At 42.6% G+C, this 72089-nt stretch overlaps 2 protein-coding genes across 2 annotated transcripts; both read left to right on the top strand.

Annotated features, from left to right (window-relative positions):
* The first annotated feature begins 23791 nt into the window (after positions 1–23791).
* On the top strand, positions 23792–28919 carry LOC311127905 (wee1-like protein kinase 1-A). The gene is made up of 10 exons (XM_084159804.1): positions 23792–24581; positions 24907–25124; positions 25641–25707; positions 25798–25970; positions 26085–26353; positions 26446–26535; positions 26638–26723; positions 26824–26994; positions 27161–27306; positions 27538–28919. Exons 1-10 carry the CDS (start codon positions 24105–24107, stop codon positions 27689–27691), a joined length of 1851 nt encoding a protein of 616 aa, XP_084015930.1. The 5' UTR covers positions 23792–24104; the 3' UTR covers positions 27692–28919.
* A 448-nt stretch (positions 28920–29367) lies between these two features.
* LOC311128611 (switch-associated protein 70-like) lies at positions 29368–58782 on the top strand. The gene is made up of 12 exons (XM_084160787.1): positions 29368–29506; positions 30915–31055; positions 32710–32883; positions 33032–33259; positions 33520–33666; positions 38247–38355; positions 38560–38741; positions 55932–56039; positions 56384–56550; positions 57352–57550; positions 58046–58142; positions 58340–58782. The coding sequence occupies exons 1-12, from the start codon at positions 29378–29380 to the stop codon at positions 58456–58458; spliced, it is 1800 nt and encodes a 599-aa protein (XP_084016913.1). The 5' UTR covers positions 29368–29377; the 3' UTR covers positions 58459–58782.
* The last annotated feature ends 13307 nt before the right edge of the window (positions 58783–72089 follow it).

Here is a 72089-nt window from a genome sequence, read left to right as displayed (position 1 = left end):
ATGACACAAGAGCACGCTCTACTGGGACAAAAAGCTTACAGCACCTGGTATTCCCAGGCGGTCTCCCATCCAAGGACTAACCAGGCCCAAGCCTGCTTAGCTTCCGAGATCGGACGAGATCGGGCGTATTCAGGCTGGTATGGCCGTAAGCGAGGAAAAAGCTCTTGGTACACTATATAAAGTCAATGTGTCACTCACTCTGAAAGGGACACAGAAACGTATCCACTTTGTGACACAAACTGAAGAAGCTCAACCCTTGCTTACATTTCCAATATATATATATATATATATATATATATATATATTTGAGTCTTGTTGGGGGGGGGGGGGGGGGAGGGCATATCCTATGTTGATTTATGACAAGTTCATTGACTAGGGCCCTATAAAATAGGCGTTGCGGACCGAATCACGGAATCCAGACATTAAACCGAAATTCAACGATATTCAAACATTTATTGAACTTAGTAAGAAATCAACTAAATCTGTTCAACTTGTTAGAAAACGCATTCATTTGCCCAAGTCAATCATAAGACATGAACAAAATGCATCAGTGATTCGTATTCCCATGAACTTTCTGAAATGGCACAGGAATGCCCCTGTCTGTGTGCATGTGTGCGGTGCGCGCGTATGTCTACACTTTGTGTAGCCGTTAGCGATGATGCTAATGATAACCTTCTTCTGGTAGGGAAGGAATGGCTTTCCCCAAAACCTTCGCAAGTAAATGTTAACTACAAAGTAGCCTATGCCTGCCTGGCAGAATTATACCGTGATCATTTGCATCACTCCAGTGGCCATTTGTTCTACAGCAACACCGCTTAACCAGACAAAGGTCTCTTCCTGGTGCACGCTTGCATTTAAGGGTAACTACACCCCAAAATCTAAATGTCTTACATTTTTCCCAGACCTCACAAATGGTCACCTGATAGGGTTTAAACATTGTTGTGGACATAGAACATCCAATTGTGCTGTTTTGCTATTAAAAATGTGTACTTTTGAGAGCGAAAACCTGCCAAAACAGGGACAAACGGTCAACGGGGAAATCTAACGGAGAAAAGGGAACTTGGGAATTAACGGAATCAGGCAAAACATTGAAGGGATTTTATAGTGCCCTAATGGACTACAGACATTGACTGTCTCCTAGACTAAAAACAAAAAAGGCTGCATGTACTGCCTATATTTTGAGTGAAACGCACTGTCCATTATTTGATTTGATCAGGGCAGGGCAGGGCAGCACACAAACTGCATTTAGTCCAATAACAATCCATGATATTATTAGGGTGATAAATAAAAGGCAGTTGCTCCATGACACAAGAGCACGCTCTACTGGGACAAAAAGCTTACAGCACCTGGTTTTCCCAGGCGGTCTCCCATCCAAGGACTAACCAGGCCCAAGCCTGCTTAGCTTCCGAGATCGGACGAGATCGGGCGTATTCAGGCTGGTATGGCCGTAAGCAAGGAAAAAGCTCTTGGTACACTATATAAAGTCAATGTGTCACTCACTCTTAAAGGGACACAGAAACGTATCCACTTTGTGACACAAACTGAAGAAGCTCAACCCTTGCTTACATTTCCAATATATATATATATATATATATATATATATATATATATATATTTGAGTCTTGTTGGGGGGGGGGGGAGGGCATATCCTATGTTGATTTATGACAAGTTCATTGACTAGGGCCCTATAAAATAGGCGTTGCGGACCGAATCACGGAATCCAGACATTAATCCGAAATTCAACAATATTCAAACATTTATTGAACTTAGTAAGAAATCAACTAAATCTATTCAACTTGTTAGAAAAAGCATTCATTTGCCCAAGTCAATCATAAGACATGAACAAAATGCATCAGTGATTCGTATTTCCATGAACTTTCTGAAACGGCACAGGAATGCCCCTGTCTGTGTGCATGTGTGCGGTGCGCGCGTATGTCTACACTTTGTGTAGCCGTTAGCGATGATGCTAATGATAACCTTCTTCTGGTAGGGAAGGAATGGCTTTCCCCAAAACCTTTGCAAGTAAATGTTAACTACAAAGTAGCCTATGCCTGCCTGGCAGAATTATACCGTGATCATTTGCATCACTCCAGTGGCCATTTGTTCTACAGCAACACCGCTTAACCAAACAAAGGTCTCTTCCTGGTGAACGCTTGCATTTAAGGGTAACTACACCCCAAAATCTAAATGTCTTACATTTTTCCCAGACCTCACAAATGGTCACCTGATAGGGTTTAAACATTGTTGTGGACATAGAACATCCAATTGTGCTGTTTTGCTATTAAAAAGGTGTACTTTTGAGAGCGAAAACCTGCCAAAACAGGGACAAACAGTCAACGGGGGAATCTAAACGGAGAAAAGGGAACTTGGGAATTAACGGAATCAGGCAAAACATTGAAGGGATTTTATAGTGCCCTAATGGACTACAGACATTGACTGTCTCCTAGACTAAAAACAAAAAAGGCTGCATGTACTGCCTATATTTTGAGTGAAACGCACTGTCCATTATTTGATTTGATCAGGGCAGGTCAGGGCAGCACACAAACTGCATTTAGTCCAATAACAATCCATGATATTATTAGGGTGATAAATAAAAGGCAGTTGCTCCATGACACAAGAGCACGCTCTACTGGGACAAAAAGCTTACAGCACCTTGTATTCCCAGGCGGTCTCCCATCCAAGTACTAACCAGGCCCAAGCCTGCTTAGCTTCCGAGATCGGATGAGATCGGGCGTATTCAGGCTGGTATGGCCGTAAGCGAGGAAAAAGCTCTTGGTACACTATATAAAGTCAATGTGTCACTCACTCTGAAAGGGACACAGAAACGTATCCACTTTGTGACACAAACTGAAGAAGCTCAACCCTTGCTTACATTTCCAATATATATATATATATATATATATATATATATATATATATATATATATATATATATATATATATATATATATATATATATATATATTGAGTCTTGTTGGGGGGGGGGGGGGGGAGGGCATATCCTATGTTGATTTATGACAAGTTCATTGACTAGGGCCCTATAAAATAGGCGTTGCGGACCGAATCACGGAATCCAGACATTAATCCGAAATTCAACAATATTCAAACATTTATTGAACTTAGTAAGAAATCAACTAAATCTATTCAACTTGTTAGAAAAAGCATTCATTTGCCCAAGTCAATCATAAGACATGAACAAAATGCATCAGTGATTCGTATTTCCATGAACTTTCTGAAACGGCACAGGAATGCCCCTGTCTGTGTGCATGTGTGCGGTGCGCGCGTATGTCTACACTTTGTGTAGCCGTTAGCGATGATGCTAATGATAACCTTCTTCTGGTAGGGAAGGAATGGCTTTCCCCAAAACCTTTGCAAGTAAATGTTAACTACAAAGTAGCCTATGCCTGCCTGGCAGAATTATACCGTGATCATTTGCATCACTCCAGTGGCCATTTGTTCTACAGCAACACCGCTTAACCAAACAAAGGTCTCTTCCTGGTGCACGCTTGCATTTAAGGGTAACTACACCCCAAAATCTAAATGTCTTACATTTTTCCCAGACCTCACAAATGGTCACCTGATAGGGTTTAAACATTGTTGTGGACATAGAACATCCAATTGTGCTGTTTTGCTATTAAAAAGGTGTACTTTTGAGAGCGAAAACCTGCCAAAACAGGGACAAACAGTCAACGGGGGAATCTAAACGGAGAAAAGGGAACTTGGGAATTAACGGAATCAGGCAAAACATTGAAGGGATTTTATAGTGCCCTAATGGACTACAGACATTGACTGTCTCCTAGACTAAAAACAAAAAAGGCTGCATGTACTGCCTATATTTTGAGTGAAACGCACTGTCCATTATTTGATTTGATCAGGGCAGGTCAGGGCAGCACACAAACTGCATTTAGTCCAATAACAATCCATGATATTATTAGGGTGATAAATAAAAGGCAGTTGCTCCATGACACAAGAGCACGCTCTACTGGGACAAAAAGCTTACAGCACCTGGTAATCCCAGGCAGTCTCCCATCCAAGTACTAACCAGGCCGGACCCTGCTTAGCTTCCGAGATCGGACGAGATCGGGCGTATTCAGGCTGGTATGGCCATAAGCGAGGGAACAACTCAAGGTACACTATATAAAGTCAATGTATCACTCACTCTGAAAGGGACACAGAAACGTATCCACTTTGTGACACAAACTGAAGAAGCTCAACCCTTGCTTACATTTCCAATATATATATATATTCCCAGGTGGTCTCCCATCCAAGTACTAACCAGGCCCGACCCTGCTTAGCTTCTGAGATCGGACAAGATCGTACACTCAAGGTACACTATATAAAGTCAATGTGTCACTCACTCTGAAAGGGACACAGAAACGTATCCACTTTGTGACACAAACTGAAGAAGCTCAACCCTTGCTTACATTTCCAATATATATATATTCCCAGGTGGTCTCCCATCCAAGTACTAACCAGGGCCAACCCTGCTTAGCTTCTGAGATCGGGCGTATTCAGGCTGGTATGGCCGTAAGAGAGGGAACAACTCTTGGTACACTATATAAAGTCAATTTTGTCACTCACTCTGAAAGGGACACAGAAACGTATCCACTTTGTGACACAAACTGAAGAAGCTCAACCCTTGCTTACATTTCCAATATATATATATATATATATATATATATATATATATATATATATATATATATATATATATATATTGAGTCTTGTTGGGGGGGGGGGGGAAGGTGGGCATATCCTATGTTGATTTATGACAAGTTCATTGACTAGGGCCCTATAAAATAGTCGTTGCGGACCGAATCACGGAATCCAGACATTAAACCGAAATTCAACAATATTCAAACATTTATTGAACTTAGTAAGAAATCAACTAAATCTATTCAACTTGTTAGAAAACGCATTCATTTGCCCAAGTCAATCATAAGACATGAACAAAATGCATCAGTGATTCGTATTTCCATGAACTTTCTGAAATGGCACAGGAATGCCCCTGTCTGTGTGCATGTGTGCGGTGCGCGCGTATGTCTACACTTTGTGTAGCCGTTAGCGATGATGCTAATGATAACCTTCTTCTGGTAGGGAAGGAATGGCTTTCCCCAAAACCTTCGCAAGTAAATGTTAACTACAAAGTAGCCTATGCCTGCCTGGCAGAATTATACCGTGATCATTTGCATCACTCCAGTGGCCATTTGTTCTACAGCAACACCGCTTAACCAAACAAAGGTCTCTTCCTGGTGCACGCTTGCATTTAAGGGTAACTACACCCCAAAATCTAAATGTCTTACATTTTTCGCAGACCTCACAAATGGTCACCTGATAGGGTTTAAACATTGTTGTGGACATAGAACATCCAATTGTGCTGTTTTGCTATTAAAAAGGTGTACTTTTGAGAGTGAAAACCTGCCAAAACAGGGACAAACGGTCAACGGGGAAATCTAAACGGAGAAAAGGGAACTTGGGAATTAACGGAATCAGGCAAAACATTGAAGGGATTTTATAGTGCCCTAATGGACTACAGACATTGACTGTCTCCTAGACTAAAAACAAAGGCTGCATGTACTGCCTATATTTTGAGGGAAACGCACTGTCCATTATTTGATTTGATCAGGGCAGGGCAGGGCAGCACACAAACTGCATTTAGTCCAATAACAATCCATGATATTATTAGGGTGATAAATAAAAGGCAGTTGCTCCATGACACAAGAGCACGCTCTACTGGGACAAAAAGCTTACAGCACCTGGTATTCCCAGGCGGTCTCCCATCCAAGTACTAACCAGGCCCTACCCTGCTTAGCTTCTGAGATCGGACGAGATCGGGCGTATTCAGGCTGGTATGGCCGTAAGCGAGGAAGCAACTCTTGGTACACTATATAAAGTCAATGTGTCACTCACTCTGAAAGGGACACAGAAACGTATCCACTTTGTGACACAAACTGAAGAAGCTCAACCCTTGCTTACATTTCCAATATATATATACATATATTTGAGTCTTGTGGGGGGGGGGGGGGGAAGAGGGCATATCCTATGTTGATTTATGAAAAGTTCATTGACCAGGGCCCTATAAAATAGGCGTTGCGGACCGAATCACGGAATCCAGACATTAAACCGAAATTCAACAATATTCAAACATTTATTGAACTTAGTAAGAAATCAACTAAATCTATTCAACTTGTTAGAAAACGCATTCATTTGCCCAAGTCAATCATAAGACATGAACAAAATGCATCAGTGATTCGTATTTCCATGAACTTTCTGAAACGGCACAGGAATGCTCCTGTCTGTGTGCATGTGTGCGGTGCGCGTGTATGTCTACACTTTGTGTAGCCGTTAGCAATGATGCTAATGATAACCTTCTTCTGGTAGGGAAGGAATGGCTTTCCCCAAAACCTTCGCAAGTAAATGTTATCTACAAAGTAGCCTATGCCTGCCTGGCAGAATTATACCGTGATCATTTGCATCACTCCAGTGGCCATTTGTTCTACAGCAACACCGCTTAACCAAACAAAGGTCTCTTCCTGGTGCACGCTTGCATTTAAGGGTAACTACACCCCAAAATCTAAATGTCTTACATTTTTCCCAGACCTCACAAATGGTCACCTGATAGGGTTTAAACATTGTTGTGGACATAGAACATCCAATTGTGCTGTTTTGCTATTAAAAAGGTGTACTTTTGAGAGCGAAAACCTGCCAAAACAGGGACAAACGGTCAACGGGGAAATCTAAACGGAGAAAGGGGAACTTGGGAATTAACGGAATCAGGCAAAACATTGAAGGGATTTTATAGTGCCCTAATGGACTACAGACATTGACTGTCTCCTAGACTAAAAACAAAGGCTGCATGTACTGCCTATATTTTGAGGGAAACGCACTGTCCATTATTTGATTTGATCAGGGCAGGGCAGCACACACAAACTGCATTTAGTCCAATAACAATACATGATATTATTAGGGTGATAAATTAAAGGCAGTTGCTCCATGCATTCACTAACTGTAAGTCGCTCTGGATAAGAGCGTCTGCTAAATGACTAAAATGTAAATGATGGCAGCTGGTCCTTTTGTGGCAGGGCTGAAATGCAGTGTAAATGTTTTTTGGGGATTAAGTTCATTTTCATGGCAAAGAGGGACTTTGCAATTAATTGCAATTCATCTGATCGCTCTTCATGACATTCTGGAGTATATTCAAATTGCCATCATCAAAACTGAGGCAGCAGACTTTGTGAAAATTAGTATTTGTGTCATTCTCAAAACTTTTGACCACGACTGTATGTACTGACATGTATGTGTAACTGATAGATGCACACACACGACATGTTCATGTTTCTAAATGTATGTCAGTTGTATTTTGTCTGTAATGTCTTGTTCGTTATGTGTCGGACCCCAGTAAGACTAGCTGTCACCATTGATGTCAGCTAATGGGGATCCATCAAATCAAATCAAGAGAGGATAGGCTGTGCTCAGTAAACTGACTACAGTGTGCAAGCCCACCTTCTGTCCTGACTGAGCAATTGATTTCTCCAGTCTCTGAAAACTGCATTAGCCAAAACACATTGGTCGAGAGAAGGTCAGTGCCATCATGATGATGGAACGACAAGTTCACTAAACCCAGCACTCAATCACACAGGCATATGCATGCACGTACACACACACACACACAAACACAGGCAGATAGGCAGGAATGCATGCACGCACATACACATATATTTGTGTATTGATTCTGATATTACAACACCTTGCACTATTCACTGAGATAACACCACTAGACCAGAGTCCCAAGGTACAGTATATGATTCCCCGTCCTACCTAGTTCTGCTTGGTTTAATGTTTGAAGTTAAAATGTTTATCCTGTAAATGTATAATAGACTTCATGCCGGCTGTGACCACAGTGGTGGAGGTCATAACACAGAGACATGGCTGCCTTTATTTGTTTAGCTACTGGCCCTCACTAAAAGGAATCCAATAAGCCATCAGGATGCACCCTGTGGCCATACAAGTGTCTAGGGGTCTGAAAGGAAGACTAGGTAGAGTGCATAAACACACTGACAGACACACATAGAAGAAAACACACATCGTCCCTCTATAGAACACTTACTACCAACACACCCACATGTACATTAACCCTCTGAAACACATACACACACCCTGCATTTATCTGGCCATTAATGGTCTTGGCTGGAGGATGAAGGCATTTGTTATCGTCCTCAGGAGAGGCCAAGGTTTGTTCATCATCACTACCCAGGAGGCACCACTCTGATCTCTCTGTGCCAGTCTTTGTGTGCGGCTCTCTGTGGATTCACCCAGGCTCACTGGCCTGTAAAGCAATCTAATCTTCACTGGACTGCAAGAGCCTTACTGCCTTTACAGAGAGCTGCAGGGCTAAACTGTAGCCAAACACTGAACTGGCAGTTTTTTATCGTTTTCAAATTAATGGCAACATTAATGATCTTTACTATCATTGGATAAAAAACATATTACACATGTAACAGTCTTGGGAGGATAAAAGAGAGCGAGAGAGAGAGAGAGAGAGAGAGAGAGAGAGAGAGAGAGAGAGAGAGAGAGAGAGAGAGAGAGAGAGAGAGAGAGAGAGAGAGAGAGAGAGAGAGGGAGAAAAAGGAGGATTCATTGGATAAATGGACTGACATTTTTGAAGGGAATCAATTCAGTTACCCCACTGAAACTTGCACTTGTGTGTAGCCTATGTTATGATGTGTAGACTATTTTATGATATGTGTTGTACTAAACAGTATATTAGAAAACCATTCATGATTGCTTTACATACAACATTTGGTCATTGACATACTGTATGTAGTCATTTTATGCTCTCTGGTGGCCTTTTAAGGCATAGCAGCACAGCACTGCCTCCCCATGCTCTCCCATACAGATGACAAAGATGGTGAATAATGAAGGTGTCGCATAAAGGCTGTTTACCTATCTCTTATGCTACATGTGGCGGCGATCTGCTTTTAATAGTGCAGACATAGAGGAGGTGTGAATATAGACTCTTGCCCGCTGGCCTGCATGTATTCACTGAGTAGACTCTTGGACTACAACAAGTATGTATTCTGATTGCCAACAGTAGTAATATGTTGAGTGTGGCACTTGATAATCAACTGTATAATCATTCTCAATGTGGAGTGATTGACCTGTGCTCAGCCACCCTCTCCTTGCAACATGATGCAGGCAGGCAATAGATGAGAAAACAAAGTGCTTCAATAGGGTGAAGGCAGAGGTTGAATATGAGTACAGGCAGAGAGAGAGATGGAGAGAGAAGGAAAGAGAGAGACAGACATACAGATGTAGGATCTTAATTTGAGCCAGTTTGCTACAGCAGGAAAATAATTATGCAGCAACAGGAAATGTGAATTATGATGTGGATTATAATTAATGGACATTTTTTGTAGGGGTTGATACATTTTATGTTTGGGCAAATCAAGTCTGACATTTTAAAATGGAAATGACAAACTTTAGAAGCCTTTTGTAATACAATACAAGTTTGCATTTCTTGCTCTGCAGTACAAATCTCAGCAACAAAAGAGTGATCAAATTAAGATCCTACATCTGTACAGACAGACAGACATACAGACATACAGGCAGACTAGGTCTATAGTAATAGGCTGCTCCAGTGTTCTGGAACTTGATGATGTCACAATGTCACTTTACCAGGGATGGAGCACTAGTTATTATAAGGGAACATTATGAGGTAACGTTGCCACGGAAACACACTTCTAACAGAATCCCAGACCACATTAAAATTGTTAGACAAGCTCAGGAAGAGCGTGTTAGCTACATCTCTCAACCTATAACTGATTTGATTGATTACAACAGTACACTACCCTAGCGTGTTATGGGTCAGACACTTAGTGACCCTGTCCCTCTGGTCTCCCCTAGGGAGCAACCAAAGGAGACCCATAAACATAAAAATAAACCCAAGGAGAAGAGCATCCCTCCAGCCCTGACCTTTCTTCAGCTGTTTACACTGCTGAGCTGCGTCAGGATGAAGAAGACACCATTTGATCCCTCCCAGAATGGTGAGGGGAGAAAGGCAACAACGATACACGATACGAACAACAATAATGACTCTGATACTGGTGACTGTGAGGAGGTGTCTATTGACTAGTGCTGCTACATAGTACAATTATTTAGGCTTCACTTGGAGGAAATGTTTCACTTACAGGCTCTGACTATTCTGCAGGTGATGTGAAAAGGATCAAGGACAAGAGTAAAGGAAAGGTTCGGAAAGAGAAAGTTTGGATTGAAGTTCAGAAATCGCAGGACCACAAACGCAGAACGACACCGGAAACAGAAAAAGACATTAAACAAAGATCTAACTCGGTAAGACATCCAAACCTGCTTATCAATGAGGATTTGCCAATGCATTTGATAATTGATAATGACCACAATAAGGAAAACACAGTATATTGTGTTGAATTTGATACTTTGACACTGCTTGACAAATGTGATAATGTCACAATGCCCCTTCGGATGGGGTAGGCCCTACTAGTTAAAAAGTCTTAACGGAATCCATGGAACGTCCCAGCTCTGACCTTACCCCCATTGAAGTTGAAATTGAAATGGTTAAGGTAAGGGTTAAGGTTAGAGTTAGGGTAAGGGTAGAGGTAAGGTTAGGGTTTAGGGTAGGGATGTCTCAAGGATCTCGGATAGCACTAACCCTAGTTATTATTGGGTAACATTTTGCCATGGAAACACACTAGATCTCATTGGCTATTGATATTGTAGTTTGAAATATCAGTAGATTTCTAACTGATGTACTGATTGTGACCCTGAGGTCTCCCCTGTGGAGAAAGCAAAGGAGACCCAGCAGAAAGAGAAGAAGCAGAGCATCTATCCAGCTGTGGCGGCCCTGAAGCTGTTCACTCTCTTCTGCTGTGGAGGGAAAGTCAAGCTGAAGAAAACTCGTCCCTCTCAGCACAGACAGAGTAAAAAGGACCAGGACGAAGATAATGCATCTGATACTGGTGAGTGTTATGGGTTGTCTGTTGATTAGATATAGAATGATATTGCTCCACTTGGAAAGATGTGTCTTCAAAATCAAAATGTCTAATCTAAACAGGCTCAGACTGGTCTGGAGGAGATGTTACAACCAAAAAGGTCAAGGACAAGAGTAATGGAAAGGTAGGGAGGGAGAAAGACTGGACTGAAGTCCAGCTATTGAAATCATCTCAAGACCACGAACCCAGAAGTACAACACCAGAAACAGACAAGGGAACTAATTTGGGACAAAGACCAAACTCTGTGAGACAAGCAAACATGCTGTATCATATTTTATTGTGAGCAAAAGATCTTTCCCATAATGTTTTATCATTGGGTATTGCAATTGTCTTATGCAGGCAAATCAAAGGACACCCCGGCAAGTGAAGACCCATGTGGAGAATATTTACATAAGTCCTGACTCTCCGACTCTACCATGTGCCCACGTAAGTTACTGAAACCTGACTTACTATACGGACAGACAGAGATTCACACATCCAGGCAGTTTCCCCTCTGACCTCAACCTAACCCCCCTTTTCCTCCGGGTAGAGCTCCCTCTCCCAGTTCTCCCTGGCTAGGAACCTGGCCATCCTCCCGCTGGAGTGGCAGCTACCTGGAGTCCCTCTGACCACCTCGTCTATGGCAACTAGGACAGAGAGAAAGCCATCCACTACCAACACTTCGACACAGGCGCAGACAGAAACACAGACAACAGATATGAACACAGACACACAGACCACTGCCACCTCTCAGAGACAGATCTCCATGGTGACCACCCAGTCATCAGAGACCATGACAGAGGTTCACACATCAGACTCAAGCACCCAGAACTCCACTCCTGACATGGCACTGACCCCTGAGAGCACTAAGGACATGATCGCTACTGATGAGGATGTGAAGGATGACTCTGCTGAAGATTTGATCTCCACCCTAACAGACACCTCTATGGAGAAATCCGTCAGTGAGACCAGCCTGAAAGCCCTCATCGCTGAGGATGAGGAAGATAACAATGAGATGAAGGATATGGCTGCCTCCGCTAGCCCTGCTACTGATAATGCCAATGAGGATGCAAAGCTACTGGAGCTTGCAGCACTTTATGACTACATGTTGACAGTGGAGACCGAGCTGTAGGCCTAATGAACATTTCAATATAGCAAAAGCTATACTATGATCAATTAATAAAAACAGTTAATATTTCTGCAGCAAATGTTCACTACTGTTGATATGTGAAGCAGCATGCTTAGGTTAGGCATATGTGTTTGAATTCACCAAAACTAATACATAAACAAAAAATATATCAAACCACTACAGGTAGGGAAGAGTGAATACATCAGCATTGAGTTAATTTGGTCAATAATGATCCATGGGCATATTACATTCTGTAATATATGAAATAACAATCACCCACAGTGAATACAAAGCAGACATGTTCTATTTTCTCCCTCTGTCCTTCCCTCCCATGTCCTGATGAGGTTTAGATTGTCTTGTTATCCACCCCTTCAACTGTTTAGCATTTTAATAACGCCTCGCAATCTCAGGGCCTAATTATTTTTGATTCACATGCTTAAAATAGAGCCCACATATCACCACATATCTGAGCGGCCTGAAGGTGCTGTGTTACTGGTGGGTTTCCAACAGATTACAGGGAGATTGGTGAAATAAGTCAACCTAAATAGGGACGATAGGAACATTATCATACTACAGCCTCATTCTCTTTGCCTATATTACAGCAGGGAGGATATATTGGTGTCATCAGAGTAATGGAGTACCACACATACTGTATGTACCTCATGTTTTCACACATCATGATGTAGTCCTTGTAAGATAACTCTGGAGCGTGATCTTGTCGTTTTATCATCTTGAAGGGTGACAGAATAGTGAGCTTTATCCATGACTTTGAGAATGTAGTTATTTTATGAATTCTCACAGGTACGATTTCTGTCAAACTGCACTTTTCTGTCTCTGTCATGCCTGCGGTCACCAGATGTACAGCCTCCCCAGAGCTGCATATTCCAGTGGCCTACATGCATGGATAATGAGCTGAGAGAAGTAGTTGCAGCACATCGTTTTAGGCTACAGCCAAGCTCTATCTTTAACCTGAGAAACATCTTAGTCCTACATGAGTGCACTCTCCACAACAAAGACCAGCCTGACATCAACATACTGTTGATAAAGTAGACATTGAATTAAATCAACATAACATAGACACTGTACATGTATTTTTGATGATTGTTAATCTAGAAAAGACGCAGAACATATTAACTCTGAAAGGGGAGAGAGAGAAGAGAGAGGGGGATGAATGGGTGGATAGAGGAGAGACAGTACAAGGGATGGTGAGATGTGTCCATTTATGAATTCAAATATTCAACTCCCCAATAAGAGGATCAAAGGTTCTCTCACCCAGGTGTACAAACAAACAGACATGCATGTACATACAGACATGCACGGACACACACCTACACACACAAAAATACCCACGCACACACCCACTCCTCTATCCACATGAAGTGGTCAGGGCATCACAGTGATCTAGCTACAAGGACATTGAGAGAAGCCATTTCTCTGCTCTAGAGACTGTAACATTGATGAGGTTCACTGGACGCTCAAACACACCTCCAACATGTCCGTGAAATAAAAGATTACATCATCATTTTAATCCAAGTACTTTTCATAAGACTGCACAGTTAGATAAGTATTACTACAGTGAGGACAATTAATAGAGATCCACACTCTTTTCACACTTCGGTAGGCTATCTATGCCAGGGGCTATTCTAGATCCTGAGCTATGAGAATCCCTTGACCTGGCCGAGCTCCCCTCACTGTACTGTAACACCAGGCTAACACCTATCAAGAGTAATCTTGGCTTTAAGTGACCAGTCTATCCTCAGGGGGATACTCCTGACAACACATTGACAGCCAGGCTCTATTACGGTCTGTCAGCTGCTGTTTTTGCTGGCTCTGTCTTTACCCTGCTCATAGGACATGATGGACAGTGTGTGTGTGTGCGTGTGTGTGTGTGTGTGTGTGTGTGTGTGTGTGTGTGTGTGTGTGCGTGCGTGCGTGCGTGCGCTTGCGTACATGCGCTCATGCCTATGCATGCATGCCTATGTTTGTGTGTGTCCGTGTCTGCATTAATGTGTGTGTGCATGCGTTCCTATGCATGCATGCGTGGGTGCACATGCATATCTGTGTGTGTGTGTGTGTATGTGTGTGTGTGTATGTGTGTGTGGGTGTATGACTGAGGGCTGGAATGAACAGTCAACTGTTTCTCATTAGTGTCTAGCTGCAGAGGGAGAGCAATAAGACAGTGATGTATGAATGTCCCCTGAGCAATCAGAGACACTATGAGCCATCATGGGAAGAATATATACAGCTTGGTACGAGACTCTGAAACAATGAATGGGTTTGATAGACAAAACATTTTTATACTCTACTACAGTGTTTCCCAACTCCGGTCCTCGAGTACGCCCAACCAGTGGAGGCTGCTGAGGGGAGGACAGCTCATAATAATGGTTGGAATGGAGTAAATGGAATGGTATCAACAACATGGTTTTCATCTGTTTGATACCATTCCATTCACTCCATTCCAGCCATTCCACTCCAGCCATTATTATGAACCGTCCTCCACTTATGAGCAGCCTCCACTGCCCCCAACAATACATATCTTGTTGTGGCCCCGGACAAGCACACCTGATTGTACTTGTCAACTAATCATCAAGCCCTTGACATCTGAATCAGGTGTTTTTGTCCAGGGCTACAATACAAATGTGTACTGGAGGACTGGAGTTGGGAAAAACTGTGATAATATAATACTATATGATACAGATTCTCTCTCTCTCTCTCTCTCTCTCTCTCTCTCTCTCTCTCTCTCTCTCTCTCTCTCTCTCTCTCTCTCTCTTCCTCTGAACCATAGAGTTGTATTGTTAATTCCACAGACATCGCTCTATCAGTGAGACCCCATGGAACAGACATAGCATCTCTTGTGTCACCCTAATAATAAATGACATGTATTTTGAGAGAACAAAATGTATCAGTGATTCGTATTTCCGTGCAACTTCATGAACCGACTAAAAACAAAGGCTGAATGTACTGCCTATATTTTGAGGGAAACGCACTGTCTATTATTTAATTTGATCAGGTTAGGACAGCACATACAAACTGCATTTAGTCCAATAAAAATACAGGATATTATTAGGGTGATAAATAAAAGGTAGTTGCTCCATGACACATATATTTTGAGGGAAACACACTGACTATTATTTAATTTGATCAGGGCAGGGCAGGGCAGGGCAGCACATACAAACTGCATTTAGTCCAATAAAATACATGATATTATTAGGGTGATAAATAAAAGGCAGTTGCTCCATGACACAAGAGCACTCTCTAGTGGAACAAAAACCTTTCGGCACCTGGTATTCCCAGGCGGTCTCCCATCCAAGTACTAACCAGGCCCGATCCTGCTTACCTTCCAAGATCAGACGAGATCAGGTATATTCAGGCTGGTATGGCCGTAAGCGCAGGAGCAACTCTTGGTACACTATATAAAGACATGAACAAAATGTATCAATGATTCGAATTTCCGTGCAACTTAATGAACTGACTAAAAACAAATGCTGAATGTATTGCCTATATTTTGTGGGAAACGCTTTGTCTATAATTTAATTTGATCAGGTTAGGACAGCACATACAAACTGCATTTAGTCCAATAAAAATACATGATATTATTAGGGTGATAAATAAAAGGCAGTTGCTCCATGACACATATATTTTGAAAGAAACGCACTGTCTATTATTTAATTTGATCAGGGCAGGGCAGGGCAGCACATACAAACTGCATTTAGTCCAATAAAAATACATAATAATATGCCATTTTGCAGACGCTTTTATCCAAAGCGACTTACAGTCATGCGTGCATACATTTTTGTGTATGGGTGGTCCCGGGGATCGAACCCACTACCTTAGCGTTACAAGCGCCGTGCTATACCAGCTGAGCTACAGAGGACCACACGATATTATTAGGGTTATAAATAAAAGGCAGTTGCTCCATGACACAAGAGCACTCTCTAGTGGAACAAAAAGCTTACAGCACCTGGTATTATCAGGCGGTGTCCCATCCTAGTACTAACCAGGCCAGATCCTGCTTAGCTTCCGAGATCGGACGAGATCAGGCATATTCAGGATGGTATGGCCGTAAGCGCAGGAGCAACTCTTGGTACACTATATAAAGTAATGAACAAAATGTATCAGTGATTCGTATTTCCATGCAACTAAATGAACAGACTAAAGAAAAAAGGCTGAATGTACTGCCTATATTTTCAGGGAAACGCACTGTCTATTATTTAATTTGATCAGGTTAGTACAGCACATACAAACTGCATTTAGTCCAATAAAAATACATGATATTATTAGGGTGATAAATAAAAGGCAGTTGCTCCATGACACAAGAGCACTCTCTAGTGGAACAAAAAGCTTACAGCACCTGATATTCCCAGGAGGTCTCCCATCCTAGTACTATCCAGGCCCGATCCTGCTTAGCTTCAGAGATCGGACGAGATCAGGTATATTCAGGCTGGTATGGCCTTAAGCGCAGGAACAACTCTTGGTACACTATCTAAAGACATGAACAAAATGTATCAGTGATTAGTATTTCCGTGCAACTTAATGAACCGACTAAAAACAATGGCTGAATGTACTTTCTATATTTTGAGGGAAACACACTGTCTATTATTTAATTTGATCAGGTTAGGACAGCACATACAAACTGCATTTAGTCCAATAAAAATACAGGATATTATTAGGGTGATAAATAAAAGGCTGTTGCTCCATGACACATATATTTTGAGGGAAACGCACTGTCTATTATTTAATTTGATCAGGGCAGGGCAGGGAAGCACATACAAACTGCATTTAGTCCAATAAAAATACATGATATTATTAGGGTGATAAATAAAAGGCAGTTGCTCCATGACACAAGAGCACGCTCTACTGGGACAAAAAGCTTACAGCACCTGGTATTCCCAGGCGGTCTCCCATCCAAGTACTAACCAGGCCCGACCCTGCTTAGCTTCCGAGATCAGACGTATTCAGGCTGGTATGGCCGTAAGCGAGGGAACAACTCTTGGTACACTATATAAAGTCAATGTGTCACTCACTCTGAAAGGGACACAGAAACGTATCCACTTTGTGCTTTCAATATACTTTGTATCCCTAATTTACTCAAGCGTTTCCTTTATTTTGGCAGTTACCTGTAGATTACCTCTGAAGTCTGACGTATACCTCACGGCACAGTGTTTAAAGGTTGCTCACAGTGAATCATTGACTGCTGTTATGCCCTTATCAGGACTGCAACCAGAATAATGACTGAGTCACGAGACGATTCTTGAGAAATGTCATTGTTGTTATTCCATGTGATTCAGAGGCCATCGATGATCCCTCAGTTAATTTTGCCCCGGTTGAGGAGGAGCAGGAGGAGGAGTCCTGTTTGGAACAGATGACTGAGACTGAGGCCATTGGTCAGCAGCATGTGCAGCTCATAACACACCCCGATGGAACCCAACAGGTTAGTATAAAAGAAATGGAGCCTACACACTAATTTAGTCATTTCACCGGAAGTGTACCACACCCATATTTATAGACATAGGACAAGCATCAATTAGGGTGGTCTATACATATTTAGGTTGAAAGGGGATTCTTATATATGCTGTGTATATGTATTTATTTATTGAATATTATAACTGTATAGACATTTATATCAGGTAGACAAAACGTATGTTAATACCCAAAAGTGGTTGTCATAATAATACATGAATCAGATGGCATTTACAGGAAATGGCTTAAAGGATCAAAAGTTGTTTGTTTGTGAATAAAGGTGTGTGGTGGAGCTTATGAGTGTGCAGGCTGTATTTATTTTATACTTACTTTTTTCAGCACTGCACCCCTCTAAAGGATGTGCGTTTGATCACACTTGACTACCCAACAGGTTAGCAAATACTAAACTAGAATGACCATATTCATTCTATTTCTATGTAAGCAACCTCTCTTAATTCATGTCTCAACAACCCCATTTATCCCTCTACATCTACACACCTCTATACCCATGGCACCATACACTGAGTATGTTTACATGCACACTAATAATTAAATATTAAACTGATTATGGCCGAGGGCCGAGTATGGCATTAGTACATGTAAACAGCTTAATCGGCGTTCCAGCAGTGTGTTTGATCTGTGCATGTACCAGCACCAGTAGCGCAAGCCTTCCTCTTATGCGCGAGTGAAGTGAGTTTGGCAGTGGTGTAAAGTACTTCAGTAAAAATACCTTAAAGTACTACTTAAGTCATTTTTTTTAGGTATCTGTACTTTACTTTACTATTTATGTTGTTGAAAACTTTTACTTTTACTTCACTACATTCCTAAAGAAAATATTGTACTTTTTACTCCATACATTTTCCTTGATAACAAAAACTACTTGTTACATTTTGAATGCTTAGCAGGACAGGAAAATTGTCAAATTCACGCACTTATCAAGAGAACACGTGGTCATTCCTAATGACTCACTAAACAGAAATGCATCTTTTATAAATAATATCTGAGTGTGCCCCTGGCTATCCGTACTTTGCTTAATATAAGGAATTTTAAGTGATTTATACTTTTACTTTTACTTTTGATACTTAAGTATATTTGAGCAATTACGTTTTACTTTTGATACTTAAGTATATTTAAAACCAAATACTTTTAGACTTTTACTCAAATAGTATTTTACTTTCACTTTTACTTAAGTAACTTTCTATTAAGGTATCTATACTTTTACTTAAGTATGACAATTGGGTACTTTTTCCACCACTGGAGTTTGGAAGAACTGAAAGTATGCATTTTAAATAGTTTTCACATACAAACTTTATACATTGAATGTACACAACATTAGGAACACCTTCCTAATATTGAGTTGCACCCCCCCTTTTACCCTCAGAGCAGCCTCAACTCGTCAGGCATGGAGTGTACAAGGTGTCGAAAGTGTTCCACAGGGATGCTGACCCATGTTGACTCCAATGCTTCCCACAGAAGACTGCTTTGTTTAACTGTACAATAATTCATAGAGGGCAAATGGTGAGTTACAGTTAAAGTTACACTTAGGTTGGAGTCATTAAAACTAGGAATAGACTAACTCTTTCCTAGAAACATTGAACCACTGTAGTATACAACAATGATAGTTTCTGAGGTGGAAGTTGGGAGAGTTATATTTGGGTGTTTCAGTGAAACATAAGTGAGGGAGGCCCCGCTCTCTCGCTTTCCCAGATGTTTAGTTAATTTCATTCCGATCTCCTTTGCATTATTGTAGCCTTTCTCTGTAGCCTGTCAACTATGTGTCTGTCTATCCCTGTTCTCTCCTCTCTGCACAGGCCATACAAACGCTTCACACCACGTGGCTGTTGCCACTCTAATCTGGTGGTCCCTGCGCGCACGACCCACGTGGAGTTCCAGGTCTCTGGCAGCCTCTGGAACTGCCATTCTGCGGCCAACAAGGCAGAGTTCATCTCAGCCTATGCTACCCTCCAGTCCCTCGACTTCTTGGCGCTGACGGAAACATGGATTACCACAGAAAACACTGCTACTCCTACTGCTCTTTCCTCGTCTAACCATGTGTTCTCGCATACCCCGAGAGCATCTGGTCAGCGCGGCGGTGGCACAGGAATCCTCATCTCTCCAAAGTGGACATTCTCTCTTTTTCCCCTGACCCATCTGTCTATCTCCTCATTTGAATTCCATGCTGTCACAGTCACTAGCCCATTCAAGCTTAACATCCTTGTCATTTATCGCCCTCCAGGTTCCCTTGGAGAGTTCATCAATGAGCTTGACGCCTTGATAAGTTCCTTTCCTGAGGATGGCTAACCCCTCACAGTTCTGGGTGACTTTAACCTCCCTACGTCTGCCTTTGACTCATTTCTTTCTGCCTCTTTCTTTCCACTCCTTTCCTCTTTTGACCTCACCCTCTCACCGTCCCCCCCTACTCACAAGGCAGGCAATACACTTGACCTCATCTTTACTAGATGCTGTTCTTCTACTAATCTCACTGCAACTCCCCTCCAAGTCTCCGATCACTACTTTGTATCCTTTTCTCTCTCGCTCTCCTCCAACACTACTCACTCTGCCCCTACTCAGATGGTAATGTGCCGTCGCAACCTTCGCGCTCTCTCTCCCGCTACTCTGCTAAATCCTTCTCCCTCCGATCTCCTGATTCTGCCTCCTCAACCCTCCTCTCCTCCCTTTCTGCATCTTATGACTCTCTATGTCCCCTATCCTCCCGGCCGGCTCGGTCCTCCCCTCCTGCTCCGTGGCTTGACGACTCTTTTGCGAGCTCACAGAAGAGGGCTCCGGGCAGCCGAGCGGAAATGGAGGAAAACTAGACTCCCTGCGGACCTGTCATCTTTTCACTCCCTCCTCTCTACATTCTCTTCCTCTGTTTCCGCTGCTAAAGCCACTTTCTACCACTCTAAATGTCAAGCCTCTGCCTCTAACCCTAGGAAGCTCTTTGCCACCTTCTCCTCCCTGCTGAATCCTCCTCCTCCTCCCCCTCCCTCCTTCCTCTCTGTGGATGACTTCGTCAACCATTTTGAAAAGAAGGTTGACGACATCCGATCCTCATTTATTAAGTCAAATGACACCGCTGGTCCTGCTCACACTGCCCTACCCTATGCTTTGACTTCTTTCTCCCCTCTCTCTCCAGATGAAATCTTGAGACTTGTGACGGCCGGCCGCCCAACAACCTGCCCGCTTGACCTATCCCCTCCTCTCTTCTCCAGACCATTTCCGGAGACCTTCTCCCTTACCTCACCTCGCTCATCAACTCATCCTTGACCGCTGGCCATGTCCCTTCCGTCTTCAAGAGAGCGAGAGTTGCACCCCTCCTCAAAAAACCTACACTCGATCCCTCTGATGTCAACAACTACAGACCAGTATCCCTTCTTTATTTTCTCTCCAAAACTCTTGAGCGTGCCGTCTCTAGCCAACTCTCCTGCTATCTCTATCAGAATGACCTTCTTGATCCAAACCAGTCAGGTTTCAAGACTGGTCATTAAACTGAGACTGCTCTTCTCTGTGTCACGGAGGCTCTCCGCACTGCTAAAGCTAACTCTCTCTCCTCTGCTCTTATCCTTCTAGACCTATCCGCTGCCTTTGATACTGTGAACCATCAGATCCTCCTCTCCACCCTCTCCGAGTTGGGCATCTCCGGCGCTGCTCACTCTTGGATTGCGTCCTACCTGACAGGTCGCTCCTACCAGGTGGCGTGGCGAGAATCTGTCTCCGCACCACGTGCTCTCACCACTGGTGTCCCCCAGGGCTCAGTTCTAGGCCCTCTCCTATTCTCTCTATACACCAAGTCACTTGGCTCTGTCATATCCTCACATGGTCTCTCCTATCATTGCTACGTAGACGACACACAATTAATTTTCTCCTTTCCCCCTTCTGATAACCAGGTGGCGAATCGCATCTCTGCATGTCTGGCAGACATATCAGTGTGGATGTCGGATCACCACCTCAAGCTGAACCTCGGCAAGACGGAGCTGCTCTTCCTCCCTGGGAAGGACTGCCCGCTCCATGATCTCGCCATCACGGTTGACAACTCCATTGTGTCCTTCTCCCAGAGTGCAAAGAGCCTTGGCGTGACCCTGGACAACACCCTGTCATTCTCTGCTAACATCAAAGCGGTGACCCGATCCTGCAGGTTCATGATCTACAACATTTGCAAAGTACGACCCTACTTTACACAGAAAGCGGCACAGGTCCTTATCCAGGCACTTGTCATCTCCCGTCTGGATTACTGCAACTCGCTGTTGCCTGGGATCCCTGCCTGTGCCATTAAACCCCTACAACTTATGCAGAACGCCGCAGCGCGTCTGGTGTTCGACCTTCCCAAGTTCTCTCATGTCACCCCGCTCCTCCGCACACTCCACTGACTTCCAGTTGAGGCTCGCATCTACTACAAGACCATGGTGCTTGCCTACGGTGCTTTGAGGGGAACCTCACCTCCTTACCTTCAGGCTCTGATCAGACCCTACACCCAAACGAGGGCACTACGTTCATCCACCTCTGGCCTGCTAGCTCCCCTACCTCTACAGAAGCACAGTTCCCGCTCAGCCCAGTCAAAGCTATTTGCTGCTCTGGCACCCCAATGGTGGAACAAGCTCCCCCACGACGCCAGGACAGTCACCTGACCACCTTCCGGAGACACTTGAAACCCTACCTCTTTAAGGAATACCTGGAATAGTATAAAGCAATCCTTCTACCCCCCCCCCCCCCCTCCCCCACCCCCCCATAAAAAAAGAATAAAAAAAGTGGTTGTCCCACTTGCTATCATAAGTTGAATGCACTAATTTGTAAGTCGCTCTGGATAAGAGCGTCTGCTAAATGATGTAAATGTAATGTAAATGAGAGATGGGATTGGAAGATTAGAGAAGATAAGCCTTTCAGTACTATGACTTCTATTGAAATATTTTATTTGATGAGAACAACTGATCTATTCAAATTCTACAGTTTACTGACTCAAGGGTATTGTTCTTAAATCAAAACATGGAATTCTTTATTAAGATTTGTAAATAGATATTTTGATATGGCTGCACAAAGAGTCTGTAATGCTGAAACATCCATTACTTTGTTGATTAAGATGTGTGTTTCTACATGAATGAAATGTAATGTGTTTTTGGACTTTTGGTACCATTTTTTCCATGTGTGAATATTGTATTCTGTGTATATACAGTAAATAGCCAATGTTTTGAATCCAGCATATATTTTAACTTTGAATATGTACAAATAATGGATACACGTTGGTTGTTAAATAAAGCAGTACAATTCTGTATATTTGCACTAATTGTTTTTGTGATAATGTTGTGGATTTATCATCTGAAATCTACTTAATTACAATTGAAACAGGATATTGATTAGTATTTTATTGAATTTATTTGTATGTGTAAGACTCAGTATGATTTGTTTATGCAAGAGCTTAAAATGTTTCTACCACATATTTACGTCATCAACTCAAACTATTATATGAGCAGTTGACAATTCTTATCAACATAAGATTTTTTATGATTTTTGGGCATATTGGCTTTTTGTGTAAATACTTAATGATATACCAAGCAATATCAGAAATAATCAACTTCTATTATGAATGCTAGACGATCAGCTAATCCGATCAAGGGCAATTAATTACAATAGAGCACAAGGGGGACTAATGTTATATTGTTATTTATTTTGCTCTTTTGCACCCCAGTATCTCTATTTGCACATAATCTCTTGCACATCTAGCATTCCAGTGTTAATACTATTGTAATTATTCTGCACTATAGCCTATTTATTGCCTTACCTCCATAACTTGCTACATTTGCACACACTGTATATATATTTTCTGTTGTATTTCTGACTTCTGAGAACCTGTTCTCAACTGGCTTACCTGGTTAAATAAAGGTGAAATAAAAATAAAAAAAATGTTGCGGACAAATTAATTAAACGCCTCAAAGGATGAAAAAGATCAAAGGATTCAATTCGCGCCAAAGTGACGTTCGTCTTAGAAATTTACTTAGTGACGTAAAACTTTGCTTCAGAGGAAGTAACGCCCACGTTTCAAACTTCAGGAATGTGTTCTCATTGGCTGAAGATCGGAATAATTCTGCCAACGGTCACGGAGCAGTATGGGCAGAAGAAGTTGTGACAACAATATTTCGGGTAAACAAACAGTCGACTGCATTATTTTACCTGTGTTTTAAGTATTTTGACAGCTAGACACAAGTACTAGAGTAATTATTTTGTTTTTTTGTAGTAAATAAGCGCTCAGCATAATTTATCGTGCGTTTGCCAGTACGGCGTGCTGCTCCTTATGGGACGAAGCTAGCTAGCTAACCTCTTTACTTACAAAGCTAGTGAGCGAACGTTAGCTAAATTACTTAGCTAGCTTCTTGCTAGCAACGTCATTTTGGATTACGAATTGACTCAAGATTGTAGCGCCATGGGCACACAGATGTCAAGCTACTCGGGATAATTTGAAAAACGATTAACGCCGCTAGCCACTTTTACGTTACAGCCAACGTTACTGCGCCTGGGAAGTGATGAGTTACAGTTGCCGAATGTTTGTCAGTACGTCCCCGAAGATGGGACCTATTCGACAGAGACTAGACTTCAACCAGAGCGACGGCGAGGACGATGGCAACAACAGCATTGGAGTCGAGTCTCGCCTCGCCGAAATGTACTCTCCAGTGCAATCGCCGAGACAGAACTCCAACTTAAACCAAGACGTCTGTAACAGCACCATGAAGATACCTACGGCGGAGGATCGCGTTGAACTTTGGGATGAGGAGGGGTTTGGATGTCTTTCTCCCCTAAAATCACCAGGGACTTACTTGATGAAGGGGTCCCCTTCTCCTAGAAAAGGGACCCGGCCCTACTATAAGAACTACAACAGCTCGTCCCCGGAGTTTTCCGACAATCAGGAGGATGGGAGCTCTCCCATTCCTGATTGTCCGGACACGCCGCCCCATAAAACCTTCAGAAAACTCCGGCTATTTGATGTCCCCCACACACCGAAGGTGGGTTAACTACAGTAACATGTTATTGTTCTCAAATTATTCTTTCAGATCCATAATATAAGGTCAGATCAAATTATATATTTTAAAGTTTTCAGCCAGAGATAACCAGCCACTGTGCAAGAGTTATATTTCTGTCTTCAACATGTTTGAACATGAGACTGAAGAATAGTCTCTATTACCATTTGTTAAGGGCAATGGGAGAGTTGAGTTTTCCCTGAATCATTGATCTCCTTGTGACTTATTTTTCCTATTATTTGTATTCATATGACCCTCACCAACCATAAAAATGTTATTCTTATCTAATGCAACATCATTTCCCTTTCAGAGTCTGTTGTCCAGAGCCAGGGCAGAGGCCACAGGATCCACAGTCCACCGGGTAGGAGTAGGTGTCTACATGAATGGGGACTCAACAGGAAGAACACACACAGACAGCAGGAGTAGACAGACACCCATGATCAACATCAATCCATTCACCCCTGACTCATTACTGATCCAGACAGCAACGTTACAAAGGAACAACAGAAAGAGATCACACAGGAATGAGTAAGAGAAGAACCTTGTACTGATGTCATTATCTACCAGCTGTTACATTGGGATTTTGTGGGAGTGGGACTCTAATGGGACTGACCTATAATGAACTCCATTTCCTCTTTATGCTCTCCCCTATCCTAAGGTAGTTGTGGAACTCTTGTTTGTCTGAACCATTTTCTAAAACTCAAAAGTAGTTGCGGTTTGCCAAGTGTTGTAAAGTAGATCATATTTTACTACCATGCCACAACTCGAGTTCCTCTGACTGTTAGACAACTCAAAAAAAAGTCTCTTAGAATTGGGAGATACTTATTTCTGTTGGTGTAAATGGAGCATGGCCTATTCTTAGTTGACAATAGATTCAGACATGCTTCTGCAGTGTGCGTTAAATCGGTTGACTATTGCATGCTTGTTGGCAGCAACCTAAAGCCACATGGTCACACTCACAAGGGGCACTTGTAGGGATTGTCTGCCCTCCAGTGGTTGAAATGTGATATAACACATTTTGGTTACTTTCCTTTGTCTCTACAGCTCATGTGGAGAGGACATGGAAGCCAGTGATGCAGAGTGTGAAGAGGACATCATTCCACCGTCAAAGGTACATTTTTGTAATCACTAATATAGCTTTATTACACACACTCATTGTGCTTTAGATAAGTGTCTAAGCAACGCTGTCCTTTTCTTGCAGAGAATGACTCTTCTGGATAGCAACATGATGTCAAGATATGCCACAGAGTTTCATGAGCTGGAGAAGATAGGGTCTGGGGAGTTTGGCTCTGTCTTCAAATGTGTGAAAAGACTTGATGGCTGCATCTACGCCATCAAACGCTCAAAGAAGCCCCTCGCTGGATCTGTAGACGAGTAAGAGAAGCCCATGGATTTTGAAAAGTTGACAATCCACGTATAAATTGAAACGACTAATTCACCTTAATGCTATGTCATTTTTGTGCTAATATTGTGTTCTGTTTTCCTCAGACAGAATGCACTCCGGGAGGTGTACGCCCACGCTGTCTTGGGACAGCACCCCCATGTGGTGAGGTACTACTCTGCCTGGTCAGAGGATGACCATATGCTCATACAGAATGAGTACTGTAACGGCGGCACACTGGCAGACGTGGTCACAGAGAACTACAGAACCATGCGCTTCTTCTCTCAGCTGGACCTCAAGGACCTTCTCCTTCAGGTGGCCCGTGGACTGAAGTACATTCACTCCACCTCACTGGTTCACATGGACATCAAGCCAAGTAAGTAGCTGCAGAGGTTTGGATACAGCTCCGCTATTCAATCAAATTGAATATTTATGATTTAACACTTGCCGTGCTTTACTTTTTCTCAGGCAACATCTTCTTATCCCGGAGGACTGTGGTGTGTGTCGGTGAATTTGACGATGATGAAGGACCAAATACAAATGTTGTTTACAAAATAGGTACTTAAAAAGTATAACGTCATGCAAATGAAACAAGCTAATAATTGAGTGGACTTGTCGACCAGGCAGCCTGATTCTAATGTTTTTGTATTTTTCCCTCAGGTGATCTTGGCCATGTGACCAGGATGGACAATCCTCAAGTTGAAGAAGGGGACAGCAGGTATCTGGCCAATGAAGTCTTACAAGAGGTAATTGGATAACTCCTCCTCCCCCATACCACCTCATTTGTTAAATTATTCAAAATCCATCTTATGTGACGTAACAAAACTGAACCAACATGTTTTTCAGGACTACAGAAACCTCACCAGGGCAGATATTTTTGCCCTATCACTGACTGTGATCAGTGCCTCAGGAGCTGAACCACTCCCAACTAATGGTGACAAGTGGCATGACATCAGACAAGGAAAACTACCTGCGATACCTCAAGTGCTCTCACAGGAATTCCTAAGTTTACTGAAGGTATGACTAGAAACGACAAGGGGTGCGTTCCAAACGGCACACTTTCCCTACATAGTGTGCATATATTGGATGCAGTGCTTCATTCTGCAATGGTGGTTTGTGTGCAGGACAGGCATTAGTAATAATGTTTAATTAGTGGTATTAATGTCTTCTCTGTGTGCTGCAGTTGATGATCCACCCTGACCCTGCCAGGAGGCCGTCTGCATCTTCCCTCACCAAGCACCCCGTCCTCCTCACTGCCTCCCGCATGAGCGCTGACCAGCTCCGTGTGGAACTCAACGCAGAGAAGTTCAAAAATGCGCTTCTGCAGAAGTACGTACACTCTTCATATGTCATGTCTCAAGGCTTTCCTTACTTTTTCATTTGTTATCGTATCGTAAGTATGACTGTTGGGGAGAATACTACGACATAGTGTTAGTTTTGTGAAGAAATTACATGATGCTACCTACTCTTTAAGGATTCAGGAATCCATTTCAGATGTAATTACTATTTTCTTGGTAGTTATCAATGGCTTCTCTAACAATGTGTTTTTCTCTCGTGCAGGGAGCTGAAGAAGGCCCAGCAGGCCAAAGTAGCCGCGGAGGAGAAGGTTCTGACCTCTGATAGGGTCCTGACGCGCTCCACCCTCCAGTCCAGCAGGAGCTCCAGGCTCATCGGCAAGAAGATGAACCGCTCAGTTAGCCTGACCATCTACTGAGAGGGCCAACTGCCAACCCAAATGGGTATCAGACTGGGTCGTATTCACTAGGCACGACATGGAAACAAACAGACCAAAACGGCTAGGGACTACCTGAAATTGTCCAAATAGAAATGCTTGTTTTCTGTTGCAAAACGTTTTGCTACCGTGTGCGCTAATGAATACGACCCTGGTTGCACTCGACAGTGAACTGGGAAGGCCTCCTTATGCAGACATGGACAGATGGGCTTCAAAGCGTACAAACCGACTATGATAGTTCTTACTGTTTGGTACTTGGAAAGGGTTAGTAAGACAATGGACCAAATGTATTTGACTCTAAAGAGTGAAAGGGTTGTGACCTTCCCAAGCACTTGGCATGTTCTGGCAATTGGTATTAAAGAACAAAGCCGGTTTTGTTTTTAATGAAATGTGGGTGCATGCTAGAACTTTCTGTTGCCAGTGTGAGGGTTTGGGATGGTGTGATACAAATGTGCACCTTACTGTCTGTGTTTTACCTGATGTCAGGTAGTGGAACTGGACCATTGACTAAGAATGATACAATGAGCACTTTGAACTTGCCTTATGCATACTGTTTGCATCCTGTTTTGCTCAGTTGGTAGAGCATATCGCTTGCAAAGCCAGGGTTGTGGGTTTGATTCCTACGGGTGACCAGTACGAAAAGTATGAAATTGTATGCACTCACTACTGCATCTGCTAAATGTAAAAATGCATACTGCTGCTATATATGTTGGTTTGTCTTGAACTGTAGTAGAGTTCAGTGAATTTATAAATTCCATTCAAAAGTTTAGAATAGTTTCAGTAATCAATCTCTTCTGTAAAACATGGAATTTCAATGTGTTGCGCCTGTAATACATTTCCTATCTGAAGTTCATTATGTACTGAGTTTTGTACACTGATTGTTTTAAGATGTTTTACTCATGTTCGTTTTTCATGATGAGTCATCCAATCGTGTGTGATGCGGTTGGTCGAAGTGGATCATTGTGTCAAGCCCCGGTGTCATTGTATTTTATATACGATGCACGGAGCCACTGAACAATTGTTTTAGTAAAGTCAGTATTTTAAGCTTGGACTTCTCTCCCTCTGTTCAAAACCTATAACTGTAGCATTATTGACTCATTTACATTGTCTCATGTTTTACAACGATGCATAATATACATGTAGATAATTTTGACAGCTATTGGTTTCATGTTACTTGTTCCAATTTCAATAAATTCATTCCCGATAATAAGGATGCCTTGGAACTGTCAAATGTTTATGGATGAATGTTGCTGTAAAAGAACATACAAAATAGTGACAGTATACAAATAACATGGGACTACACATGGTAGTCTGGGAAAGACGAGATATCTAATGATAATAAATGTGAGGAGATTTTCTTTCAGATTATACAGACTGAAACTTTGTTTCATAATATGGTTTCTTGTAAATTGATCGTCTGTACCAACATTGCAACATCGGCTTGTTCATTGTCGGGACATGTTTTTATTAAGCAATTATTTGTGGCCAACTGACCGTTTACTCATCACGGTTGACTACTGATTAAAATTTGCAACACGTTTGACAACTATGCGCTATGTGGCGCTACCATTCAGTCATTGGGTGATACAAGTTTATTTTCCTGCTGCGACACTCGATCACGTGACTGTTTTATGTATCAGTGTTTGGGAAAAGTTGCAGTTTTACTTTATGACATCGAGCGCACCAGGGGCTACGAAAATGGGATTACTACGAGATGAACTTCTGAAGTCAATATGGCACGCATTCACAGCCTTGGACGTGGAGCAAAGTGGGAAAGTGTCCAAATCACAGCTTAAGGTAGGCTTTAAAGCTTAGCTAGTAGAGCTACAGTATTATTCCATAATGAAGTAAAATTAACGATTGTTTGCTTTTTGATAAAATACCCAAATTAAAATTAATTCTAACCTCGGGATATTTTATCATGTTGCTGATCCGAATATCAGACCCAAACAAAAAGTTATGATCAGCTGGAGAGAAAAAAAGATTTGACCATGTGTCTGAGATATTCAATTGAATTCAGTGTACACAGTCATTTTATGTGCTGCTTCGCTTCCCTCGCATTTGGGAACTTTGTGTCAACTGCCAAGTGATAATTCAGTCGGCAACATCAACAGCAAAGTAAAGACAAACGTCTGCTGTCCCTCAACTCACAGGCTACTCAGACAGTTTCTGCTCACATCAGTAGTATTTTCCCTTACTCATGTCTACGTTTAGCCTTTTCTCACAAAAACAGGAATAACAATGATTCTATGGAGATAACCTTTGTTGATTATGGCATGAAAGATACCAATGAATGTGGGACATGTATGCCTTTTGGATAATCGTGCCTTACACACGATATTCTGTAACTTGGACAGAATCTACAGTAAGAGTGTTGGGCTTGTAAAAGGCAAGGGGCACTGCTTTGGAAGGGTAGGGCTTGTTTTCCTGTCTGGGTCTGGCTGTCTGCCTGCCTGGTGGTCTGTGTGCCAGCCAGGCTCTAATGAAGACACTCCACTAAACATTTTTTGGTGCAGTCCAGACTGGCCTTGATTTCAACGTCCGGATGTTGATTTCTGGTCCGGATATTATTTGGCCAAACATAGACGTCTGGAAAATATGTATTTTCCCCTTTCATTCAGCACCTAAAATGCACCTGACCTATCACAACACTGCATAGTGAACATCATAACTCAGCACTGAGTTTGACTGGCTCGTAAATGTTAATATTGTTTTTCAGACAGTCCAGTCTGTTCCGTTTGTCTAGATTATAGATGTTCATGAGTGGTTTGTTTATACATATCATACGATTTATTTTGATATATTTACTTCACTCTACATCTCAACAGTGACCTTTTCAACACACTTGGGCAGCGATGCTTGAACTGACAGCAACACGTGCTTTTTCATGCATGTCAATGTGATCTTAGACGAAACAGAGGTCCTTTTGAAAAATCACCTTGTAATTGTGTTAATGGGAGTATGATGCCCACTTGTATGAGGAATCTTTTTGATATCCCTTGGACACCCCGATATTACTGTAACATCATCTTTCTACTATGCCCAGTGAATACCAACAGTATGACAGTAACCTTGCCCTCTGACTCATTGTTCATAGCCTGTATAATATGCTTCTGAGCATTGGGAGGAAGTATCTGGTGAATGATATTACTATGACAGCAACAGTTTCCCTGACTGCATAACTGATCTGACTGTGGCTCTATAGGTGCTCTCTCATAACCTGTGCACCGTGATGAAGGTTCCCCATGACCCGGTGGCCCTGGAGGAGCACTTTAAGGATGATGATGAGGGCCCTGTGTCCAACCAGGGATACATGCCCTACCTCAATAGGTTCATACTGGACAAGGTGAGTAGTAACGAGCACCTAGCCTGGTGCCAGATCTGTTTTTGCTCTTTCCAACTCCATTGCTCATTGTCATGCCAATAAGTGACAAGGAGTTGTCAGACTTCAAATCAAAGTTGATTGGTCGGGTACACAGCTTAGCAGATGTTGTAGTGGTAGTGGGTGCAGCGAAATGCTAATGTTACTAGCTCCTAACAATGCAGACATTGCACTCAGGCTGCTGAGCACCTGCGTCATCCTGCCTCCTCTCCTCACCTCACCTCAGTGGGTCTGTTAGTGGAGGTCTCTGTTTGGTGATTTCATCAGGGTGTTGGGTCCACAGAAATAGAATCACTAGAATGGACATAGCCCCTAGGTTGACAGATACTTGAGTATGAGGTGTAACTCTGGAGTGCCTTATCCCCATAGGGGATGATAAGCCTTAATGGGAAGTGTTTTATGGGTGCCTTTAGAAAAATTGTTTAAATCAATGTTTTTCTGTAAATGACTCTCCTTGCTCATAATATGATGAGCATTATTGCTATTTTCAGTATTTATCTTAGTTTATGCATGTCACCCATATTAAAATGTATTGCTTTTGAGAAATAAATGGAGTACGCAGGATCTGTTTGACCTTGAACAAGGCTGCCATTGTTATGGTAGGTCTACTGTGGGAGTGGGAGAATTGTTCTGTTTCACAGCCATCAAGGAGGTGTGAGACATTGTGAGTTATCGGAAGAAAAAAACATGTGTGCTGAAAATTACTTCAATGAGTGCAAGAAAATATAGCCTTAGTTTCAAAACAAATGTTCATTCAGCTTACATCAGCTACTCCCATTTCCTCCTGTGTCATAGATTGCATTTAGAAGTGAAGGGTTAACACACACACTACTATAGATAGATTCCATGACATGATGATTGCATGACACAGAGTCTTTGGTTTTCTCTGAGTCTGTTTTCTAGAAAAGCTTCACAATCTGATTGGTAAACACCTTGTTGTTACACGTATTGCAGGGGTTCTCAAACTTTATGGGGCCGGGGACCCTTTTTGTGATGGCAAATGTATAGAGACCCACTCATAATCAGAACACAACTCGAGTGAGATAAAAATAGCATACAAGGAGTTTTATTATGATTTCGGCACTGCATGGTAGGGAAGATTTTAAAGGCCCATCTATTGGCACCGGAGAGATAATAATTACTTGTGTCCTTTTTAATATTCAATCTGTCAGCCATTGGTAATGAATGCACTGACTTGGTAAACACCAGTGATAAAGCAATAAGTGATCTTCAAAGTTTTTGTCCTGAGTTCTCTAGTTGGCAGACCTTCAGATGTAGCCCACATCTGTAGACTTGCAAGGCTTGCCAACTGTTTCCATAGCAATAACACTAACACTGATGTCAATTAGTAAACTGCTTTAGTCCTAGCACTAGTTGTACTTGGGGCTATTTCCTTGCCTTTCTCCTCCGGAATCTGACTTGAATTGAAATGAAGAGACGAAGAACATTATGTTTGTACTTCACATCCCGTGGGCTGATACGTAGGGCAGAGAAATATTAGGCTACTACTGACCCTTTCTAATCGTATTGCCCTTACTTACAGTATGTTGAAGAAAAATAGGGGAAGTTGTTTTGTTCTGTTTTGTGTAAATGTTGGCTTTGTTTATGTTAATTACAGGTTAGGGATAACTTTGACATACTGGAGTTCAACAATGTGTGCTGGACACTGTGTTTCAAGAAAAACATCAACATGAGCCATCTTCTCATCTCCAACGATGACGCCTTCAAGGTCTGGTGCATCTTCAACTTTCTGTCTGAAGACAGGTACCCACTGGTCATCATCATAGAGGAAGTGAGAGACAAGACAACACCTCTAATACACATACATAACTTATTTGTTTAGCAGTAATTATGCTCTTCCAGTTAAAATAATTCCCATTCATACCACAGGACTGACTCGCTGTGTCCTCTCCTCCTCTCCTCCTCTCCTCCCCCTCCAGATTGAGTACTTCCTGTGGAAGCTGATGGAGGCCATGGGAGGCATTTGGAATCAGGAGAGGTTTGAGGATTACAAGCTCACGTTGAACAGGAAGCAGCAATGCCTGAGTGTCTGGGAGCTGATAGAGCTGGTTGGCTTGGGCCACTTCAGTAAGGGCATGAACCGCCAGACCCTGTCCATGGGCATCTCTGAGGTCTTCCAGGAGCTCATACTGGATGTGCTCAGACAGGTTCGCCTGCGGTACCCTCTCTCACTGCTCTTTCTGCATTCCAAATGGGACCATATTCCCTATGTAGTGCAATACTTTTAACCAGGACCCATAGGGCTCTGGTCAAAAGTACTGCACTACATAGGGAATAGGGTGCCATTTGGGACACAGTGACTGTCTACTCTATACTGACCTCTGTTAGACCTCTGCCGGTGGTAACAATCAAATAGATATAGATACGATATCTTGAGTGTGACAGATTCATGTATTTTTTCCTGAAGGGCTACATGATGAAAAAAGGCCACAAAAGGAAAAATTGGACGGAGCGCTGGTTTGTGCTTGGACCAAACTCTATGTCATACTATGTGAGTGAGGACCTCACTGACAAGAAGGGGGAAATTTTGCTGGACCGCAACTGTTGTGTGGAGGTAATAACACTGTATTATTCCTTTGGTCATTCTTAATGCGATCATTTATCTCCTAAATCAACTGTGAGGAGCATTGGAATGCTTGCTAGCCCACCTTTGTTAACCAGCTTCCTTTGACATTGTTCACCCATAGCCTACAATTTCCGCGGCCCCGCGGAAATGTAATTAACATAATAAAACAATCTCTATCAAAATCCGTCTGTTTATGCTAGAGATATCTGTTTATTTGCATGGGCTGCATCTCAATCCACCGCATCCGCCGATATTTGCGGTGAAAGGTGGCAGAGCTAGAGTGGTGTTTGTCAGACCATGAGACATCCCGAAAGTCTGTCTGTTCACGAAAACGTCTGTAGCGTCCGAACGGTTTGGCCGACAAACTATTATGTAGTGAATCTGTACAATGTAGTGAATCTGTTATTCAATGCCTTTCTATTGGCTAATAGCAGTAATGCCAAATGTGACCGAACGCGCTCGATTCGGTCTTATGTAGCAACATTTGAAATTATGTTTTTTACATTGGATAAAAGTAGAGACTCAAAGCTAGAAAATGGTATATCATGCACTACAGTTGAGGAACAATGGGAAAGTAATTCTGCTTTGAAAGATGATAAACTTGTAACCTCACTTTTGAGAAAATGGCTCTTGAATGTTTTGGTACACCTACTGGAGAGCTCTTCTTTGTCTACACCCATTCAGCATTGTTCACACCCTCTTAAGCTTTAGCCACACCCACCTCTTTAAGGATTCACAATGTGAGGCCATGTACTAAACAACCAAAGATTTCAAGACTAAAGGCTGGTTTATTCTACAGGTGTGTTTGTAAATTCAATCTGGAGTGCCAGAGTGTGCTCAGGGTGCGCTCTGGATGTTCGTAAACTCAGAGCGTTGTCAGATTGTCCGTTCGTAAATTCAGAGCGCTTCTATCTCGGAGAGTTCAGAGCACACACTTGACGCTCTGGCCGAGGAGTAGGGTTGATCCGAGCGTTCTGACCTAACAACAGCAGTCAAGCATGCTTGCTAGCTACTTCCAGACACAAATGAGGGAACAGCTCACTCTGACCATTTTACTCGCCGTAGCAGAGCTGGTTAGGCTGTTTTTATGTTATCCAGAGCTTTGGTGACTGCAACTGTGCTGCTGGCAACAATTTATTTACACTTTTTTGCCAACGTTTATTGACACCGGCCATATTCAACAGGTGTTGAGCGTTCGTAAATTCGTCAGTTATTCTGCGCTCTGGCACACTCAGTCAAGTGCTCTGAAATCGGAGTAGATAGCCAAAGCGAATTTACCAGCTACGTCTATCGACAGTTGTCGCAGTGACATCATGAACATTCTATTGAAATGGTTACTCGCATAGTAGAGTATTTTGTTTAGATTTTTAGCTAGCTCGCTAGCTAGCTAAACAATGAACCATAACCCCAACTCATAACGTTACTACCCTGCATGAATCTGCAGGTAGCTAACCAACAAGGTTCAATGTTAGCTAGCTAGCTAAAATTAGACTATAACTAGCAATGCAAATGGCTCTGCAATACAAATAATATTACTACACAGATCATACACGTAACGTTAGCTAGCGAGCCAGCCAGCTAACGGTACGCTTTAACTTTAAATGAAAACGACTTTCTGACAAAATTAGAAACGTGTCCCGAGTGGCGCAGTGGTCTAAGGCACTGCATCGCAGTGCTAGCTGTGCCACTAGAGATCCTGGTTCGAATCCAGGCTCTGTCGTAGCCAGCCGCGACCGGGAGACCCATGGGGCGGCGCACAATTGGCCCAGGGTAGGGGAGGGAATGGCCAGCAGGGATGTAGCTCAGTTGGTAGAGCATGGCGTTTGCAATGCCAGGGTTGTGGGTTTGACTCCCACGGGGGGCCAGTATAAAAAAATACAAAAAATGTATGCACTCACTAACTGTAAGTCGCTCTGGATAAGAGCATCTGCTAAATATGTAAAATGTCAAAAATTTGTAATTTCTGAAAATGTAGCTATCTAGACTATCTTACCTGTATACATGGATGGATGCTTCTCCCGCTGTCCCGGTTGCCTTAGTTTGAAGATGTAATCTGGAGACAGGTGTTTTATACAACAGCCTTCTGTGTGTTCTCTTTTCTCCATCTCATTTTACATTTGAGTCATTTAGCAGACGCTCTTATCCAGAGCGACGTACAGTTAGTGAGTGCATACATTTTCATATTGCCCCCCCCCCATGGGAAACGAACCCACAACCCTGGCGTTGCAAGCGCCATGCTCTACCAACTGAGCTACAGGGTATCTCCTTAGCTATCATACTCTAATACCACCGTGCATTCCACGGATTTCGAAACTCGGTCCTCCAGAAAGTGGAGAGCAAGACCTTTGCAGTTCTACTACGTGATATCTTTCAAAACATCTGCGAAAGGATTACCTACAGTACCAGTCAAAAGTTTGGACACACCTACTACTTCAAGGGTTTCTCTTTATTTTTACTATTTTCTACATTGTAGAATAATAGTGAAGACATCAATACTATGAAATAACACATATGTAATCATGTAGTAACCCCAAAACAGTGTTAAACAAATCAAAATATATTTTATATTTGAGATTCTTCAAAGTAGCCACCCTTTGCCTTGATGACAGCTTTGCACACTCTTGGCATTCTCTCAACCAGCTTCATGAGGTAGTCACCTGGAATGCATTTCAATTAACAGGTGTGCCTTGTTAAAAGTGAATTTGTGGAATGTATTTTCTTCTTAATGCGTTTGAGCCAATCAGTTGTGTTTTGACAAGGTAGGGGGGTATACAGAATATAGCCCTATTTGGTAAAAGACCAAGTTCATATTATGGCAAGAACAGCTCAAATAAGCAAAGAGAAACGACAGTCCATAATTACTTGAAGACATGAAGGTCAGTCAATCCAGAAAGTTTCAGTCGCAAAAACCATCAAGCACTATGAGGAAACTGGTTCTCCTGAGGACCGCCACAGGAAAGGAAGACCCAGAGTTCCCTCTGCTACAGAGGATAAGTTCATTAGAGTTACCAGCCTCAGATTGCAGCCCAAATAAATGCTTCACAGAGTTCAAGTAACAGACACATCTCAACATCAACTGTTCAGAGGAGACTGCATGAATCAGGCCTTCATGGTCGAATTGCTGCAAAGAATCCACTACTAAAGGACACCAATAAGAAGAAGAAACTTGCTTGGGCCAAGAAACACGAGCAATGGACATTAGACTGGTGGAAATCTGTCCTTTGGTCTGATGAGTCCAAATTTGAGATTTTTGGTTCCAACTGCCGTGTCTTTGTGAGACGCAGAGTATGTGAATGGATGATCGCCGCATGTGTGGTTCCCACCGTGAAGCATGGAGGAGGAGGTGTGATGGTGTGGAGGTGCTTTGCTGGTGACACAGTCAGTGATTTATTTAGAATTCAAGGCACACTTAACCAGCATGGCATCACAGCATTCTGTAGCGATACGCCATCCCATCTGGTTTGCGCTTAGTGGGACTATCATTTATTTTTCAACAGGACAATGACCCAACACACCTCCAGGCTGTGTAAGGGCTATTTGACCAAGAAGGAGAGTGATGGGAATGCTGCATCAGGTGACCTGGCCTCCACAATCACCCAACCTCAACCCAATTGAGATGGTTTGGGATGAGTAGGACGGCAGAGTGAAGGAAAAGCAGCCAACAAGTGCTCAGCATATGTGGGAACTCCTTCAAGACTATTGGAAAAGCATTCCAGGTGAAGCTGGTTGAGAGAATGCCAAGAGTGTGCAAAGCTGTCATCAAGGCAAAGGGTGGCTACTTTGAATAATCTAAAATCTAAAATATATTTTGATTAGTTTAACACTTTTTGGGTTACTACATGTTTCCATATGTGTTATTTCATAGTTTTGATGTCTTCACTATTATTCTAAAATGTTTAAAATAGTAAAAATGAAGATAAACCCTTGAATGAGTAGGTGTGTCCAAACTTTTTTGACTGGTACTGTACACATACTGACCAGCTCATGTTATAGACAGAAGCGTGCTACATGGCAAACCAATCCGAACTCATCTCTCGGCATGTCCAGCCCATCCATTATCTCAGCCAATCATGGCTAGCGGGAAGGTTCCTATCTGTGGCTAAACCAACTAGGCTCGTAATTTAACAATTTTATTCATATTTACAGATGGCATACAAGTTTGTTATTAAGGCACATGAAAGTTCACATGTTCCAGAAGGCATTTCTGCCAAAAAACGCATTTTGCCAAAAAACGCATTTTGATTAAAAAAAAAAAGTTGAAGTTCAAATGGCTCTCCTGTGAAGTAGTGACGTGTGACATATGCCTAGTTTCCTGAAATGAGTCACAAATTAAATGTTTCATCAAACAATATATGTATTTAAAAACAAGTATTATACCTTAAGGGGTCTTAAAATTCTAAATCAAATAGCTAAATGATCCTTGGTATGACCATCTTAAAACAATTCCATATGTTAGCTTAGAACCCCCCCCCTCCCCCAGCTTAGACCGGGCTTAGACTCTAGAGGGTTAATGGTCAAACACAAGGAAGTGTGCGGTTAGTGTGTGTGAAGTCTTGTTCTCTCTGCAGTCTCTACCAGACAAGGAGGGGAAGAAATGCCTCTTTATAGTCAAGTGCAGCGACAAAAGCTTTGAGATCAGCGCATCGGATAAGAAGAGGAAACAAGAATGGATCCAAGGTAAAGCGTCCAATCCCTCACCACCATCCTAACAGATTCTGTAAACAGCACAGCTTTTATCTCACCACATTAGGGTTTATTTTTAAATATCAGAGGAACTTGCTCTCACATCGCTCTGTCCCAGCTGTGTGTTTATCAGGGTGTGGGTCGCTGCAGTAGATAAAGCAGCCAGCCGGACTCCCCTCTCCTCTCCTCCCCTCCTAGCCATCCAAACATGCATCCAGCAGCTGAGGTTGGGCCTGCCCTCTCCGCACCGTGAGGCCAGGCTGCGGCGCAGGGAGCTCAGGCAGAAACAGCAGGCTGAGCAGGGGGAGCTGGAGGAGAGGATGAGGCTGCTGCAGACAGCCAATGAAAACAAGCATAGACAGCTGGAGTCTATGAGGAAGGTACTGTCTATTTCTCTGTCCCTCTCTCTCTCTCTCGCTCTCTGTGTTTTGCTCCCTCTGTCCCTCTCCTCTCTGTCAATAAAATTCAGAGGGCTTTATTGGCATGGGAAACATGTTTACATTGCCAAAGCAAGTGAAATAGATAATAAACAAAAGTGAAATAAACAATCAGAAATTAACAGTAAAATAATAGAGACATTTCAAATGATATATTATGGCTATGTACAGTGTTGTAATAATGTGCAAATAGTTGAAGTACAAAAGAGAAAATAAATAAATATGGGTTGTATTTACAATGGTTTTTGTGCTTCACTGGTTGCCCTTTTTTTGTGGCAACAGGTCACAAATATTGCTGCTGTGATGGCACACAGTGGTATTTCATCTGATAGATATGGGAGTTTATCAAAATTTGATTTGTTTTCAACTTCTTTGTGGGTCTGTGTAATCTGAGGGAAATAATTGTCTCTAATATGGTGCAGCTCACTTTCCACCTCATTTTGTGGGTAGTGTGCACATAGCCCGTCTTCTCTCGAGAGCCAGGTCTGCCTACGGCGGCCTCTCAATAGCAAGGCTATGCTCACTGAGTCGGTAGTCAAAGCTTTTCTTAATTTGGGGTCAGTCACATTGGTCAGGTATTCTGTGACTGTGTACTGTCTGTTTAGGGCCAAATATCATTCTAGTTTGCTTTGTTTTTTGGTTAGTTATTTTCAATGTGTCAAGTAATAATATTTTTGTTGTCTCATGATTTCATTGGGTCTAATTGTGTTGCTGTCATGTGGCTCTGTGGGGTCTGTTTGTGTTTGTGAACAGAGCCCCAGGACCAGCTTGCTGAGGGGACTAGGGATGGGCATTTGACTCTCATGTTTTTTTAGAGTACACAAAAAAAATATGTGCATATTTATCTACAGAATATGCCAACAATGAGCAACAATGCCTAATTTATCAGAATGTTACAGATAACGAATCCTAATTGCCAAATTGCCTCATATATATTCAGTCAATAAAAAACACAAGTGCCATTTAAGATTAATTTATTGAAACTGTAACTGGCTATATTATGTCGTGGAACACAATCTTCAAAAAGGTAGTAGCCTCAACAGTGTGGCGCTGGCTTGTAGAAGTCTATGGCTGTGCAATGGCATATCCTTGTTTTGTTAATTTAGCAGACAAGATGCTCTTATTTCCTGAGCCCTTGCCCTTATCACATTCGACACCTATTTTATAGTAAACAAAACATGATGTAATATAACAGAATAAAATATAACACAATAGTGCAAAGAGTGATCATTTGAAACAGAGCTCAATTTGAAGACACATTTTTCAGGGTTACAAACCAAACTCTGTCTTCTTTTCAATATACAGACGTTCGATTTAATTTATTATACCTGTTCCTTGTAATTTTCCAAATGGATTAACAATTCTACATAGGGATGAATTATGGCCAGGACATCTGTTTGGTGAGTAGGCCTAGGCTTAATGATTCTGATGAAAATGTGCTCTTTGTCTTTATCAAACAAAAGTTTTAGCATATTTTCAGTGTGGAACTTGTCTATGCCTAGGCTGACCAATTCTAAACGCCACTACTAGTGGCACTAGCAGTTTGCAAAGTAGAGTCGTCACTAACGTTAGTTACCACAGCCACAAAGTCATAAACCCTGCCTGTTTCTACAATTTTGTTTCTTAAAATCTGATTTTAAACCTAATCCTTAACCCTAACCACACTGTTAATCTTATGCCTAGCCCAACCTTAAATTAACACCAAAAAGCTAATAATGGGTTTCATTAATTTTTACGATATAGCATAGTAATTAGTGACAACCGCAAAGTAGCCTAAACGGAAAATGACGCAATTATTCCAAAACTGCAGCTCATTGTTGGAACACATATTTCCCTACTTCAGTCAACCAGTCCATTAAGAATTTGTGATAAAACTGTCGTCATTTGGCAAGGAATGTAACCTGTGTATCCCATCAGTTAGATACGTTTTTATAGGCATTTATTTATGTTGGCACACACAGCACGCGTGTGTAGAGGGAGCAGTCGGAACGCAATTGAATGAGTGAGACAAGGAGGGGAAAGGGAATTTAGGGTGCAGAACTGTGCGATGTTTGTCTTGGTTTATTTTTGGTTTCGTTTTGCAAATGCACATGTACAAATGGAACACTAGAGTCAAAGCAAATTAACGTTGTCTTTTTTGACCAAATAGTTTTACAGTATTGGAAAAAATGAGATCTCTGGTTAAAGATAAAGTTTTGACGTCAGTTCAAGTCCTCAAGTACTTTATTTATCTTGCCCATCCCTAGAGGGGACCCTTCTCTTCTCATCTCTCTGTAGGTGATGGCTTTGTTATGAAACGGTTTGGGAATCGCATCCTTTTAGGTGGTCCTAGAATTGAACAGCTCTTTTCTGGATCTTGATAATTAGCGGGTATTGTCCTAATTCTGCTCTGCATATATTATTTGGTGTTTTAAGTTGTACATTTGGTGTTTGTCCCATTTTGTGAATTATTGGTTGGTGAGCGGACCCCAGACCTCACAACCATAAAGGGAAATGGGTTCTATAACTGATTCAAGTATTTTTCGACAGATCCAAATTGGGATATTTAATTCTATGTTCCTTTTGATGGCGTAAAGGCCCTTCTTGCCTTGCCTCTCAGATCGGTCACAGCTTTGTGGACGTTACCTGTGGTGCTGATGTTTAGCCCGAGGTAGGTATAGTTTTTTGTGTGCTCTAGGGTGTCTAAATGGAATTTGTATTTGTGATCCGCGCAGCTGGACCATTTTTGGAACACCATTATTTTTGTCTTAATGAGATTCACTGTTGGGGCTCAGGTCTGACAGAATCTGTGCAGAAGATCTAGGTACTGCTGTAGGTCCTCTTTGGTTGGGGACAGAAGAACCAGATCATCAGCAAACAGTAGACATTTGACTCAAATTCTAGTAGGTGAGGCCGGGTGTTGCAGAATGTTCTAGTGCCCTCAACAATTCGTTGATATACAGTACAGTCGTGGTCAAACGTTTTGAGAATGACACAAATATAAATTTTCACAAAGTCTGCTGCCTCAGTTTTTATGATGGCAATTTGCATATACTCCAGAATGTTACGAAGCGTGATCAGATGAATTGCAATTAATTGCAAAGTCCCTCTGCCATGAAAATGAACTTAATCCCCAAAAAAAACATTTCCACTGCATTTCAGCCCTGCCACAAAAGGACCAGCTGACATCATGTCAGTGATTCTCTCGTTAAGAGTGTTGACGAGGACAAGGCTGGAGATCACTCTGTCATGCTGATTGAGTTAGAATAACAGGCTGGAAGCTTTAAAAGGAGGGTGGTGCTTGAAATCATTGTTCTTCCTCTGTTAACCATGGTTACCTGAAAGGAAACACGTGCCGTCATCATTGCTTTGCACAAAATGGGCTTCACAGGCAAGGATATTGCTGCTAGTAAGATTGCACCTAAATCAACCATTTATCGGATCATCAAGAACTTCAAGGAGAGAGGTTCAATTGTTGTGAAGAAGGCTTCAGGACGCCCAAGAAAGTCCAGCAAGCGCCAGGACTGTCTCCTAAAGTTGATTCAGCTGCGGGACGGGGCACCACCAGTGCAGAGCTTGCTCAGGAATAGCAGCAGGCAGGTGTGAGTGCATCTGCACGCACAGTGAGGCAAATACTTTTGGAGGATGGCCTGGTGTCAAGAAGGGCAGCGAGGAAGCCACTTCTCTCCAGGAAAAACATCAGGGACAGACTGATATTCTGCAAAAGGTACAGGGATTGGACTGCTGAGGACTGGGGTAAAGTAATTTTCTCTGATGAATCCCCTTTCTGATTGTTTGGGGCATCCGGAAAAAAGCTTGTCCGGAGAAGACAAGGTGAGCGCTACCATCAGTCCTGTGTCATGCCAACAGTAAAGCATCCTGAGACCATTCATGTGTGGGGTTGCTTCTCAGCCAAGGGAGTGGGCTCACTCACAATTTAGCCTAAGAACACAGCCATGAATAAAGAATGGTACCAACACATCCTCCGAGAGCAACTTCTCCTAACCATCCAAGAACAGTTTGGTGACGAACAATGCCTTTTCCAGCATGATGGAGCACCTTGCCATAAGGCAAAAGTGATAACTAAGTGGCTCGGGGAACAAAACATCGACATTTTGGGTCCATGGCCAGGAAACTCCCCAGACCTTAATCCCATTGAGAACTTGTGGTCAATCCTCAAGAGGCGGGTGGACAAACAAAAACCCACAAATTCTGACAAACTCCAAGCATGCAAGAATGGGCTGCCATCAGTCAGGATGTGGCCCAGAAGTTAATTGACAGCATGCCAGGGCAGATTGCAGAGGTCTTGAAAAAGAAGGGTCAACACTGCAAATATTGACTCTTTGCCTAAACTTAATGTAATTGTCAGTAAAAGCCTTTGACACTTATGGAATGCTTGTAATTATACTTCAGTAAACTGTAGTAACATCTGACAAAAATATCTAAAAACACTGAAGCAGCAAACTTTGTGAAGACCAATACTTGTGTCATTCTCAAAACTTTTGACCACGACTGTATATGTTGAAGAGGGTGAGGCTCAAGCTGCATCCCTGTCTCATCCCACGGCCCATTGGAAAGAAGTATGTTTGTTTTTTGCCCATTTTAACCACACACTTGTTGTTTGTGTACATGGATTTTATAATGTCGTATGTTTTTCCCCCAACACCGCTTTCCATCAATTTATATAGTAGACCCTCTGTCTCCCTCTCTCGCTTTCTGTCTCTCTCTTTCTCTCTCTCTCCTGCTCTCACTCTCACATAAGTGCTATGTAGCTTTACACTACTTGTCATAAAAATGTTATTCAGAGTGTTAAATCCCCTTTCATTCAGAACTATAAACCCCACCAGAAAATGACCTGTCCTCTCAGGACAGGGAATCCTCACACCTCTCCCTGTTACTAATCACATTTTTATTGTCCTCTGTTTGTCTGCTGTAAATGACAGTTAACTTTTCTGCCTTAGGGCAGTGGCCCCTTAAGAATGAACACTAAGAATGTTGATTGTATTCTGTTGTCAAAGCTACAGGTCCTGTCCTCATCCAGGCCTGTTCCCAAGCATTTTACACAGACCTGTCATACATTCTTCCCCTCTCTTAGCTGAGACAACCCAGACAAATCGGACATATTCATGGTCCATCAGGGGTGATTGTAGTAGTGATATAGTAGGGTTATTATAGCAGTTTAGGATTTATACTACCAGTTGTCGACTGACCTCAGTTAACATGATCCATGATGTCATTTTACAGGTAGCCTACTCCTGGAGGTACAACATATATTATAATGAGCCTGTTACAGTATTTTTTAAAAATGCTTCACTACTTCTCAAGTCTGTGGTGAAAGCACTTGATGGAAAAGTCCAGTGGGTGTGTGAAGGAGGTGTGACAGTTAAAGACAATAGGCTGATTATATGGTGGAGTTTTCTCTCTACTCTTTACTGCATTCAATTATAATGGAATGAAAGATCAGCACTTACCCACTCTCCCTTTCCTGAGTCAAGGAAAGCCTCTCTCTCTCTATCTCTACCTACTTGCTTTCTCCCATACCCTATATATATATATTTTTTTACATGTAAATAAATATTACGTTTACAGTTAAGTATTGCTGTTTTGATTAACAATTTATTTAGTGAAGGTTTATTTGTTGTTTGTCACACGGCTCAGGTGCTCTCATAGTATTGCTTGTGGGGGCGGGGGTTATGGGGGCTGTCACGTTCGTTCAAGGACGGGTCAGACCAAGGCGCAGCGTGAAATGCGTACATGTTTATTCAAATGATAAACACACGACAAAACAACAAACCAAACGACACGTGAAGTCCAAAGGCTACACACAAACAAGCCTACACACGGAACAAGATCCCACAACTACCTAGTGCCAATAGGCTGCCTAAGTATGATCCCCAATCAGAGACAACGAGTGACAGCTGCCTCTGATTGGGAACCACACCGGCCAACATAGATATACACACCCTGACTCAACATATAAGAGTCCCCTGAGTCAGGGCGTGACAGGGGCTGTTGTTTCTGTTACTCCCAGAGGAGTTTCAGTTCCTCATTAATGAACACCATTCCGTGAAGTCTCATGCTTAACCTTGACCCATGTTTAACTTGTGTAAAACTTGTAGAGAACTTACCGGAATTCCCAACTGCAGTGAATGAAGCATATTATGTTAGAAATGTTTATGAATATCAGAAACAGATCATTGTTCCCCCACTATGAAATCAGGAAGGGGACTGTGGATCTGTCTCCGTCCGTTAGTACATTCGTACGTTCATACGTTAGTCAGATGTGATATCTCAGACAGCATTGGCCCGATTTTGACAACTTGGGTGAATGATGCGTCTTGCTATAGAGATCCGGCATTTACAAAAGTACACTGATTGGCCAGATAGTGGCTCTATAACAACAGAATGAAAATGCAAATTTAGGAAGGTCACACCCCTCACCCTGTTTGACCTAAAGTCATACAATTCGGTACATAGGTCCCTTTCCTCAAAAGGAACAATTTTGCTTCAAGGACACATAAGGTCCACCATGATGGATTTTCCGCCATTTTGAATTTTGTGAAAAAGACTTAAAACACTACTCTTCTGGTACCAAATTACCGATCTGCACGAAACTTGATATGTGGCATCTATGGACAAAGGTCTCTCAATACACATTTTCAGACTAGTACCTAAAACAACATGGCCTCTATTGACCAATAAACATTCACGTGGGCATGGTTTGGCACATAAATGCATAGACACTGAGACTACAAAACATTAGGAACACCTTCCTAATATTGAGTTGCACCCCTTTTGCCCACAGAACAGCTTCAATTTGTCAGGGCATGTACTCTACAAGGTGTCGAAAGCGTTCCACAGGGATGCTGGCCCATTTTGACGCCAATGCTTCCCACAGTGTCAAGTTGGCCGGATGTCCTTTCTTGATACACATGGGAAACTGTTGAACGTGAAAAACCCAGCAGCGTTCTACTAAGCTAAATGGAATTGTTTTAAGAAGGTCATACCAAGGATCATTTTCCTATTTGATTTTGAATTTTAAGACCCCTTGAATAGGGTTTAAGTTTTTCCTGGTATTTTACAATTGTTCCATCCTGAGAATAAATCACTTTTCTCCCGGGTAACCCGGTATTTCCTGCCAAGTGTCATACAAAAGCATTATAAAGCATATAAATAGGCCTGTCTGAATTTGATTAGAGCTTTGATTGAAAATTCAACCCTGATGCTACCTGAGTGTGATAGGTGATTTGAAGGAGTCTGGCGCAGGAGGGTAAATCACAGAATGCAGAGTTTATTCCGTTGCACAGAGTTATGCTGGATAGCGTCAAACAGTCCAGTGCGCAAAACAGGCGCACTGGAACAAAACAGGCACACGGGGAAAATATACCCCGGCAATACAAAATAAACGTAGCTCAACCGAGCTACTCTCTCCTCACAATAAACAATCACCCACAGGGACAAGGGGGGCAGAGGGAATACTTATACATGTACTAATGAGGGGATATGAACCAGGTGTGTGTGTAATAGACAAGACAAAACAAATTAAATGATGAGATATGGACCGGCAGTGGCTAGAAGGCCGGTGACGACGAACGCCGAAGCCTGCCCGAACAAGGAAAGGAGGCAGCTTCGGAGGAAGTCGTGACACTGAGCCTGATGAGCCATACATTAAATACATTTTATGAGCCTTACATTAAAGACATTTAATGAGCCCAAGCCCAAATGATTGTGTCGTTATCCAATATACATATGATATAGGCTACTGCACATTACACATGACAGAAAAACATAGCCCATAGATGTAGCTAGCTATATGCTCTCTTGGGTAAATAAATGAAACTAGCTCATGTAGGCTAATCTTTTTGAGTGTGAACTGTATTACTGTACTGTATTATATGGGCTGGACATGCGCACATTGTTCAAACCATGATAAAGCAGGGAGAGAACATGCAATTCTGGTGCAGCACATGCGGCCTACAAAGTTACAAGTATAGGCTAGCGAATTAGATTTTAATTTTGAATTATAATAGGGCCTATTTGTATAATTAGTAGGCTGACGCATATATAGGCCTACCTTTCATAATATTTATCCTATTGTTATTAGCCTACCTCCTCTTTCTCTCTCTATTGTTGCTTTATTCCATCCTCGCTTTCAACAGTTCAAAATTTAATAAGTTTCATTGTCCTTATCGTCATCATTCTAATGTCACCCTTGAATAATATAGGACTATAATTAGATGCAGACGGCTTTCACTTCTCTTCACGAAAATTGAATGGTTATGGGTCTGAATAAATAACTGCTATAGCCTACCGCAATCGTGCGTTCGCTCTTCTTTCAAACAACCCGTGAGTTCTTTTGGCTGCTGTATTTAACGTTCAACAAACAAGAGCTTGCGTTCCTCTTCGAATAGTCTATTGGTATAACAAATGAAAAGAAAAAAAAACGATGTCCAGCAAGCTATTCAGTCTATTGTTTCCTGCATAGAACTCCAAGAGCTCAGGAGCGTTATTTAAGGAGAGAGGCCAGCGGAGTACAGGGTGTGCGAATTGTGCAAGAGACAGAGGCTATAAGTTAGAAGCTTATTATGCATAACCATCGATAATTAGCTAAATATAAGGCTAATACTGCATTGAATTTATTACCTGAAAGAGGTAGGCTACGACATCTATACAGTGGCTTGTGAAAGTATTCACCCCCCTTGGCATTTTTCCTATTTTGTTGCCTTACAACCTGGTATTAAAATGGATTTGTGGGGGGTTTGTATCATTTGATTTACACAACATGCCTACCACTTGAAGATGCTAAATATTTTTTTTTGTGAAACGAACAAGAAATAAGACAAATTACAGCTGCAAGTCTCTTGGGGTATGTCTCTATAAGCTTGGCACATCTAGCCACTGGGATTTTTGCCCATTCTACAAGGCAAAACTGCTTTACCAGTATGCTTAGGGTCATTGTTCTGCTGGAAGGTGAACCTCCGTCCCAGTCTCAAATCTCTGGAAGAGTGAAACAGGTTTCCCTCAAGAATTTCCCTGTATTTAGCGCCATCCATCATTCCTTCAATTCTGACCAGTTTCCCAGTCCCTGCCAATGAAAAACATCCCCACAGCATGATGCTGCCACCACCACGCTTCACTGTGGGGATGGTGTTCTCGGGGTGATGAGAGGTGTTGGGTTTGCGCCAGACATAGCGTTTTCCTTGATGGCCAAAAAGCTCAATTTTAGTATCATCTGACCGGAGTACCTTCTTCCATATGTTTGGGGAGTCTCCCACATGCCTTTTGGCGAACACCAAACGTGTTTGCTTTTTTTTTCTTTAAGCAATGGCTTATTTCTGGCCACTCTTCCGTAAATCCCAGCTCTGTGGAGTGTACGGCTTAACGTGGTCCTATGGACAGATACTCCAATCTCCGCTGTGGAGCTTTGCAGCTCCTTTAGGGTTATCTTTGGTCTCTTTGTTGCCTCTCTGATTAATGTCCTCCTTGCCTGGGCCGTGAGTATTGGTGGGTGGCCCTCTCTTGGCAGGTTTGTTGTGGTGCCATATTCTTTCCATTTTTTAAATAATGGATTTAATGGTGCTCCGTGGGATGTTCAAAGTTTCTGATATTTATTTATAACCCAACCCTGATCTGTACTTCTCCACAACTTTGTCCCTGACCTGTTTGGAGAGCTCCTTGGTCTTCATGGTGCCGCTTGCTTGGTGGTGCCCCTTGCTTAGTGGTGTTGCAGACTCTGGGGCCTTTCAGAACAGGTGTATATATACTGAGATCATGTGACAGATCATGTGACACTTAGATTGCACACAGGTGGACTTTATTTAACTAATTATGTGACTTCTGAAGGTAATTGGTTGCACCAGATCATATTTAGGGGCTTCATAGCAAAGGGGGTGAATACATATGCACGCACCACTTTTCCGTTATTCATTTTTTTCATTTCACTTGTCCATTACATGTCCATTACATGAAATCCAAATAAAAATCCTTTTAAATTACAGGTTGTAATGCAACAAAATAGGGAAAATGCCAAGGGGGGTGAATACTTTTGCAAGGCACTAGGGCTACATTTTTATCTAGAACAGCGTTATCTATTTTGGATGCAATTTGAATGGAGTTGGAGAGAGAGAAAGACTGTGAGAGAGTGCTCGCGCATGCACTGATTTACAAAAACAATATTCGAGTGATAGGCTGTTTTAACACTGCAGCTGCAATTTAAGAAAACAAATCTTTACAATTAAAAAATAAAGAGACCCCCGAAAGCCAGATGGAGAAGGGTAAATTAGATGCGCATTTGGTCTTTATATTACTGTAGCATAAGCTATGCTGCAGCAAATGTAGGCCTACCTGTCACAAGAAAAAAAGTTACCATGATGATAGGTCTACATGCATTGTGAACAGCGCTCCATACTGAGATGGGCAGTCTGTCCCCACCCTGAGCGTTGATGATTCATCATGCAGAGGCTGTAGAGAAGCCAGATTTAGACATCGCATATGATTTAACAGTTCCATTTCACGCCATGCTGTTCATATAAATTATTTATTATCATTTACTGGTTTCTCACAGTTATTTATCCCGGGAAAAGGGAGTGGTTTTGAGCGGTAAATCCCGGTAAATCTCGGTAACCGGGTTCCCGCCATTCAACCCTACCCTTGAAGTGTAAAAAAATATATACAAATTATTTGATGAAAATTGTTATTTGGCCTTACTGCTATTAACCCATACAAATGCATTGAATAACATATTCACTACATGGAACAACAGATAGTCCCCCCCCCCCCCCCAAAAAAAAAGGAAGGAAGTTTGTTCTGAAATGTCTGTCCTATATCTGAGGGCCTCCTGTAGCTCAGATGGTAGAGCATGGTGCTTGCAATGCCAGGATTGTGGGTTCAATTCCCACGGGGGGCCGGTATGAAAAATGTATGCACTCACTAACTATAAGTCGCTCTGGATAAGAGCGTTGATGAAAATGTAATATCAGGAATTATATATGTATTTAATCCCTAATTTTTGGCACTAAACACTCTCCATATACAGTGGGGAAAATAAGTATTTAGTCAGCCACCAATTGTGCAAGTTCTCCCACTTAAAAAGATGAGAGAGGCCTGTAATTTTCATCATAGGTACACGTCAACTATGACAGACAAAATGAGAACAAAAAATCCAGAAAATCACATTGTAGGATTTTTTTATTTTTTTATTTTTTTGCAAATGATGGTGGAAAATAAGTATTTGGTCAATAACAAAAGTTTCTCAATACTTTGTTACAGTGGGGAAAAAAAGTATTTAGTCAGCCACCAATTGTGCAAGTTCTCCCACTTAAAAAGATGAGAGAGGCCTGTAATTTTCATCATAGGTACACGTCAACTATGACAGACAAATTGAGAAAAGAAATTCCAGAAAATCACATTGTAGGATTTTTAATGAATTTATTTGCAAATTATGGTGGAAAATAAGTATTTGGTCACCTACAAACAAGCAAGATTTCTTGCTCTCACAGACCTGTAACTTCTTCTTTAAGAGGCTCCTCTGTCCTCCACTCGTTACCTGTATTAATGGCACCTGTTTGAACTTGTTATCTGTATAAAAGACACCTGTCCACAACCTCAAACAGTCACACTCCAAACTCCACTATGGCCAAGACCAAAGCGCTGTCAAAGGACACCAGAAACAAAATTGTAGACCTGCACCAGGCTGGGAAGACTGAATCTGCAATAGGTAAGCAGCTTGGTTTGAAGAAATCAACTTTGGGAGCAATTATTAGGAAATGGAAGACATACAAGACCACTGATAATCTCCCTCGATCTGGGGCTCCACGCAAGAGCTCACCCCGTGGGGTCAAAATGATCACAAGAACGGTGAGCAAAAATCCCAGAACCACATGGGGGGACCTAGTGAATGACCTCCAGAGAGCTGGGACCAAAGTAACAAAGCCTACCATCAGTAACACACTACGCCGCCAGGGACTCAAATCCTGCAGTCCCCCTGCTTAAGACAGTACATGTCCAGGCCCGTCTGAAGTTTGCTAGAGTGCCTTTGGATGATCCAGAAGAGGATTGGGAGAATGTCATATGGTCAGATGAAACCAAAATAGAACTTTTTGGTAAAAACTCAACTCGTCGTGTTTGGAGGACAAAGAATGCTGAGTTGCATCCAAAGAACACCATACCTACTGTGAAGCATGGGGGTGGAAACATCATGCTTTGGGGCTGTTTTTCTGCAAAGGGACCAGGACGACTGATCCGTGTAAAGGAAAGAATGAATGGGGCCATGTATCGTGAGATTTTGAGTGAAAACCTCCTTCCATCAGCAAGGGCATTGAAGATGAAATGTGGCTGGGTCTTTCAGCATGACAATGATCCCAAACACACCGCCCGGGCAACGAAGGAGTGGCTTCGTAAGAAGCATTTCAAGGTCCTGGAGTGGCCTAGCCAGTCTCCAGATCTCAACCCCATAGAAATTCTTTGGAGGGAGTTGAAAGTCTGTGTTGCCCAGCGACAGCCCCAAAATATCACTGCTCGAGAGGAGATCTGCATGGAGGAATGGGCCAAAATACCAGCAACAGTGTGTGAAAACCTTGTGAAGACTTACAGAAAACGTTTGACCTGTGTCATTGCCAACAAAGGGTATATAACAAAATATTGAGAAACTTTTGTTATTGACCAAATACTTATTTTCCACCATAATTTGCAAATAAATTCATTAAAAATCCTACAATGTGATTTTCTGGATTTTTTTTCCTCATTTTGTCTGTCATAGTTGACGTGTACCTATGATGAAAATTACAGGCCTCTCTCATCTTTTTAAGTGGGAGAACTTGTACAATTGGTGGCTGACTAAATACTTTTTTTCCCCACTGTATATACCCTTTGTTGGCAATGACACAGGTCAAACGTTTTCTGTAAGTCTTCACAAGGTTTTCACACACTGTTGCTGGTATTTTGGCCCATTCCTCCATGCAGATCTCATCTAGAGCAGTGATGTTTTGGGGCTGTCGCTGGGCAACACAGACTTTCAACTCCCTCCAAAGATGTTCTATGGGGTTGAGATCTGGAGACTGGCTAGGCCACTCCAGGACCTTGAAATGCTTCTTACGAAGCCACTCCTTCGTTGCCCGGGCGGTGTGTTTGGGATCATTGTCATGCTGAAAGACCCAGCCACGTTACATCTTCAATGCCCTTGCTGATGGAAGGAGGTTTTCACTCAAAATCTCACGATACATGGCCCCATTCATTCTTTCCTTCACACGGATCAGTCGTCCTGGTCCCTTTGTAGAAAAACAGCCCCAAAGCATGATGTTTCCACCCCCATGCTTCACAGTAGGTATGGTGTTCTTTGGATGCAACTCAGCATTCTTTGTCCTCCAAACACGACGAGTTGAGTTTTTACCAAAAAGTTATATTTTGGTTTCATCTGACCATATGACATTCTCCCAATCCTCTTCTGGATCATCCAAATGCACTCTAGCAAACTTCAGACGGGCCTGGACATGTACTGGCTTAAGCAGGGGGACACATCTGGCACTGCAGGATTTGAGTCCCTGGCGGCGTAGTGTGTTACTGATGGTAGGCTTTGTTACTTTGGTCCCAGCTCTCTGCAGGTCATTCACTAGGTCCCCCCGTGTGGTTCTGGGATTTTTGCTCACCGTTCTTGTGATCATTTTGACCCCACGGGGTGAGATCTTGCGTGGAGCCCCAGATCGAGGGAGATTATCAGTGGTCTTGTATGTCTTCCATTTCCTAATAATTGCTCCCACAGTTGATTTCTTCAAACCAAGCTGCCTACATATTGCAGATTCAGTCTTCCCAGCCTGGTGCAGGTCTACAATTTTGTTTCTGGTGTCCTTTGACAGCGCTTTGGTCTTGGCCATAGTGGAGTTTGGAGTGTGACTGTTTTGAGGTTGTGGACAGGTGTCTTTCATACTGATAACAAGTTCAAACAGGTGCCATTAATACAGGTAACGAGTGGAGGACAGAGGAGCCTCTTAAAGAAGAAGTTACAGGTCTGTGAGAGCCAGAAATCTTGCTTGTTTGTAGGTGACCAAATACTTACTTTCCACCATAATTTGCAAATAAATTCATTAAAAATCCTACAATGTGATTTTCTGGAATTTTTTCTCTCATTTTGTCTGTCATAGTTGACGTGTACCTATAATGAAAATTACAGGCCTCTCTCATCTTTTTAAGTGGGAGAACTTGCACAATTGATGGCTGACTAAATACTTTTTTCCCCCACTGTATGCAGTACTTCCATTCATTTTTTCAACTGGTACCGGGGGACCATCATTCGTGGGGGACGATATGTTGCCTTGTTTTTAATTAGATCTGAGAGAAGGAAAAAAAACGTATGCAAATGTAGCTGGCTCAGGGACACCTGTGAAAGAGCTGATGCCTGTATTCCGGTGCTGGTCTACTGGTTATTTAGATCTCTCAGACTACCCACTTCCCCCTTTGCACCAGCATCTGGAGGCCCAGGTTTTCTTCTTATGCGTCTTTCTTTGCTATTCAAGTTCTCGACTCAAATTAGATCAAGTACCACTGTCCAATTGAAAGAAGTCCTTATCTCTTTATATTATTTGGTTGCTGTTTTGTGACAATTATAAAGGTTAAATATATGATAAAGCGGTCTGATAAGTCTAATGATTGTAGCTTGTCTGTCCCACTGAAAAGCACCAGCCTGTCCAATATCCGTTTCTTCTCCTTTAGACTAAACTCAATGGCAAGTTCATTTTTAAAGCCTGTTGAATTGAGATGGATTTTCCCTAGCAGTTTCCCTAAAGTAACCTGTAGTTGAGAGTGTAAGGGCTGAATTAACACTGTCACGTTGACTCAAAACAATTTTTTTAATTTTTCCTAAATAAGTCTATATAACACACTGTTGTTGTTAGAATCTTAATATCACGGACAGAATTTGTGTTATAAGCAATTTTAAGAGGACATGGCTTCCCCCTGCCTCTTATTTAATGCCAGTCATTCACTGGCAGACAGCCAGATGATGGCCCATCGAAACTACACCTAAACTATATAAAAATTAATTTCACACATATAATAATAATTGAGTTAGCCTAAAGACAAGATTAAATTGACAATAGATTAAGATTAAGATCACTTTATTCATCATATGTACACAAGGTCCAACTAAAATGTGACTTCTGCTTTATCCCAACCCTTCCGAAAGACACACACACATATACAGGCTGGAAAGGTTGGAGCAGGGGGCTGCCACACTGGGCGCCCATGGAGCAGTTGCTAATAGTCTGATGGGTGAGAACATTATCTATTGATAAATTGTATATGAAGAATCTGATTAACAGCGCAGCTTGGAATTCAAAGTTTCAAGTTTGGAGTTTGAAGTTTTATTTGTCACATGTACAAGTACAGTGAAATGCATAACTTGCAAGCCCTGCCCTGCCCAACAGTGCAGTATTACATATCAAAATAGTATAATGAAAACAACCACGATAAATAAGAAATAAGAGAGGAAGCTATATACTTGAGGTAGATATGTACATGTAGGCAAGATATTAGGAGAAAGTAACTGTTAGCAGGATAAATAATAATATTAAACAGTATGGCAGCAACATAAATGGAGGGTGTTTGTGTGTATGTAAGTGTGTGGGTGTTGGTGAGTGTGTGCAAGAGTGTCAATGTAGGCCTAAAAGGTGGATGGATATACATGTAAACAGGGCTGAAAAGTGACTGGTAGCAGGAATACAGTGGGGGGAAAAAAGTATTTAGTCAGCCACCAATTGTGCAAGTTCTCCCACTTAAAAAGATGAGAGAGGCCTGTAATTTTCATCATAGGTACACGTCAACTATGACAGACAAATTGAGACATTTCTTTCCAGAAAATCACATTGTAGGATTTTTAATGAATTTATTAGCAAATTATGGTGGAAAGTAAGTATTTGGTCACCTACAAACAAGCAAGATTTCTGGCTCTCACAGACCTGTAACTTCTTCTTTAAGAGGCTCCTCTGTCCTCCACTCGTTATCTGTATTAATGGCACCTGTTTGAACTTGTTATCAGTATAAAAGACACCTGTCCACAACCTCAAACAGTCACACTCCAAACTCCACTATGGCCAAGACCAAAGAGCTGTCAAAGGACACCAGAAACAAAATTCTAGCCAGTCTCCAGATCTCAACCCCATAGAACATCTTTGGAGGGAGTTGAAAGTCTGTGTTGCCCAGCGACAGCCCCAAAACATCACTGCTCTAGAGGAGATCTGCATGGAGGAATGGGCCAAAATACCAGCAACAGTGTGTGAAAACCTTGTGAAGACTTACAGAAAACGTTTGACCTGTGTCATTGCCAACAAAGGGTATATAACAAAGTATTGAGAAACTTTTGTTATTGACCAAATACTTATTTTCCACCATAATTTGCAAATAAATTCATTAAAAATCCTACAATGTGATTTTCAGGATTTTTTTTTCTCATTTTGTCTGTCATAGTTGACGTGTACCTATGATGAAAATTACAGGCCTCTCTCATCTTTTTAAGTGGGAGAACTTGCACAATTGGTGGCTGACTAAATACTTTTTTCCCCCACTGTATATAAATACTTATGGTAATACACTAATGGTAATATATTCACGTAATAATGACCAGTAGCAGGATAAATGGATAGATACTTATGGTAATGGTAATCAATAATCAATGAACATCTTGACACAGAGGCAGGGGAAGGAGAGCCAAAAAGTGACATTCAAATTCTCCTACAGAGTCACAAGCAGGTAAGACGTTGTGATGTCTATATATGTATGTATAGTATCAGAAAGAGCAGATTCTGCAGTTTCTAAATCACCTATCCTTGCTAAACTACTCTTAAAAATGACCCATTGAGCTCTATTTCAAAATATAACTTTTTGGCAGATTTACTGCGATTCCATGCGCAACACTCAAAATATGCCATTCTGTTCTTTTGAAATGCATTTTCTTAAATTCATAATGTTCCTTAAAGCCTCCATGCAGTCTTTTTAATGTTATTTTTTAAATCATCACTGTATGTCTAATAAATCACTGTGTTTATTTCCCTGGGCCTCATTTTGCCGTTGAAATGCTTTGGACCTCATAGAGTGGAAGTATCATAAAAAAAAGGGGGGGGGTCCCTTTTCCAGTGTTAAGGCTTCCTCTCCCTTGGCTCCTGACAGAAACTGGAGGAGGCAGCGGCCACAGCGACTCTGGAGGAGCAGAGGAGAAAGCAGACCCAGACTGACCTGCAGGACCGCTACAGAACAGACCTGGAGAGAGAGAAAATGGTAACCAACCACAAAGCTGCATTCTAGCTCTGTTCCAGGAAGTGCATACTCAGAATGAGTGCAACAACGTATTGCTCAGTGAGACTTCTCTCATGACTTTGAATCATTGCGTTTGATGAATAACAAAGTATTATTACTATTATTATTACTATTACTCACAGTATGAGTAACAGTATTATTTATGGAGTTATCTGGGAAAATCTACACTAAACACCAATGAATGACACATGCACAGCACATGCTACTTTGTACTGTGATCGAGTGTGTGTGTGCGTGTCCGTGCATTAATGTCTGTGAGTCCAGATGATCATATCAAACTGTGTGTGTCCACTGTCCTCCGTCAGGTGCGTCAGCAGATGGAGGAGCAGGTGGCCCAGAAGTCCAGTGAGTTGGAGCAGTACCTGCAGCGTGTCAGGGAGCTGGAGGATATGTACCACCGCCTGGAGGATGCACTAGAGGACGAGAGACAGGCCAGGCAGGATGAGGAGACCATGCGCAAACTACAGACCAGGTTAGGCACAACACACACTTGACACACTCATAGACAGTAGCCTTACACTGAGTGTACAAAACATTAGGAACACTTTCCTAATAGTGATTTCCTCCCCCCTTTTTGCCTTCAGAACAGCCTCAGTTCGTCCGGGCATGGACTCCACAAGGTGTCGAAAGCGTTCCATAGGGATGCTGGCCCATGTTGACTCCAATGCTTCCCACAGTTGTATCAAGTAGGCTGGATGTCCTTTGGGTGGTGGAACATTCTTGATACACACGGGAAACTGTTGAGCGTGAAAAACCCAGCAGCGTTGCAGTTCTTGACACACACAAACCGGTGCGCCTGGCACCTACTACCATGCCCCATTCAAAGGCACTTCAATCTTTTGTCTTTCCCATTCACCCTCTGAATGACACACATACACAATCCATGTCTCAATTGTCTCAAGGCTTAGAAATCCTTCTTTAACCTGTCTCCTCCCTTTCATCTACACTGACTGAAGTGGATTTAACAAGTGACATCAATAAGGGATCATAGCTTTCACCTGGATGCACCCGGGCAGTCTATGTCATGGAAAGAGCAGGTGTTCCTAATGTTTTGTACACTCAGTGTACGTGCACTGATTAAAGGTAGTACACTATATAGGGAAAAGGGTGCCATGTGGGACACAACTTCACACGACACACACAGATCGCACAGTTGTGTATCGGTAGGCTGTGTATAGATGTTAATGTTCACATTCTCAGGCATCTGCACCCAGCATTTGTTTGTCTGTCTGTGATTGGTTCATGTGGTGTGTCTGTTTCTGCATGTACTCAGGCTTCTGGAGGAGGAGTCAGCCAAGCGGGCAGAGCTGGAGCAGATCCACCTGCAGCAGCAGAGGGCCATCTCCCAGACCCAGGCTGAGAAGCAGGAGCTGGAGAGCGAGCGGCTGGCCAAGGAGACGGCCCTGCAGGCAGCCATGCTGCAGCTGGATAGTCTTGAGAGAGAGAGGCACGGAGCGCTGGAGCAGTACGAGGTCAGAGAACACCCTGTCTGTGTTTCAATATGGCTGCTAGTAGGGACCATGTCCCCTATTAACACATCACTTAAAGTAAGGTGTTACCAGGCCATTTCATAAACAAGATTTAAAGAAATTGGCAGGAAGTACTTCCTTTAGACCTATATGTCTTTATCTTGTGTTGTTGCTGGTAGCTGTAGGTCTATCTGTGAGCAACCACTGGTCTTTATTCAGCTGAAGATAGTGTTGAGTCAGTGGAAGGCTGACCACCACCCTGACAGTAAGCACAACTGACCGCAACCGTCTAAAGTGGTTTGGCACCAAACTAGGCTTCTTCTTGAATTACTCGCAACACAAAACCATCATAGAGGTCTCTCCTTGCACTCTGTTGCCATCTAGTGGTGATTTCACTGAGAACTGTCTCTACTTCAAGAACAATATCATAACTTCTTTATTACTTAAAGGGACTTCTACTTGCCGTCATTGAGATATATGTGTGTGTTTGTGTTACAGGAGGTGAGAATGAAACTGGAGCAGGCAGCTAATAAGACCAAGAGCTGGAAGGACAAGGTGGCCAAGCACGAGGGGCTGGTCCGTCTCATCCAGCCAGGTAAGTAAGAATGGTAGAATGTCCTCCACTGCATATTCATGTTCTGTTCTGTTCTTTCCATACTCATATTACCATGTTATTGATGTCTTTATTCTATTGATCTGTTGTTTCAATACAGTCTGTGATGTTTTCTTTCTCCCTCTGTCTGTCTGTCTGTCTGTCTGTCTGTCTGTCTGTCTGTCTGTCTGTCTGTCAAGGTGATAAAGGACCACAGAGGATGACTAACTGGGGCCCAGCAGCATTCACAGACACTGAGCTGGACCTGAGGAAGAAGTCCTGGCAGGAGAGGAAGAACCACAACCAGTCAGCCCAGTAGACTAGAGACGGTGCTTCTTACCCGATGGTCCAGACATCTTACTGTGACCTTGTAGCATCAGGATACTGTTGTCTTATTGTTGTTGAGAATTAACTCATGTGTACAGTTGCAAAATTCCGGAAACTTTCTGAAAATGTCCAGGATTTCCTGCTTATTTTCTCATAATTCTGGTAATCTTCTAACCGGGATTTCTGGAATTTTGCAACCCTACTGTGCCAATGCTTTGACATTCCAAGTGTTAGCCCATTCTGATAACAGAGGTCTTTAACCAGGAAATATAGCTGTAGATATTCAGTGAATAATATGTAAAAAAATAAATAAAAATAAATAAAGTGAGTGTCATGTGAATGTAATAATATTAAAGTAGTAATAAACTTAAAGTAATAAGATTAAAGTAATAAGATGTTTTATATTTAAAATGGCAATGCATAAGTAGCGCATCTTATAAAATATATTTAAAGACATTTCTTTATACTGTTGCTGTCTGTTTTAATGGATGAGGGATGTGAGAATTATATGTGTTAGAATAGTAGGCGAGTAGTGAAGGTTAAAATAAAATAGATATGGCATGTATATATGGCTCTGGGTTAGATATGCTCAGCCTTGATATATATTTTATACATTTCATTAAATTGAATTTTTTTCTGTCAATCGAACCATTTAAAATGTAATTTCCTGGTTTGCCTGTGGGAACTGTGGAACCTTGAGTAATATTCCTATGAAATACTTGGCCGATGTCCTCTTGTGGTTTCATGAGTTAAAGCATCTGTTGGCTCTGCTGTAACTCACAGTAATATTATACTGTGGTGGGCTAAGAGTTACTGTAGATACCTTGATCTACTTGAGTCCATAGCTATAGTTCCCCTTGTGTTGTAGTTAGGTGAAGTTAAATTTAACCAAACATAGGCGAGTGTGAGCTGAGCTCTGTGCTTGTGTGTGTAATAATGAATGTTGGTGCAGTGAGAACTCATGAGATCTGACTGCAGGGATGAAACTGCTGGGCTCTAGTGTTTCTCTGCGGGCTCTGAGCTGGGTTCTATTCTCTCTGGGGGAACCAGGGCCCTGGACTGGGATCCATTCTCTCTCTCTTGGGACCCCAGGTCCTGCTGAACTCCATTCTCCACTCTGCCTCCACCACAAGAAGTTCATTAGTCTCTCTCAGTCTCCAGTTTACTCTCCTCCCTCTTCATTTTCCTCAATGAAAGAACCACAAATAAGGTGGTTGAAGGTTTTCAATCTGCTCTTTAATTGCATCTTGCCCTGAGCCAATTACCCCTGTGTGAAAAGTAACTAATTGACCCAGATCATTCTTGTGACATAACAGGAAGGGGAGTGAAGACCGGTGATGAGCAGGTGCACAAGGTGTTGGAATGGTTGAATGAAACTGTTTATTAGGTTGTAATTACATTTATGCTGCATCAACTTTAAAGGAAAGTTGTTGTAAAGAGTGTGACTTGCATACATTTGGCCACCCATATGGGCTAGTCAGGGCCCCCCACCTTGCAGGCAAAACATTTTGGTGGCGGAGAGACATTTGCAGTTTAAAAGTACATTTCTGCAATTCCTCACATTTTGCCATGGGGCGTTGAGAAAATGTTGCTGTTTTAAAGCACATTTTCTACACATTTTGCCACGACTTATGCCATGTTCATATAATATCTGAGTGAAAGTGAGTAATACAATCAATTGGGGCCCCCTGGAAGTCAGGACAGTGTCTCAGGGGCGTCATGCACCCCAAAAAGCCATAATCATTATGCTTAATTCTATGTAAAAGAAATATGTATATTTTTCTGCATATCTAAGCATACCTCTTGAGCTTTTTGTATCCTCCTGACTGGTGGTTATTTAAAAAAAAACTAAATATGCTTCTCTGCATCGCTACTAAAATCTGGGTAAAAGATTGAAAGGAGTCTTATTCAGTACATTTAGTAATTGCTTGCTTTTCTAAAGTCTACCAACCTTGCCAGCAGGCATGCCAGCTAAGATAGTTAGACATTAAACAAGCTAGCTACTCTAACTTGATTGATAGCCTGAAATGGCTTCTTGGTACAGGTAGCTGTAGTTATGAGGTTGGGAGATTGGGAGCCTATCTGGGCTAGCTAAAGCAAACGTAATAAAATTGCTAGGTGGCTAGTAGTATTACAGAGAAACAACAACAACAAATAAAAAACATTTTTTAAACAGGACAAATCTGAGGGGGTACGTGCCCCTGTGCTCACTATGGGCATGATGCCTCTGCTGGCTCTCATCACTCTTTGTCAGTGTCATCACACTGCCTTGTGGGTGATAAGAGCCAGAGCAGGTTCTGTGGTTCTGCTGTGGGTCTGTGGTTCTCCTCTCCCAGCATGTTGCTGTGTCCTGCACATGTACCAGATGTAGTATCGCTAGCTGGTTAGCCGAGCGTACTGTTGCCCTTGCTAAACCAAGACCATAGTTACCACACACAGGAATTACTGTATCCCATAACAACCATTATAGACTCTCTGTTCTGTGTGTCTCTGGCACTGACTCCTTTTGCATGCACTCCAAAGTCTCTCTTCCGAGAAAAGCCTCTTCCTCCTTAACTCTCCGAGTGCGTCACCACAGCTTTGTTCCCATGCCAGACGAAATAAATAAATGAGACCAAACACAGAGAGTAAACATATAATGAGAGTCATATTATGTGACAGTGATGTCGTTAGGAGGCAGCGATCCAGCCCAGAATGTGATGCACAGCCAGCCGGCAGAGGCTGGTTTAACAGGAAGAGAGCAATGATCATAGGAGGAGAGGGGAAGAGAGATTGTGAGCCTTGCCGCTGTGGAGCTGCCAACAGAGCTTGTTCTGGTGTCCTAAGGGACAGAAGAGCACCACCTCCTCTCTCACATCTCATATTAACCCCCTGTCCCCTATCTCCCCCACACCCAGGGTGGTGTTCATTGTGTCTGGGATCTGCTCTAGGACCAGACCACACAGCCTAGAGACTTCCACATGAGCTGCCTGGAGGAGGGCAGAACACCACACAGCCGGCTGCCATAAGGGAAACTAAACACTGTGCATGGTTGTTTATGTGAGCCCAAGCTGCAGTACTTTCTCCTAACTCCAACTCCACATGTGTGAATGACGTCTTTGTTTGTCTCCTCCCTGATCTTCCTCAATGATTTTCTCAAACATCTCATTTCAGACCAGAGTGTATTTGTTCTTAATCTGGATCATTCGAAGCGGGACTGTGATCAGTCATACATTGGAGTGGAGAAAGACAACATTTCATGTCTCAGGTAATGTCCTACTACATCAATAGTTCTCACTGCTGAGACTTGAATGCTTCAGCACCCCCTACAACTCAACCACACACACAGAACCCACAGTCATTGAGAAAACCATATTGTGGAATCCCAAGTAATTTGGTCCCATGCTAACGTGGTATAACGCTTAAAGTGCAGGACTATTAGCCAGATAGTTTTGAACTAACGACAACCAACATTGTGATATAGCTTCTTATACACCACCACTGCTGCCACAATCAAGACCTTCTCAAATTCCAAATGGGTATTTTACAAGAATGAAATAGTAAAACCAAACATTTAAACAGAGGGATTTGAGGCCTCCTCTCTGAGGGGGTTTTGCCCACTGTCACCATCTGCTTCTGCTTACCAGCACATTTACAGTTGAAAACAACCGCTTCTCACCCATTTTAAGACTGCGTCCTAGTCCTATATAATACATCTGCTGTTAAAGACTGTAGGGTTTATTTGTAGCCTGCGGTCCAATTTGTTTGGTATTAATTTAAATCACTGTGCACATAACTAAGTCAAGGCCTCTACACCCCTGTCAGACCTTCAATACATAACCTGTAGGCCACTGGGGACAGGCCCTTAGTAGCTACATAAAGAAATGCATTTTATTGACCACAGATTTCTCTGGTTCAACAACGTTAGGAGCACAGAGGGTATATCTGAACATATGAGCTGGTATCGCAAAGGGAAAGGTAGCTGCAGGGCTTGTTTAATGAAGGTCAACATTGATCACAGAGCAAGAGTGGATGATTGTCTGTATATGTCCTTCCTGTTGCAGCAAGAGGGGGGGGGGGGCAGAGATTGTATGATACATCTGATTAGGCTATGGTCCTGGGGAGAAGGAAGCTCCCTGCTCCTCTCCTTCATTAAATTAAAAGTGGAGTGATTAGCCAGAAGAGCCACAGAGCAGGACTTGGCTTCAGGCCTGCCACTAAACTGCCCCTGACTCAGGGAGAGGAATTGCACCACACACACACTAACACACACTTCCATTCCCTCTGGGACTATGTCACCTACAAACTGAGTTAGGATGTTGAACTATTTCCTTTAATGCAAATGGCATGATTAATTCTCTCCTTCTCTGTCACAGTGTGTGTTCCACTACTTCAAGTCCTGCTCCGCCACCACCACCACCCCTGTGACTATGGGAATGGGAATGTTTGTCCCTGTCACGATCGTCTTGAAAAGGAGTAGACCAATACGCAGCGTGTTGAGCGAACATGATAGACTTTATTTTAATAACGCACAAAAACCAAAACAATAGACGACTCGTGAAGTCCACAGTAACAATGCCCGTAAAGGAACAAAAACCCACAAACACAAAGTGAAACACAGACAGTTAAATATGGCTCCCAATCAGAGACAACCAGCACACAGCTGACACTCGTTGCCTCTGATTGGGAGTCACTCAGTCACACATAGAAATGACCACCCTAGAACACCCAAACAAAGAAACAGAACACAATGAATGAACACACCCTGGCTCAACATATAGAGTCCCAGAGCCAGGGTGTGACAGTACCCCCCCCTAAAGGCGCGGACTGCGACCGCGCCTAAATACGAGCAAAACAGGGGAGGGCTGGGTGGGCATACCTTCTCGGCGGCGGTTCTGGCTCCGGCCTTGCCCACCACCCTCCAATCAACCCCCCATAGCGCCCCTGGTCCGGTCTGACCCCGCTGGCTGGATCTGGACTGGACATTGACGGAGCGGATTGCTTACGCTCCGTTGTGGAGCAGCTGACCGGTCTTACCAGGCTGACGACTCGTACCCCGGGCTTGGTGCGAGTAGCAGGAACGGGCTGAACCAGGCTGACGACTCGCACCCCTGGCTTGGTGCGAGTGGCAGGAACGGGCCGGGCTGGGCTGTCGACGCACACCGTAGGCTTGGTGCGTGGAGCAGGAACAGGCCGGGCTGGGCTGTCGACGCACACCGTAGGCTTGGTGCGTGGAGCCAGGACAGGCCGGACAGGGCTGGCGACGCACACCGTAGGCTTGGTGCGTGGAGCCGGGACAGGCCGGACAGGGCTGGCGACGCACACCGTAGGCTTGGTGCGTGGAGCAGGGACAGGCCGGGCAGGGCTGGCGACGCACACCGTAGGCTTGGTGCGTGGAGCAGGAACAGGCCAGGCTGGGCTGGCGACGCACACCGTAGGTTTGGTGCGTGGAGCAGGAACAGGCCGGGCTGGGCTGTCGACGCACACCGTAGGCTTGGTGCGTGGAGCAGGAACAGGCCGGGCTGGGCTGGCGACGCACACCGTAGGTTTGGTGCGTGGAGCAGGAACAGGCCGGGCTGGGCTGGCGACGCACACCGTAGGTTTGGTGCGTGGAGCAGGAACAGGCCGGGCTGGGCTGGCGACGCACACCGTAGGTTTGGTGCGTGGAGCAGGAACAGGCCGGGCTGGGCTGGCGACGCACACCGTAGGTTTGGTGCGTGGAGCAGGAACAGGCCGGGCAGGGCTGGCGACGCACACCGTAGGCTTGGTGCGTGGAGCAGGGACAGGCCGGACAGGGCTGGCGACGCACACCGTAGGCTTGGTGCGTGGAGCAGGGACAGGCCGGACTGGGCTATGGAGACGGATAGGAGACCTGGAGTGAAGAGCTGCCACAACCCGTCCTGGCTGAATGCCTACCTTCACACACTCTGTGTGAGGCATCAGCACAGGACGTACAGGGCTGTGTACCCGTACTGGCATAACAGCACGTGATACTGGCGCAGGATATCCGGGACCGAGGAGAGGCACTGGAGGCCCCGAGCGCTGAGCCGGCACACTCCGTCCTGGCTGCATGCCCACCTTCGCACAACACGTGCGGGGTGCTCGCACAGGACGTACCGGACTATGCCGGACCACTCGTGGCACAGTGCGCAGCTCCGCATACCGCGGAACCTGCCCAGTCTCATGCTGCCATGCCTGAGTACGAGGAGTTGGCTCTGCTCTCCATCCAGGCTCCGCCAACCTGCCTTCTGGCCCCCAAAACCCGGTGGCCTTCTCCCTTCGTCTCCTATTTCGCCCTGTGGCAGCCTCCTGCTGCCCAGTCGCCCATGCCGTGTGCCCCCCCCTAAAAAATTATTGGGGGTGCCTCTCGTCCGTCCGACGATGGCACTGCTGACGCCGCTGCTCCTCTCCTGCCTGGGTCTCCCCCTTCATAGCCCTCCGGTACCGGACGGCCTCCTCCTCGGTAATCTGCCCCCAACCGAGGAGGACATCCACCAGAGTCACCTCCTGCGTGTGTTCCTGGACACGCTGCTTGGTCGTTGTATGGTGGGTTTTTCTGTCACGATCGTCTTGAAAAGGAGTAGACCAATACGCAGCGTGTTGAGCGAACATGATAGACTTTATTTTAATAACGCACAAAAACCAAAACAATAGACGACTCGTGAAGTCCACAGTAACAATGACCGTAAAGGAACAAAAACCCACAAACACAAAGTGAAACACAGACAGTTAAATATGGCTCCCAATCAGAGACAACCAGCACACAGCTGACACTCGTTGCCTCTGATTGGGAGTCACTCAGTCACACATAGAAATGACCACCCTAGAACACCCAAACAAAGAAACAGAACACAATGAATGAACACACCCTGGCTCAACATATAGAGTCCCAGAGCCAGGGTGTGACAGTCCCAGCTCAGCTGCGGTAGGTACAGCACATCACACTGAGGTCTGATTAACTGACAAGAAGTTCACATGATCTTTTCAGAGCTACGTAATTCACAGCTCCCCCAGGGACATTCGTCTGTATTTTTCCATTCTGTTCTTTTCTTCAGTGGGACATCAATTAGAATAGGCCAGAAGTAGTGTGAAGTGAAGGGAGGGGGGTTCAGTATTGCCTCCCTTCCTTTTGTTTGCTCTCGTTTCTCTCTTTAAACTCTGGGGAGAGATCTGGTTTCAATGACTTGCTATTGTTTTCTGTCTATCTACAGTGTTTGAGCAGTGTGTCCCACATCAACACTACCACACTACTTAGAATGAACGGCCAATACATTCTAAGTGGTTTGCTAGTGTGGACATAAGGAGGTAGTATACTCCATCCCCATACTCCTGGTTTATTGCTCCACAGCCGTTCTCTATAGTAACCAGCGAGTTACTGTAAGTGTGTGAAGTCAGTGGCTGGTCCATCTCCAACTCTCTCTCTCTCTCTCTCTCTCTCTCTCTCTCTCTCTCTCTCTCTCTCTCTCTCCCACTCCGAGGTAGGAACCAGAGGAGAAGCAGAGAACAGGAATCTCTTGGTCCGTCCCTGGGGGTCACAGCCGTGCCAAGATGCATTCCAGACATAGCCGCCTCTCTGCTCGATTAAACCCCACTGATCACTGCACACACAAAGTGAGACCTCAGCACCAACCAGCCAACCGGCCAGACAGTCAGCCAGGCCACGGTAATACTGTACTGTAGGTTCAGCACCAGTCCCTCTCAAGTCTCCCTACTCTTCTCTGAGTGGCTTGTTTTAATCACCTCATTCCATTTGATGTGTAGTCCACTCCCCGCTCTTAACCACTTCTGGTCTGTTACTGTGTGTGTATTTTTGTCACAACTCACAAGCCTAATCCCATCTGGCCCATGTTTTTCTCTACATCCTGCTGCCTGGGCCTGAGTGTAGGATCGATCATGGTCCACACCAGCAGATGGCCAGGCAGGGTGCTTGGGTTCCAGATGAGGTCTTAATCGTGTCAAAGATCTTCCACCTCCTGCTGGGAGGCTCGGCTCGGCTCTGTTCAATTCTGTCTCCGGGCCGGCTGCTGGCTGCTGGGAGCACCTGTGGGAGCAGGGGAACTGTCCTCTCCAGCCTCCTCAATAGTTGAAAGCCTCCAACATCGAATAAATCAGAGGAACATGGAGGTACATGGCGCGCACGCACGTGCATGCACACACAAACACACACAAACACACACACACACACACACACATACACACACAGAGAGAGAGAGCTGGTGGAGCCCCAGTCGTACCAAAGGGGTGGTATGGTGTTGGTAATCTAAGTGAACCATTAGACCCTCTCTCTTTTATTATAGCATGGACGTTTCTGGAAGATAATAACCACATCCAGGTCACAGTGTACCCAAAACCGCAACAGGGACCAACAGCAGTGACTTAGAGTCATTCCTCTTCTAGTACGCCATGAACAACATGCATTTCATCACATGAACAGGTTTTTGGCTGCATGGAAATGTACTTAGGACCCCTATCAAACTCCATACACGTGCAGAGGAGAAGTGTCAATAAATCACTGTTAGGAGCAAAGGCCTGGAGACACAGCTGGGAGTCATGGGGCTAAAAAAACAGCAGGATGAGGGTGGAAAAGTCTGTAAATCGGTAAATCGTACTAAAGAAATCAGATCCACTGGCAGCAGGATCAACCCTCTGGACATTATTAGAAGCAGAAAATCAACACGATAAGGAATCAGAGTTTTTGCAGTTAGAATTTGATGAAACAACTGGAGTTGATGCCCTTGTTCCTTTACAAGTCCTTGCCTTGTCCCAGTGCTGTAAAGCAGGGTTTCCCAAACTCAGTCCTGGGTCCCTCCCTTGGTGCACGTTTTGCTTTTTGCCCTAGCACTACACAGCTGATTCAAATAATCAAAGCTTGATGATGAGTTGGTTATTTGAATCAGCTGTGTAGTGCTAGGGCAAAAACCAAAACATGCACCCAGGGGGGCCCCAGCACTGAGTTTGGAAAACCCTGCTGTAAAGGACGCATGTGAAATAAAGCATGTATGGTACCTCAACCTCAAGGCATGCATAAATGTAACAATGAGGCCCAATAAAGAACAATGTAAAAATCTATCTGCTGTCAGAGTCAGCTCAGTTTGAGAGGTTGATCAATTCTTATTGCTTCTGTACAGTACAGACAGTCTTATAAAATACAGATTTCTCTGAAAACAAAAGCAAAACGTTTGTCCAAAGTTTGTCCAGGTACGTTTTTATTTTTGCCAATGCCTACAACTAATTCCCCATTAGTTTACATAAGGAACTCTTAATATGTAAGAAAAGCATATTTCCATTATTTTTTAAATATATATTTTTTTTACATCCAGCTGTGATAAATCACCTCTGTGATATTGTGTTGGATCTGTCAGGCGTATACTGCTGTAATGGAGTCATGAGAAAACTATCTTCCAGGGTTTCTAAGGTGACACTGACACAATACAAATAGACAAATAGACTGCTATGAATTACTGCAACCAATACAAGACAAAGGGGGAAAACAGCCTCCAGCCCAGGCCCTGCTTGCTTCACACATCTCAACTGCTGTATTTCATCCCATGACAGTTCTGGATGGAGCGGTTGCTATAGCAGTATATAAATGGCATAAATAAGTATACATCAAATAGATAAGTGAAATAGCTGTCTGAAGTGACTGTGGAAAGCTGTTACTTTTTTTCCATGTCCATCTCAATAATATAATGTATTTCCCCATTTGATCCAGAGATGGTGTTTGTCAGAGTGTTCTTTTTCTGTTGATGTGGAACCATGGACTAGAGGACCAGGGAAGGCATACATTCCTTACAACAGTCAGAGAACCATTACTAAAGAAACAGAGGGTCTGACAGAAATGACACAGAGCAGTGTCCAGTTTATGCAATACAAATAAACGAAAGACCTGGAACATGCATGGTGTATCCCCATCCTTTTATTTCAGCTAGCTGGGATATTGTCAAAGTATTATCTCTTACTGCATACAGTACATTTCAGGATTGGACTGTTTCACCCAGAAGATATGACAGTAAGCTAAAGACACTGCCGTGTATGTGGCCCCAGCCTGCAATGAAAAACACATTTATACTGGTTTCAATATATGCAGATAGACAAACACCAAATAAAACCCCAAACCAAAGTAAACCAAGAGAGGAGCTCCATTCCGTGGGAACATGAGTAGGCATGGGCTCTGTGGTCGTCATAATGAACTAGAGACTGCAGTTTCTACCATCGCCTTTTTCTGCGGTTCTTTAATAATGCTTCATTATATATTTTATACATTTATTTGATTCTAATGGGAACGTAACAAAAACAGACTAGGGAAGCAGTTTCATTCAGTGCGTTAGGCAAGTGGGAGGGGAGACTGAAGGACAGATTTGTTTGTGGTGAATACAACCATCTGTTGCAATTGACTGGTGGCCAACAAATCCACTAGAGGAAAAGATACAGAGAGGCTGGATAGAAGACAACTGAACACAGCATTACACTCTAAAAATATCCTTTAGGGGTTCTTCAAATTGAAAATGTGGGGGAACCCTTATAAGTTCTTCGAAGAACCCTTTTAAATGGATCCTCAAATAACCTTTTGAATAACCTTTTGGGGTTAATTTTTTAACTACCCCCCTCCCCTATTATTAGTATTATTAATACACATAAGGTTCTTCAAAAGGTTATTTGAGGATCCATTTAAAAGGGTTTTACACTGCTATTCATAGCAGACTTCGAAAAGGCATTTGATAAAGTACGACTGGGGTTTATATATAAATGCCTGGAGCATTTCAATTTTGGAGAATCTCTTATAAAATGGGTCAAAATCATATATAGTAACCCTAGTTGTAAAATAGTAAATAATGGCTATTTCTCAGAAAGTTTTAACCTGTCAAGAGGAGTGAAACAAGGTTGTCCACTATCGGCATATCTATTTATTGTGGCCATCGAGATGTTAGCTATTAAAATCAGATCCAATAATAATATCAGAGGATTAGAAATCCAGGGCTTAAAAACAAAGGTGTCATTGTACGCTGATGATTCATGTTTTCTTTTAAATCCACAACTAGAATCCCTCCACAGCCTCATAGAGGATCTAGATACATTTTCTAATCTCTGGATTACAACCAAATTATGACAAATGTACTATATTACGTATTGGATCACAAAAAAAATTCAATTTTTACATTACCATGTAGTTTACCAATAAAATGGTCTGATGGTGATGTGGATATACTCGGAATACATATCCCAAAGGAAATAAATGATCTCACTTCAATAAATTTTAATAGAAAGTTAGCAAAAATAGATAAGATCTTGCTACCATAGAAAGGTAAATACCTGTCAATTTGTGGAAAAATCACCCTGATTAACTCTTTAGTATTATCTCAGTTTACCTATTTGCTTATGGTCTTGCCTACGCCTAGCGAACAGTTTTTTAAATTATATGAGAAAAAAATATTCCATTTTATTTGGAACGGCAAGCCAGACAAAATTAAAAGGGCCTATTTATATAATGAATATGAATATGAAATTATTAAATATTAAAGCATTAGACCTATCACTAAAAGCTTCAGTCATACAAAAGTTATACTTAAATCCGAACTGGTTCTCAAGCAAATTAGTAAGATTGTCTCACCCAATGTTCAAGAATGGCCTTTTTCCCTTTATTCAGATTACAACCACTCATTTTCAGTTATTTGAAAAGGAAATCATCTCCCAAATATCACTATTTCTAAAACAATTGCAATTTCAATTTAATCCTCCAGAAACGACAGAACAAATAATGCAACAAATATTGTGGTTCAATTCAAATATACTAATTGACAAAAAACCTTTATTTTTTGACAAAATTTTAAAAAAGGTATAGTCTTCGTAAATGATATCATCGGTAGGACTGGTGGAGTTATGTCGCACATGCAGCTAACAAAAACATATGGAGCCTTACCGCAAAAATGGAAGAGGAAAGTGGGAGGGGGAGAAAGTAAGGAACTTGTCTGTTGGCCATGCATTAAAGAACATAATTGGTTAAGGAAAACTGTGATAAATAAAAAAGTATATCAGTTTCATTTAAGGACCAAAGGATTGACAGCCGTCCCATATAGATTGCAAAATAGTTGGGAAGAGATTTTTGACGTACCGATCCCATGGCATAGTGTTTATGAACTGACACGCAAAACGACACCGGATTCAAAAATGTGAATCTTTCAATTTAAATGATTATATAAAATTCTTGCTACCAATAGAATGTTATTTATATGGGGGATACAATCTTCCCAGCTCTGCAGATTTTGCTGTGAAGAGACAGAATCATTAGATCATTTGTTTTGGTTCTGTCCATTTGTAGCTTGTTTTTGGACACAGGTCCAGGAATGGCTAAAGGATTGCAATATTTACTTGGAGCTAACCTTGCAGATAGCATTACTGGGTGATCTGAAAAGTCATAGTCAATCGATCAATAATATAATAATACTTTTAGCAAAAATGTTTATTTTTGGTGTTGAATGGAGTGTGTTGAATGGAGTTGAAGGATGGGACTAATAACAAATAACAACAAATAATAACAAGTTAACTAATAATGTAAGCATACTGTGTCCATAATAAGTATATAGGTTGTATGTTGGGAGATTTAGGGAAAGAGCACAGTTAGAAAGATATGGCATATAGAAGCAAACCGGATGGACATCATGAAAATGATTGGAGGTTGAGAGTAGAAGAAGTTCAGAAGCAAAAACAAATAAAATAGAATTATTGTAAAATTGACTGTGTCCATAAAATGTAGATAGTAAGTATAAGTTGGAAGTAGAGGCCTAAGCATTGTTGTTCACTAATTTACCCCAAGTAGGGAAAGGATGGCGGGTTGAAAAGTAATAAAGGGGAGTATATATATAAAAAACATGGGGGATTGGAAGTGATGCAGACAATTACATTGATGGAAGTTACAATCTATCTGCAATATTAAGCTGATCTACCCCCCCAAAAAAAAAAAAAAAAAAAAAAGATATTATTTCAGTACATATATTTTTTTATAATAAAAAAATAATAACAAAATAATACACATAAGAATAACACAATATTTTAGTTGTCAGTGTTTATTATGATTTTAGTGGCAAAGAAGAATAAAAATATCAAAATATGAGGTAAACTCAAAGCAGAACCCCAAGTCCAATGGGTATATCCTCTGGCTTGTTGATGTTAATGTGTTGATGTTCTCCGTATCCATAGCCAGAATGATTTTGCAGTGCATGGTGATCGAACAGGTTTCCTGTTATATATATCAGAGGTGTAGGGCGGGTGAAGTCTGTGAATCCCAAATTTTTTAATTATACAGATGTTTAACAAAACATGCACACGACAGTATTCATACCTTGGTTTTTGTGGTAAATGTGAATGAAAAAAACGGTTTTGATAATGTTTTTCATACACATACAGTGGGGGGAAAAAGTATTTAGTCAGCCACCAATTGTGCAAGTTCTCCCACTTAAAAAGATGAGAGAGGCCTGTAATTTTCATCATAGGTACACGTCAACTATGACAGACAAAATGAGAATTTTTTTTCCAGAAAATCACATTGTAGGATTTTTAATGAATTTATTTGCAAATGATGGTGGAAAATAAGTATTTGGTCAATAACAAAAGTTTCTCAATACTTTGTTATATACCCTTTGTTGGCAA

This window comes from Coregonus lavaretus (genome assembly GCF_964263955.1).
Source record: "Coregonus lavaretus genome assembly, chromosome: 4".
NCBI lineage: Eukaryota > Metazoa > Chordata > Actinopteri > Salmoniformes > Salmonidae > Coregonus > Coregonus lavaretus.
Note: the sequence above shows the minus strand (reverse complement) of the source record. Positions and strands in the feature narration are given on the sequence as shown.

Excerpts from the sequence above, each read along its gene's own strand:
- LOC311127905 (XM_084159804.1), top strand. The coding sequence starts at position 24,105 with ATGAGTTACAGTTGCCGAATGTTTGTCAGTACGTCCCCGAAGATGGGA. Across the intron at positions 25,971-26,084 it reads CTCGCTGGATCTGTAGACGA|ACAGAATGCACTCCGGGAGG; the intron begins GTAAGAGAAGCC and ends TGTTTTCCTCAG. Across the intron at positions 26,724-26,823 it reads CCAATGAAGTCTTACAAGAG|GACTACAGAAACCTCACCAG; the intron begins GTAATTGGATAA and ends CATGTTTTTCAG.
- LOC311128611 (XM_084160787.1), top strand. The coding sequence starts at position 29,378 with ATGACATCGAGCGCACCAGGGGCTACGAAAATGGGATTACTACGAGAT. Across the intron at positions 33,260-33,519 it reads TACTGGATGTGCTCAGACAG|GGCTACATGATGAAAAAAGG; the intron begins GTTCGCCTGCGG and ends TTTTTCCTGAAG. Across the intron at positions 38,742-55,931 it reads AGCTGGAGTCTATGAGGAAG|AAACTGGAGGAGGCAGCGGC; the intron begins GTACTGTCTATT and ends GGCTCCTGACAG.